Here is a 69,937-nt window from a genome sequence, read left to right on the forward strand (position 1 = left end):
TCCACTATGTTCTGAGATTGATGTTGCTATGACTTTGCTATGCTTAATGCTTGTCACTAGGGCCCGAGTGCCATGATTTCAGATCTGAACCTATTATGTTTTCATCAATATATGAGAGTTCTTGATCCTATCTTGCAAGTCCATAGTCACCTACTATGTGTTATGATCCGGCAACCCCGAAGTGACAATAATCGGGACCACTCCCGGTGATGACCGTAGTTTGAGGAGTTCATTTATTCAGTATGTGTTAATGCTTTGGTCCGGTACTCTATTCAAAGGAGGCCTTAATATCCCTTAGTTTCCTATAGGACCCCGCTGCCGTGGGAGGGTAGGACAAAAGATGTCATGCAAGTTCTTTTCCATAAGCACATATGACTATATTCGGAATACATGCCTACATTACATTGATGAACTAGAGCTAGTTCTGTGTCACCCTAGGTTATGACTGTTACATGATGAACCGCATCCGGCATAATTCTCTATCACCGATCCATTGCCTACGAGCTTTACATATATTGTTCTTCACTTATTTACTTTTCCGTTGCTATTGTTATCATCACTATAAAACACCAAAAATATTACTTTTGCTACCGTTACCTTTTACTACCATTACCATTACTATCATATTACTTTGCTACTAAATACCTTGCTGCAGATATTAAGTTTCCAGGTGTGGTTGAATTGACAACTTAGCTGCTTATACTTGAGAATATTCTTTGGCTCCCCTTGTGTCAAATCAATAAATTTGGATTGAATACTCTACCCTCGAAAACCGTTGCGATCCCCTATACTCTTGTGGGTTATCATCGGTCCTCCGCCTCGACAGCGGCCTACTCTAGGAGGGGCCATTCAACCTCGACCCCGGTGTCCTCCTCGCGCCTCAGTGCTCGGATTCAGGTGGCCAGGCCGGTGGGTAGTCCGGTCCTTCCTATCTCCGAGCAGGCCGCTCTCCGGGCTGCTGCCCGAAACCTCGAGTTAGGTACCACGATCATCCCGGCCACCTCTGCTACATGCTCCTTTTCTGTGTTGGAGTCGGCTCCGCTTGGCCACCTTGCCAAGGTGGCAGCGAACTCAGCCATAGTGTTCAGGGGGGAGGTTGCTCCCCCGCTAGTCCAGATCGAAGCCATCCGTGCACGGGAGATCCTCGATGGTCGTCTCACCAAGGCCCGTGCACGCCCCCTCCCACCGCAGGACCACTGCTCGGGGCCACCCAAGCGCCCCTCCTCACGCGGCGGCCGCTCCGGCTGAGATCCGGGGCCGCACTCGGTCCCGTACCGCAGCCCTCCGCGCCCAGAGCGCCTCACGTGTCTTGGGGTCAAGTAGCCCCCCGATGGATGCGTGATGTTGATACGTCTCCAACGTATCTATAATTTTTGATTGCTCCATGCTATATTATCTATTGTTTTGGACATTATTGGGCTTTATTTTCCACTTTTATATTATTTTTGGGACTAACCTATTAACCGGAGGCCCATCCCAGAATTGCTGTTTTTGCCTGTTTTAGGGTTTCGAAGAAAAGGAATATCAAACGGAGTCCAAACGGAATGAAACCTTTGGGAACGTGATTTTCTCAATGAACGAGACCCAGGAGACTTGGACCCTACGTCAAAACACAAAAGAGGAGGCCACGAGGTAGGGGCGCGCCTACCCCCCTAGGCGCGCCCTCCACCCTCGTGGGCCCCCTGTTGCTCCACTGACGTACTCCTTCCTCCTATATATACCTACGTACCCCAAAACGATCAGATACGGAGCCAAAAACCTAATTCCACCGTCGCAACTTTCTGTATCCATGAGATCCCATCTTGGGGCCTGTTCCGGAGCTCCGCCGGAGGGGGCATCGATCACGGAGGGCTTCTACATCAACACCATAGCCCCTCCGATGAAGTGTGAGTAGTTTACCTCAGACCTACGGGTCCATAGTTATTAGCTAGATGGCTTCTTCTCTCTTTTTGGATCTCAATACAATGTTCTCCCCCTCACTTGTGGAGAACTATTCGATGTAATCTTCTTTTTGCGGTGTGTTTGTTGAGACCGATGAATTGTGGGTTTATGATCAAGTCTATCTATGCACAATATTTGAATCTTCTCTGAATTATTTTATGTATGATTGGTTATCTTTGCAAGTCTCTTCGAATTATCAGTTTGGTTTGGCCTACTAGATTGATATTTCTTGCAATGGGAGAAGTGCTTAGCTTTGGGTTCAATCTTGTGGTGTCCTTTCCCAGTGACAGTAGGGGCAGCAAGTCACATATTGTATTGTTGCCATCAAGGATAACAAGATGGGGTTTTCATCATATTGCATGAGTTTATACCTCTACATCATGCCATCTTGCTTAAGGCGTTACTCTGTTTTTAACTTAATACTCTAGATGCATGCTGGATAGTGGTCGATGAGTGGAGTAATATTAGTAGATGTAGGCAGGAGTCGGTCTACTTGTCTCGGACGTGATGCCTATATACATGATCATACCTAGATATTCTCATAACTATGCTCAATTCTGTCAATTGCTCAACAGTAATTTGTTCACCCACCGTAGAATACTTATGCTCTCAAGAGAAGCCACTAGTGAAACCTATGGCCCCCGGGTCTATCTTTATCATATTAATCTCCTACTACTTTGTTATTTCCTTTGCTCTTTACTTTGCCTTTATTTTACTTTGCATCTTTATCACAAAAATACCAAAAATATTATCTTATCATATCTATCAGATCTCACTCTCGTAAGTGGCCGTGTAGGGATTGAGAACCCCTATTCGCGTTGGTTGTGACGATTTATTTGTTTTGTGCAGGTACGAGGGACTCGCGCGTAGCCTCCTATTGGATTGATACCTTGGTTCTCAAAAACTAAGGGAAATACTTACGCTACTTTGCTGCATCATCCCTTCCTCTTTGGGGGAAACCAACGCAGTGCTCAAGATGTAGCAAGAAGGATTTCTGGCGCCGTTGCCGGGGAGGTCTATGCAAAAGTCAAACATACCAAGTACCCATCACATACCCTTATCTCCCACATTACATTATTTGCCATTTGCCTCTCGTTTTCCTCTCCCCCACTTCACCCTTGCCGTTTTATTCGCCCTCTCTCTCTCTCTCTATCCTCCATCTCTTTCTCTATGTGCTTTTTGTTTGCTTGTATGTTAGTTTGCTTGCTTGTCAAGATGGCTCAAGATAATACTAAATTATGTGACTTCACCAATACCAACAACAATGATTTTATTAGCACTCCGATTGCTCCTCTTACCGATGCTGAATCTTGTGAAATTAATATTGCTTTGTTGAATCTTGTCATGAAAGATCAGTTTTCCGGCCTTCCTAGTGAAGATGTCGGTACCCATCTAAATAGCTTCGTTGATTTGTGTGATATGCAAAAGAAGAAAGATGTGGATAATGATATTGTTAATTGAAGCTATTTCCTTTTTCACTTAGAGATCGTGCTAAAGCTTGGTTTTCGTCCTCCCCTAAAAATAGTATTGATTCATGGAATAAGTACAAAGATGCCTTTATCTCTAAGTATTTTCCTCCCGCTAAGATCATCTCTCTTAGAAACGATATTATGAATTTTAAGCAACTTGATCATGAACATGTTGCACAAGCTTGGGAGAGAATGAAACTGATGATACGTAATTGCCCTACTCATGGTTTGAATTTGTGGATGATTATACCAAAAATTTATGCCGGATTGAATTTTGCTTCTAGAAATCTTTTAGATTCAGCCGCAGGAGGCACTTTTATGGAAATCACTTTAGGAGAAGCTACTAAACTCCTAGATAATATTATGGTTAATTATTCTCAATGGCATACTAAAAGATCTACTAATAAAAAGGTGCATGCGATAGAATAAATTAATGTTTTGAGTGGAAAGATGGATGAACTTATGAAATTATTTGCTAATAAGAGTTTTTCTTCTGATCCTAATGATATGCCCTTGTCTACTTTGATTGAGAATAATAATGAATCTATGGATGTGAATTTTGTTGGTAGGAACAATTTTGGTAACAACGCGTATAGAGGAAATTTTAATCATAGGCCTTATCCTAGTAATCCCTCTAATAATTATGGTAATTCCTACAACAATTCTTATGGAAATTATAATAAGATGCCCTCTGATTTTGAATCTAATATTAAAGAATTTATTACTTCGCAAAAAAATTTTAATGCTTTGATTGAAGAAAAATTGCTTAAGATTGATGAGTTGGCTAGGAACATTGATAGAATTTCTCTTGATGTTGATTCTTTGAAACTTAGATCTATTGCACCTAAGCATGATATCAATGAGTCTCTCAAAGCCATGAGAATTTCCATTGATGAGTGCAAAGAAAAAACCGCTAGGATGCGTGCTAAGAAAGATGCCTTTATAAGAGCGTGTTCTTCTAGTTCCTATGAAAATAATGATGAAGATCTAAAAGTTATTGATGTGTACCCTATTAAATATTTGTTTTGCAATATGAATCTTGATAATTATGGGACTGAATATGATCCACCTTTACCTAGAAGGTGTTCCAAGAATTCGGAATTTTTTGATCTTGATGCTAAAATTGATAAAAGTGGGATTGAAGAAATTAAAACCCTAGATGTTGCTAAACCCACTATTATGGATTTCAAGGAATTTAACTATGAAAATTGCTCTTTGATTGATTGTATTTCCTTGTTGCAATCCGTGCTAAATTCTCCTCATGCTTATAGTCAAAATAAAGCGTTTACTAAACATATCGTTGATGCCTTGATGCAATCTTATGAAGAAAAACTTGAATTGGAAGTTTCTATCCCTAGAAATCTTTATGATGAGTGGGAACCAACTATTAAAATTAAAATTAAAGATCATGAATGCTATGCTTTATGTGATTTGGGTGCTAGTGTTTCCACGATTCCAAAGACTTTGTGATTTGTTAGGTTTCCGTGATTTTGATGATTGCTCTTTAAACTTGCACCTTGCGGATTCCACTATTAAGAAACATATGGGGAGAATTAATGACGTTCTTATTGTTGCAAATAGGAATTATGTGCCCGTAGATTTTATTGTTCTTGACATAGATTGCAATCCTTCATGTCCTATTATTCTTGGTAGACCTTTCCTTAGAACGATTGGTGCAATTATTGTTATGAAGGAAGGAAATATTAGATTCCAATTTCCATTAAGGAAAGGCATGGAACACTTTCCTAGAAAGAAAATTAAATTACCTTATGAATCTATTATGAGAGCCACTTATGGATTGCCTACCAAAGATGGCAATACCTAGATCTATCATTGCTTGTTATGCCTAGCTAGGGGCGTTAAACGATAGCGCTTGTTGGGAGGCAACCCAATTTTATTTTTATTCCTTTCTTTTTTCTCCTATTTGGTAATAAATAATTTATCTAGACTCTATTTTGATTGTGTTTTTTGTGTTTAATTAGTGTTTGTGCCAAGTAGAACCGTTGGGAAGACTTGGGGAAAGTATTGTTACACTTGCTGTAAAAAAACAGAAACTTTAGCGCTCACGAGAACTACTGCCATTTTTATTTGAAAAGTGCTATTTAGTTAATTCTTTTTGAAGATGATTAATAGATAAATTCCTCACGTCCAGAAATTTATTTTAGAATTTTGAGGTTCCAGATCTTGCGCTAGATACAGATTACTACAGTCTTCTCTGTTTTTGACAGATTCTGTTTTTCGTGTGTTGTTTGCTTATTTTGATGAATCTATGGCTAGTAAAATAGTTTATAAACCATAGAGAAGTTGGAATACAGTAGGTATAACACCAATATAAATAAATAATGAGTTCATTATAGTACCTTGAATTGGTCTATTGTTTTCTTTCGCTAACGGAGCTCACGAGATTTTCTACTTTAAGTTTTGTGTTGTGAAGTTTTCATGTTTTGGGTAAAGATTTGATGGATTATGGAACAAGGAGTGGCAAGAGCCTAAGATTGGGGATGCCCATGGAAAACCCAATATAATCTAAGGACACCTAAAAGCCAAAGCTTGGGGATGCCCCGGAAGGCATCCCCTCTTTCGTCTACTTCTATCGGTAATTTTACTTGGAGCTATATTTTTATTCACCACATGATATGTATTTTGCTTGGAGCGTCTTGTATTATTTGAGTCTTTATTTGTTAGTTTACCACAATCATCCTTGCTGTACACACCTTTTGAGAGATCCATACATGATTTGGAATTTTTTAGAATACTCTATGTGCTTCGCTTATATCTTTTGAGTTATACAGTTTTGCTCTAGTACTTCACTTATATCTTTTAGAGCACGGTGGTGGATTTGTTTTATAGAAACTATTGATCTCTCATGCTTCACTTAGATTATTTTGAGAGTCTTAAATAGCATGGTAATTTGCTTAAAATCCTAATATGCTTGGTATACAAGATTAATAATAAAACTTTCTTATGAGTGTGTTGAATACTATGATAAGTTTGATGCTTGATAATTGTTTTGAGATATGAAGATGGTGATATTAAAGTTGTGCTAGTTGAGTAGTTGTGAATTTGAGAAATACTTGTGTTAAAGTTTGTGATTCTCGTAGCATGCACGTATGGTGAACCGTTATGTGATGAAGTCGGAGCATGATTTATTTTTTGATTGTCTTCCTTATGAGTGGCGGTCGGGGACGAGCGATGGTCTTTTCCTACCAATCTATCCCCCTAGGAGCATGCGCGTAATACTTTGCATTGATAACTTATAGATTTTTGCAATAAGTATATGAGTTCTTTATGACTAATGTTGAGTCCATGGATTATATGCACTCTCACCCTTCCATCATTGCTAGCCTCTCTAATACCGCACACCTTTCGCCGGTATCATACACCCATCATATACCCTCCTCAAAACAGCCACCATACCTACCTATTATGGCATTTCCATAGCCATTCCGAGATATATTGCCATGCAACTTTCCCCCGTTCCGTTTATTATGACACACTCCATTATTGTCATATTGCTTAGCATGATCATGTAGTCGACATCGTATTTGTGGCAAAGCCACCGTTCATAATTCTTTCATACATGTCACTCATGAGTCATTGCATATCCCGGTACACCGCCGGAGGCATTCATATAGAGTCATATTTTGTTCTAAGTATCGAGTTGTAATTGTTGAGTTGTAAGAAAATAAAAGTGTGATGATCATCATTATTAGAGCATTGTCCCAGTAAGGAAAGGATGATGTAGACTAAGATTCCCCCACAAGTCGGGATGAGACTCCAGACGAAAAAAAGGGGGAAGAGGCCAAAAAAAGGAGAAAAGGCCCAAAAAATTGAGAGAAAAAAGAGAGAAGGGGCAATGCTACTATCCTTTTACCACACTTGTGCTTCAAAGTAGCACCATGATATTCATAGTAGAGAGTCTCTCATTTCGTCACTTTCATATACTAGTGGGAAATTTTCATTATAAAACTTGGCTTATATACTCCAATGATGGGCTTCCTCAAAATGCCCTAGGTCTTCATGAGCAAGCAAGTTGGATGCACACCCACTTAGTTTCTTTTTGAGCTTTCATATACTTATAGCTCTAGTGCATCCGTTGCATGGCAATCCCTACTCACTCACATTGATATCTATTGATGGGCATCTCCATAGCCCGTTGATACGCCTAGTTGATGTGAGACTATCATCTCCCTTTTTGTCTTCTCCACAACCACCATTCTATTCCACCTATAGTGCTATATCCATGGCTCACGCTCATGTATTGCATGAAGATTGAAAAAGTTAGAGAACACCAAAAGTATGAAACAATTACTTGGCTTGTCAGGGTTGTGCATGATTTAAATATTTTGTGTGGTGAAGATGGAGCATAGCCAGACTATATGATTTTGTAGGGATAACTTTCTTTGGCCATGCTATTTTGAGAAGACATAATTACTTTGTTAGTATGCTTGAAGTATTATCATTTTTATGTCAATATTAAACTTTTGTCTTGAATCTTTCAGATCTGAATATTCATACCACAATTAAGAAGAATTACATTAAAATTATGCCAAGTAGCACTCCGCATCAAAAATTATGTTTTTATCATTTACCTACTTGAGGACGAGCAGGAATTAAGCTTGGGGATGCTTGATACGTCTCCAACGTATCTATAATTTTTGATTGCTCCATGCTATATTATCTACTATTTTGGACATTATTGGGCTTTATTTTCCACTTTTGTATTATTTTTGGGACTAACCTATTAATCGGAGGCCCGGCCCAGAATTGTTGTGTTTTGCCTGTTTTAGGGTTTCGAAGAAAAGGAATATCAAACGGAGTCCAAACGGAATGAAACCTTCGGGAACGTGATTTTCTCAACGAACGAGACCCAGGAGACTTGGACCCTACGTCAAGACACAAAAGAGGAGGCCACGAGGTAGGGGCGCGCCTACCCCCCCCCCCCCTCCCAGGCACGCCCTCCACCCTCGTGTGCCCCTTGTTGCTCCACCGACGTACTCCTTCCTCCTATATATACCTACGTACCCCCAAACGATCAGATACGGAGCCAAAAACCTAATTCTACTGCCGCAATTTTATGTATCCACGAGATCCCATCTTGGGGCCTGTTCCGGAGCTCCGCCGGAGGGGGCATCGATCACGGAGGGCTTCTACATCAACACCATAACCCCTCCGATGAAGTGTGAGTAGTTTACCTCAGACCTACGGGTCCATAGTTATTAGCTAGATGGCTTCTTCTCTCTTTTTGGATCTCAATACAATGTTCTCCCCCTCTCTTGTGGAGAACTATTCGATGTAATCTTCTTTTTGTGGTGTGTTTGTTGAGACCGATGAATTGTGGGTTTATGATCAAGTCTATCTATGAACAATATTTGAATCTTCTCTGAATTATTTTATGTATGATTGGTTATCTTTGCAAGTCTCTTCGAATTATCAGTCTGGTTTGGCCTACTAGATTGATCTTTCTTGCAATGGGAGAAGTGCTTAGCTTTGGGTTCAATCTTGCGGTGTCGTTTCCCAGTGACAGTAGGGGCAGCAAGGCACGTATTGTATTGTTGCCATCGAGGATAACAAGATGGGGTTTTCATCATATTGCATGAGTTTATCCCTCTACATCATGGCATCTTGCTTAAGGCGTTACTCTGTTTTTAACTTAATACTCTAGATGCATGCTGGATAGCGGTCGATGAGTGGAGTAATAGTAGTAGATGCAGGCAGGAGTCGGTCTACTTGTCTCGGACGTGATGCCTATATACATGATCATACCTAGATATTCTCATAACTATGCTCAATTCTGTCAATTGCTCAATAGTAATTTGTTCACCCACCGTAGAATACGTATGCTCTTGAGAGAAGCCACTAGTGAAACCTATGGCCCCCGGGTCTATCTTTATCATATTAATCTCCTACTACTTTGTTATTTCCTTTGCTCTTTACTTTGCCTTTATTTTACTTTGCATCTTTATCACAAAAACACCAAAAAATATTATCTTATCATATTTATCAGATCTCACTCTCGTAAGTGGCCGTGTAGGGATTGACAACCCCTATTCCCGTTGGTTGCGAGGATTTATTTGTTTTATGCAGGTACGAGGGACTCGCGCGTAGCCTCCTACTGGATTGATACTTTGGTTCTCAAAAACTGAGAGAAATACTTACGCTACTTTGCTGCATCATCCCTTCCTCTTCGGGGAAAACCAGCGTAGTGCTCAAGAGGTAGCAGATGCGAGCCCTATTCTGGAACATCCGCGGTTTCGGCCAAGATGGTCGCCACCGCCAACTCATTGAGTACATGCGAACCGAGCGTATTGACATTGTAGCCATTCAAGAAACGGTGCGTACGGAATTCTACCTGTCGGAACTTGAACATCTGAGCTCCGACCTGTTCGCCTGGCACTGGCTCCCTTCTAGTGGGAGTATGGGCCACTCGGGTGGCATCCTCCTAGGTGTGAAGGATGCCACCCTTGAGGTAGGGGGCATGGACCGGGGCGAGTTCTTTGTCAGCATGGAGGTCTTCGAAAGGGCCTTAAATTTTAAATGGGAGATCATTGCGGTTTATGGTCTGGCCGACCACCGCAGGTCTGAGACCTTCCTTGCTGAGCTCCGAAGGAAGGTTGCGTCGACCCAGTTTTCGGTAGTAGTGGGCAGCGATTTCAACCTCATCCGGACGGTAGAAGACAAGAGCAATAATTTAGTGAACTTTCCTCGGATGCAATTATTCAATGATTGCATCGCTGATATGGGGCTGTGGGAACTCGATCGTGTCGGGGCCAGGTTCACTTGGACTAACCGCCAAGTTGATCCGACTCACTCGGTCCTCGATCGAGTCTTCGCCTCCCCTGAGTGGGACATTCGGTGTCCCCTAGCATCGCTTCGGGCGATTACGCAGATTGGCTCTGACCACGTTCCCCTTCTCCTCTCTTCGGAGAATGAGCGCCCCCCTCTGTCGCCACGCTTCCGCTTCGAGACCTTCTGGATGCGTCAGCCAGGATTTACTGCCGCGGTGGTCGCCAGGTGGCGCGAGGCGAGGGATGCCCCCATAGGGCCCTGTCGGCTGTTGATTCTTGGCACTTCTGCGCCAAGCGGTCGCGGAAATTCATGAAAGGGTGGGGTGCAAACGTGGGTCGGGACATTCATGAGTGGAAGAAGTCCCTCCTTGAGGGTATCCAGGCCCTCGATATGCGGGCCGACGCCGCTGGCCTCTCGGCAGACGAATGTATGCTGAGATACGACTTGGAAGATCAGCTCACGATCATCTACACTGACGAGGAGGCCTACTGGCGCTTGCGGTGTACGCAGAATAGGGTCCTCAAGGGGGACGCTAATACTGCCTACTTCCAGGCTGTTGCTAATGGCCGTAGACGCCGTAACTCCATCCCCCTCCTGTGGGATGGACCGACCCTCCTTCAGCGGCCGGAGGACATCCGGGCACATGTCGATGGCTTCTACAAAGACCTATTCTCTGCCTCCCCTCGGGGAGGTCTTGCACTTGCGCAAGACATTTGGCCTGCCCACTGCTGCGTCTCACCTGTGGATAACGCGACCCTCACGGCCCCGTTCTCGGAGGCTGAAGTTTGGGAGGCTATTAAGGGCATGAACCCCTCCTTGGCTCCCGGCCCGGATGGCCTCCCAGTGAAGTTCTTCCAGACCTTCTGGGAGGTGATCAAACCGGAGGTGATGGCCCTATTTGATGAGTTCATGGCTGGGACCATTGACCTCTCCCGACTGAACTATGGTGTAATCACTCTCATCCCTAAGGTGATGAGAGCCTCGAACATCTGGCAATTTTGACCGATTACAGTGATTAATGTCATCTTCCGCATCCTCGTGAAGGGGTACGCCATTAGGGTGGCCCCTATAGCTGACCGGAGCACCCACCCTGATCAGTCGGCCTTCATCCAGGGCCGCTATATCCTTGATGGAGTCTTGGTGTTCCACGAAGCTCTCCATGAGGTGCACGCCAAACACCTTAAGGCAGTCTTCCTGAAACTGGACTTCCACAAGGCATATGACACGGTCAGCTGGACCTTCCTTCGGGAATGTCTGCTTCAGAAGGGCTTTGATGATAGGTGGGTGACCAGAGTGATGCAGATGGTCTCATCAGGCCGCACCGCGGTGAACATTAATGGGGAGATCAGCCCATTCTTCCCCACATTTTGTGGGGTGCGCCAGGGCGACCCCTTCTCCCTGTTCCTGTTCAACATGGTTGTAGATGCGCTGGCGGCCATCCTCGATAAGGCCAAGGCGGCGGGTCACATTAAGGGGATTGTCTCGCATCTAGTTGGAGGCAATGGGATCTCCCTTCTCCAATATGCGGACGACACCATTATCATGGTGGAGGGGTCGGAGAGTGATATCTCGAACCTCAAGTTCCTCTTATTGTGCTTCCAGCAGATGTCCGGCCTTCGGATCAACTTCAACAAGAGTGAGGTTATGGTCTTGGGCTACGCCCAAGATGAGCGACAGAGCATAGCGGATAGGCTTAACTGCCAGCTTGGGTGTTTCCCCACGTCTTATCTGGGGATACCCATTAGTGACACCAGACTTACGGTGGTCGAGCTGCGCCCCACGGTGGGGAAGCTCTAGCACCGGATCGAGCCTTGGCAGGGTCGGTGGCTTTCGAAAGCGGCCCGTACGGTGCTCATTAACTCATCCCTCTCTAGCCTCCTCTTGTTCATCATGAGCTTCTACAGCCTTCCGGAGACTCTACATCACGAGATTGCCACCGTTCAGGGGCGTTTCTTCTGGGCCGGCGAGGGTGATAAGCAGAAGTACCACATGGTCAGGTGGTCTAAGATCTGCAAACCTCGCGACCAGGGTGGCCTCGGGATCATGTCCTCCAAACGCATGAACATTGCCCTTCTGACTCGGTGGCTCTGGTAGATTAGCAACGGAGATGGTGGCCTGTGGCTACGCATCATTCAGCAGAAATACCTCCGAGGCCAGCCTCTAGCCTTCTGTCAGCGATATGGGGGCTCCCAGTTCTGGCAATCCATCATTCAGCTCCTCCCTGTCCTCCGGATCGGGACCTCGATCGAGATTGGCTCCGGCACCGCCATGCTGTTCTGGTTCGATTGCTGGACTGGTGACACGCCCCTTGCGGCCCGCTTTCCGGACATGTTCTCCATCGCGGTTGCCCCGCAGATCTCCGTGGCGACCCCACCTTATTGACATAGGGCGGCTTGCATTCCGAAGGCCTTTTGGTCCGGATGAGAATGCAGACTGGCAGGAGTTGCTTGACTGTATTGCACTCCATGAGCCAGATCTCACGACTGACGATGACCGCGCCAGATGGCGCCTCGAGCCGTCTGGTCAATTCTCCACCAAATCTCTCTACCTGGCCATCGCCCCCTCGCTCGGCCATGAGGCGCTTTCCTCCATTTGGGAGATTCACCTTCCCTTGAAAATTAGGATCTTCCTGTGGCAATGGATTCGCGGCCGCCTTCCTTCTGGCGCAGAGGTTCTAAAGCGCAATGGCCATGGTGATGGGCGTCGCCCACTCTGTGGGCCTAAATAGGATTCGAACCATATCTTCTTCACCTGCTTGTCCGCGCAGTTCCTATGAAGCTGTTTCGGCGAGATTGTGGGTGGAAGCTGGGACCATACCAACTTCTCCGCTCTCTTTGCCGAACTCCAAGCGACCCCCCGCGTTGCGCCACATTAGGTGGCTGACCATTGGGGTTCTTGCCTGGACGTTGTGGACTGTTAGGAATAAACTTGTGATTCAGCGTACCCCTCTTCGTCATGCTACTGACGCTTTGTTCAAATGGTCTGGTTACTTGCAGCTTTGGCGGCCACTTAGCCGTCCCAGGGAGAGAGACGCCATCACCTCCATCATCACCCAGCTTCGCGCGATGGCTCTCCGGTTGGCTCCACCGCTTCCCCCGCCACCACTAGAACCAGATTAGTTTGTCGTCTTCTCACCGCCGCCACCGTCATCCAGGGGTGTTTCGTGTGTGTCTGTGTTGGGTTTGTTATGTTGTGCCCACAGCGGAACTTGGGTCTCTTTGTGTTGGATTGTGTGTGGATGCTAGACCCTGTTTGCGGTGGCGTTGTGTTGGTATGTTGTGTGTTCCGTTGTGACCTGTTACTCTGTGCTTGGTGGTTGCTTTATTTATAAAGCAAGGCGAAAGCCTTTTTCGATAATTGCATGTTTTTGATGATGTAAAAAATTACTTTTGATGCTCTTACGAAAATCCAAATACAGAAAATAGTAATTGCCTAAAAAACTCGTTTAAATATTGGATCAAACCTGCATGCTAATTTCCCCTAACCACCGGTCTCAATTGTACACCCCAATCCACCGCATACCGTCGGTCCGTACCTGCTCCGTCCATCCCCTAAGGATGTGTTTGGTATGAATCATCAAGTGGAATGGAATGTGTCCCACTCGTGCTTGGGCCTCATTCTTGTGTTTGGTAGGAGCTCTACCATTTACTAGAAAATAATTTTTTCGTGATGGCACTAGAAACGAGATTAAAGGTCCTGAAAAACTAAATGAACTTTTGGACGTTGTACAAGACAAGTGGTCAGGGACGCTTTGATCATCAAGTGGCCGATCGAGCTAGGCCGGTTCAAACTAAAGAAGAAGACCAAAGTACATATTGGAGCATGGCATGAGCAATATACACATTTGTGGGCATGCATGCATACGCAGTAAATGCAACTGGGAAAAATATGGTGCATGCGTGCGTGTTGAAGGTGCACTAGAAAGAGAAGAGAGAAGGTCTGCCTTTAACCAACTTTGTTCTAGGTATGCTGGCCACCAGGCTGATTTAGAAGGGAGGAAATTAGGTAGGAACATCAGGTGCCCCTTCCGTGCAATCCAAGGGCCAAAGCTACCTCAGATATTCTTCCTGGCTCAGCCACTACACTGCTACGTGCTACGGGTGCAACTAGGGACGGCAGGCCGTACGTGGTCGACTGCACGGCAAACCAGATCGATCCCATCTCTCTCTCTCTCTCTCTCTCTCTCTCTCTCTGACTTGACTGTCTCTCTCTCTCTAGCAGTCACTTTAGAAAAACAGCTATATATGCACCATATAAAGCTAGAGAGACCAAAGTGGAATTCTTTCTTACAAATATAAATATAAATACATATGCTCGTTGGCCTAGCTAAGCGAACCCACTTTTAACCCTGCCATTCAACCTTTCATGGCCTCCTGAGGCCACTCCGGCCTTGCCAAGTTCGGTCACCAGCAAGCTAGAATCCTCTGGTCGCCACATCTCATGCTCCCTCTCCATCTGAATGGTTTGATACGTCAAACATTGTTGAAAGAAACGGGATCCACTTATATATGTTCCCCCCTGTATGTTGAGGTGGAACGCATTGATTCCTGTCATCGACTAACTATAGTACAGTAGCACTACCCTTTGAGCCTTGCCAAGCAATCTACTTCACAGCATGCATGCTTGTATGCATATGAACCAAGCATTAGTTCCATCTAGAACAAACACACATGCATGCTACTCCTTTTGAGCCAAGATATATGTATAAAACCTTCAGGACATTGATCTCCTTCCAGCTTCCACAATATCTATATTGAAGTCCTTCAGTGCATTGATACGGTCTCCCTACCCGACACTTGGATTGTCGGTGTTTTTGAAAAATATATTGCTTCACATAAAATAATTCATTATAAAAGTGAGTTCGACTGGAGTGCTTAAGATATATTGTTGTCTATTCACTATATTGGCATAAAACAAGTATTCTTGAACGCATTTTCGTTTGATTCAATTATACTATCATGACAAATTTGTGCCTGAACCTAAAGTAAAATCTGAAGAGATATTTTACAATTTCTAAAACATCGTACATTTATAAAGAGAAGGATCATAGATTTAGGCATGTCTGTATGCATGTGCAACAATCATATGAGAAGAATGGAATTGATCATGCAGGACTTAGTTAATTGGTTAGAATTTTTTGTGGCCCTGCTAACATTGAGATTCCACCACAGAGTTGAGAGCTTGTGGTTGTAAGCGAATGGCATCTGTATATGTTAAGCCAATGGTCCCCACGGATGAATTAGTGCTAATTTCCTCTTCCATATATGGTGAAGACAGTACATGATCATATCACTCTTTTCTCAGCCTATTTAGAGTTCCAGATTGGGTGCACAAATACTATCGTGAGCAAACCAATTAAGAATTAAACCCAACCGACTATTATTCTGGTTTTGATGAGCTTCCATGCATCACTCTTTTCACAATATTGCATATAGTTCTTCAGTTTCTCTTTTCTGGTCATTTCAATGACTGCCAAGACATCCAGACTGAATGTACATGATCACCAGTTCACCGCCATTTGGCAGAAAACAGTTAAACCATCCGACTACCCATGCTGACATTGTTGGTAATACTTTCTTTGACATAGACCTAGTTACGCGTGTCATCCAAATTAATCTGATGTGAATTTCATGACTGAACCTCAATCATCCCATGTATATATGTAAAATATTGCTAACTAAGAATTTCCTTTGCACCTTTTGCCGGGTTCCCAAAAAGAAATTCTGCTGCAACTTGAAGGCATCTTCTAGTACCTATAGAATTGTATTCTGGTAACTAATTAAGACGCCCCTTCGAAGGGCTCATTTGATCCATTATTAGGTGGAAAGTTTTTTTGGTGACATATACCCATCCCATTGATTCAAAGGGGAGTAAGGAGGAAAAAAAAAGAGACAAGAACACTATCCTTTGATCTCACTTTCAGATATTTTCGTCCTTGCCGGCAGCACTATATAATCAATTTGACAAGTAAAAAAAGAACAATTTTCTTGTACCAGTTTCCGCCTATTAAGACCCTGATAAGTGTCACACGTGTGGCACGAACACATGACAACTCCGAACGTTTTTTATAACAAGTTTAGTGTCGCGAGAGTGGCAACTTTAGTTGTCAAGCATGACAACTTTCTTTTCAGATGGCAAGTTTCAGTTTTTTCTTAGTTTATTTTTTTTCGAATGGCAACTTTAGTTATAAAAAACATCAGGGCGCGATTGCTTCGTGCCACACGTATGACACTTATCATTTCAATTAAATTTGAGGATAGTTTCTCCTACGCTCAACTAATTTAATTCTATACCAGTTTCAAAGAAAAAAAACACAGAAGTTATATGATTTACACATATATACCTTTATGTAGAATTTCAATGCACATGAAAAACTCGATGAGGACCTGCAACATCTTTATTTCACTTATGTCTGTGATTTGATTTTAATTTGGCTGCTCTTATTACCATTCTTATGTCCCTCCTATTTCCGCTAATCTACAAAATTCATGTGTGTTTTCAGTTCTCTGTTTTGTACTCCTACATAAACTTCTACCCCCTTCGTTCTAAAATAAGTGTCACTGATTTGGTACATCTTTTACTAACTCTGCACTAATCATCGACACTTTTTTTTACTAACTTTACACTAGTCATCGATACTTATTTTGAACGGAGGGATTATATATGTCATAGTTAGGTGTTTTTCTCTTCTATTTATACGGTTTTGTAAGTCTGCGAATCTAAGAACTCTCAAGATGGGAGGGGAATTGGACACAAGTTAATAACTAGAGCACGCGCTCTCTCTATCCAAGCATGTATAAAAGCCAACTAATTCCCATATTTTGACATCACAGGATCATCCATGCATGTGTGATGTGTCTTTGCATACGGAAGTACTCTGCACACGACAGTGCATGGACGAGATCCGGACGATGTCCATCTTAAACGGTGCTGATTTGCTAAAAAATGCCATCCATCGATGATTTGATCCATCGTCCAGCTTTCGGCTGGAGATGTGTCGTCTCTGTAGCACTGCTCGCAGCATGCATGTCACATCCATGGCTGACGTCTATACGTAGTGAAAAGCAGTGGAGCAACCAGAATGGCCACTAGCACCAAGCGCCTACTTTGCAGCCCAGGCAGTATACAATGACGACCTCATGCGCGCGGTAGCTAACTAGCTATAGCTATATAAGCACATGCGTACATGTACTACCCACCAAGCTCTCCATCTGTCGTCTTCTCACTTCGCATGCACTCTGCGCGCGCGATCGAGCCGAGAATGGGCATGGCCGCAACCAACAACAACAACGTGAGCGCGGTGGCGCCGCCGCCGTCGTCCATGTGGACCAGCACGAGCCGGCGCTGGCGCCCGTCCCTCGCGTCGGGCCTCCGCGCCGCCCTGGCCTGCACCATCGTGGGCGTCGTGTCCGTCTACGCGCCGCCGCCTCTGCAGCGCCACCTCACCTTCCCCGCCTTCTCCTACGTCGTGACCGTCATCATCGTCACGGACGCCACCGTGGGCACCGCCCTGCGCGCGACGGCCAGCGCGCTCCACGCCACCGTCATGGGCGCCGTCCCCTCCGTCCTGGCGCTGTGGCTGGCGCACCGCACGGGCGCCGCCGAGTCGGTGCTGGCCACGTCGGCCGTGGTGGCGCTGAGCACGTTCGCGGTGGCGCTGCCGGAGTCGCCGGGCCCCGTGGCGAAGCGGATCGCGCTGGGGCAGATCATCATCATCTACGTGGCCAAGTTCAGGCGAGGGGACCGCACGAGCCACGAGCTGGTGCTGGAGCACCCCGCCAACGTGGTGCTGTGCACGGCGCTGGGGGTGGCGGCCGCCTTGCTGGCGGTGCTGCTCCCGTGCCCGCGGCTGGCCACCCGGGAGGTGGAGGACAAGAGCAGGGCGTACATGGAGACCGCGGCGGAGAGGGTGAGGGTGCTCGTCGACGCGTTCCTCCTCACCGCCAACGACACCGCCTGCGCGGATGATGGCCAGGAAACAGCCGCGGCCTCTGGTAGACGGCGGCGATGGTGCATGGCAGCGTGCATGTCACAGGCCAACCGTCTCGCGTCCGCAAGCGCCGCCCTCCTCCGCCGCATGGCCGCCGTTAAGGTAATTTTGTTTAACGATCGTGCATGAGAATAAGCACAAATCTTTCTTTTTAGCAAAGTAGTCATGCATGTCATGCGTATCATAGATTCATTCATTCATATCTAGTGCTAAATTCCTGCTTGCGTCAGTTGGGTGCATGCTTAGCTACCGAAAGAGCTTGCTAGATGCCAAAAGTAGACCAGCACTATGCACTGGAATGCAGCGCTAGTGCTACCTGGTACTATTGGAGTCCTCGTCAGAAAACGAGTAGTATGACTGGTCTTCGGCATGCCGCATGCATGCGAGTTAGTACTACTATAATTAGGCAGTAGAAGCATGCATGTGATCAGTTTAATTTGCACGGATCTGGTACGTACACACGATGAACTAAACTTGGATTATCACATGCACGCGTGCAGGGAGATTTGCAGTGGGAGAGAGTGCCAGCAGTGCTCAGGCGGTGGATGCCGCAGCAGGCGGTGGTAGACCACGGCCGCATCGAGATGCCCATCAAGGGAATGGAGATTGCGCTCACCAGCGCTGCCATCGCCGGCAGCAGCCCTATGATCTGCAGCAGCTGGTTGGAGCATATGAGAGACCAGATACGCCTCTCCATGCTCACTACACATCGCCACCACCACTGCAGCAGCACCGCCACCACCAGCGTCGCCATGACCAAGACGACCATCAACAAGCAATCACCATTAATGTTGACAAACGATACGATGACGACGTTGTTGCCGGAGAGGCACGAGGAGCTGTCTCCTTTCCTCTTCCTCTTCTCCATGCATCTCCTCCGTCATGGCACCCTGCAGCAGTTGGCCTCCTCCCATCCGGATCAGACCAAGACTACCAACAGCAAGGTAACTCCGGCAGCGACAAATGCCGAGGATTCGACCGACGATGACGATGTCTTCTACCTGTCCGAAGAAGAGGAGGACGAAGAGGTACAGGCCAGCAGTGGAGAAGAAGAAGAAGGTCAATTGCAAGAACATGGGGCGCCAAATAAGACTGGCCACATGGAGACGACATCCAAGAAGCAGGAGAAGAAGAAAAGCGTGTGGCTGAGGTGGGGGCTGGAATGGGAGAGAGTGGTGACGGCGGCCAAGTGCGCCGTGTCGCTGGGCCTCGCCGTCCTTCTCGGCCTCCTCTTCAACAACGACCACGGCTTCTGGTCCGGCCTCATCGTCGCCACCACCATGACCGCCGGCCGCGACTCCACATGGGCCGTGGCCATCGCGCGTGCCCACGGCACCGCCATCGGTTCCGTCTATGGCGTGCTGGGCTGCCTCCTCTCACAACAGCCGCACCTCATGGAGCTCCGCTTCCTGGCGCTCCTCCCCTGGATCGTCCTCGCCACCTTTCTCAAGCGCAGCCATGCATACGGCCCTGCCGGCGGTGTTGCTGCCGCGCTGTCCGGCATCATCATCGTGGGACGGAGGTACGACGAGGCGCCCATGGCCTTCACGATCACCAGGCTCGTGGAGACCTTCATTGGCCTGTCCTGCACCGTCGCGACGGACCTCGTGTTCCAGCGCAAGGCAAGGCCGACCGCCAGGGCCAGGGCGCAGCTCCACCGCTGCATCGCCGCGCTGCGGGAGTGCGTGGTTGGACTCACACCCACGTCGTCAGCGAAGCAGCAGCAGCAGCAGCAGCACAAGACGTTGCTGGAGCAGGTGGCGCTGCTGAAGAAGTACGCGGCGGAGGCGGGCAGCGAGCCGAACTTTCTGTGGCTGGCGCCGTTCCCGACCAGCTGCTACGACAAGGTTCATGGCAGCCTGAGCAGGATCGCGCAGCTGATTGGGCTCTACCAGCACGCCCGAGCCGTTCTCATCGACAACGCCGGCGGCAGCCGGCAGCTAGGCGCAGACATGAAGCGCTTCCACGGCGCCCTCTCCGCATCCCTGGAGGCACTGCTGGAGGAGGAGGACGTCGACCTTGAGGCCGGCAAAGGAATCTTCTGCGAAGATATGGCGGTGGTCAGGTCCTTCCTCGGCCATGCAAGGGAGGCACTGTCACAGCAGCAACAGCAGGAGGAAGAAGAGCAGTTGGCTGCTGTTTGCCTGGGCTCGATTGGGTTTTGCATGGGTGAGATGATGAAGGAGGCACAGCAGCTGGAGGCTCACATGCTGAACCTCAGCCTCCAACCTAGTCGCTGATGCTGCCTACATTGTACTATGCTCGATTCTCAACACAAAAAAAAAAGTACTATGCTCATGTACATCTTACTATCAATGCACTGCATTGTTCAACGAAAAGAAAAACACTCATCTACTACTATCAACAGACAGCAAATGTAACACTTGTGATCACCCTTTATAAAAATCTCATCTTAGTCCAACCGTCTCAACTGCTACAACTCAGAGGAAGAGAAAAAAGAGCTACAATGGAACGCACCACCTTGATCATCACACAACAAAGACAGACGCTTCATTTGTCTCACAAATTACAATCTAATAAAATACATGGCCGCATCTTTTCCTACACAAGGCTAATGGCTGTGCGGGATGCAGGCGCGGCAGGGCCCAAGCCATTTAGCTGGTCTGCATCGCTTCCGAGTGGTACTTGTCCAAGTCTGCGTCTAGATCATTGGCAGAAACTGGCTGACTGCCGCGCCCTCCCCTCCCTCGCCCAAGCCCAACATCACCGCGCCCTCGACCACGCCCAGCAGCACTACGCCCGCCGAATCCACCTCTGCCCCGAGGCCATCCCCGACCACCATCACCGCCCCTTCCACGTCCGCCACTGCAAATATCCAGTACCACTAGATATGTCACTTGCTCAAAATCTTCCAAAAGAATTTGCGCAACACGATTGAAAATGCATATATGACAATGCAAATTGAACAGGGTGATTAATAGAACTAACTTTATTTTGACTCATACTTGTGAGAATCGCTAATTGAAGTGTAATCTTTTTGACAAGCATATTTGGTTCCTTTGCTAGCCCAAGAAATTTGCAAGGTTCCTTTGCTAGCCCAAGAAATTTGCAAGGTTAGGAGCTTAGGGGGAGCTAAAAAAAAAGTCCTTGCTGCCATGGGCAAGGCAAAATATTTGCCTAATCGGCCCTCCCTATGGGCAAAGTCTGCTTGCTCTCCCTTTGGTCATGTTTTGGTCCTGGTCCTGGTCCACGTCCTGGTGCACACGCACGCACTCATTTTAAGCTCCCAAGGCAATAAGGACCAACACATACCCTTGCTTCTCAAAGTTATTGCTCATGTTGGCTAGTTTCGCTTGCCTCAGCCCTCAGATAGCAAGTTGGGCAAATAAACAAAACAATGCTGAACTTCGAGACACAGTAATGCATTAGAAGTACCACAACATACAAGATTTTACTAGAAATGAGGCAGGCAAAGGTAACTCATGCCTTGCTTGCACTTTGGACGATGAAGACGGTCCAATTCCGCAAATTGTCAAACTAATGACACGCTAAGTTAGTCACTAACTACACAATACATGAATACTAACCATGTTAATGAATCTTTAACAGCCAGTGGCAGCTGCTGCCTAATTGTGCAAACGCTAATCAACCCAAAGGGTAAGGAACTAAGGATTGTGCTTAGAAGACAGTTTTAGCTTGACAGTAATTTAGACAAGTAACAATTTTAGCAGTAAGAAAATTCAGTAAATGTGATATCTGCTACTAACCTGTAGGAAGGAATGAAGTTTCCTATCGTCGGGGTATTCAAAGTAAAAATAGCAGGTGGTGGTGGTGCCTCAATATTTGTTCCAATGACCTCAATTTTCATAGGTTTGCCGTCAAGCTGCACATTGTTGTACCTCTTTAGAGCAGCTAGAGCATCTGATTTCCTTGAAAATATAACCTCTGCAGTTCCCTGGCGAATGGAGTTACAGTAATGAGGTGATCTGTGAGCACTCAAACTACGTGAAAGGTGTTCAAAGGCAGATACTGCAACAAAGTTGAGATGCGTAAGGGCTAAATAGTAAATACCTTTGATCTTCCACTCTTGTCGTAGTTAATGGAGTACCTCTTGAGATCGCCCACCTCAGCAAAGAGTTCCTGGGCAAATTAAGCAGCATGTTATAGAGTGACTTAAGAGAATCCCCTGGTTGCTCTAAAGGCGTGGAGCTAAATAATTCGGAGCCTTGTCTACTCCCAATGCTTTACGGTGGTATGGTTGGACAGTAAAAGAACAATATGAATAATGGAATTGGATTCCATAGATGGCGTCGAAAAAGAGCTAAATAATTGATAGCCTTGTCTACTACTTCTTCAGGATGAAGCTGTGGATTGCGATGTTATCCTACTGTCGAAACCAGGTTAAAGGTATGCTGAGATGGGTAACACGCACAGGAGAACAGGGACTGCTATTCCTAGGGTTCTAGGAGGAGGAGGGTCTAGTGGTCTTACCTTGATGTCCTCGTTGGAGACGTTGTAGTCGAGGTTGGAGATGTACAGCTTGGTGCCCGTTTCGACCCCGGTCGGCGGCGCCACCATGGCCATCACCTGGGCGTGGGCATGGGCATGGGCCTGCTGGGCAGCATATGCAAAAGCCGCCGGCGCCTGTGCTCCCCCGACCCCCCGGAAAACAGAAGGCAAGTTTAGATTGAGTGAGCTCCAGATCTCTGAATTAGGAGGAGTAGTTCACCATACCGGGGGCGGGAAGTTGAATTGGTGGTAGGGCGCGGCGGCAGCGCGAGTGGCGGCGCGAGCCTGGAAGCGGCGACCGGCGGGTGCGGGTCCTCCCGACGCCGAGCCCGAGCCCGAGCCCGAGGCCGGGTTGCGGCGGCCACGGCCGCGCTGGGAGGAGGACTTGTTCTTGGAGATGAGGTCGTCGAGGGACATGTCCAGGGCGTCCGCCATCTCCCCCAACCCGGAGATAGATTCGCACGGCGGCTGAGGCGGCGGCGGCGGAGGAGGAGGATGGAGTCGTGGGGACGGCAGCGATAATTAATTGGCACACGAGAGAGAGAGAAGAAGAAGAAGCCCGGTCTGCATTGGGCCGGGCCGATCTACTACCGCCGGCTCGAGACGGGCTGGGCTGGGCTTCTACCGTATGTATCGTGTCATCTTCTTCTTCCTCTTTCCGAGGGGTAGGGAAGGGATAACTTCTCCAGCTTCGCCATTGACAACAATCTATCCGCGATTCAATCAAATACGTAGGAAACAGCAGCAGCAAGACCAGCAATCGGCTCCTCGAGAACCAGCGAGGAGGAGGATGAAGTCCTTCAAGAAGGAATTCACCCTGGGTAGGCATGCTACCTCCTCCTTTTCTTTCTGAATTATTATCAGTCTGCGTCTCGTTCGGGCGCTGAATTTGCTGATGGATGGATGCAGAGGAGAGGGCGAATGAGTCGGCCTCCATGATCGCCAAGTACCCCGGCAGGATCCCCGTATGTACCTCTCTCTCTCTACTCGCTGCCCCAAAACTTAATATACTACTCCTAGCTGCTACAGTACTAATTAGGAATAGGGTTCCGGAGTCCCGGGCATACTAGATTCGCGAACGACCTCTTTGATTGATTGAATTGAATTGAACTGAACTGTAATTTGCTTCCTCCTGTACATAGTGTGGTCCTGTGGTCCGGCTCAAGATATAAGCTTGACAGGTGAGGGGAAAATTGAAATAATTCTACCAAATTAGCTTTTACTGTACTTGTCAAGTTTTTCAGCTGTGCTAAATTTCAATGGGGGGTCAGGAAGTTTGTTGGAGCCTCTGTAAACCACAAGGTTAAGTGCTTACCTTGAAATCCATAACCAGGGTGTTTGGAAAAAATAAAATAAAATAAAAAAGACCCAGATATTTGGATACATGCCTACTATTAAAGGGGAGTTGGTGCATTCTCCTGGACGAGACTTGCCTGCTCCCCGCGCGTGCGCCCATCCGTGCTCCCGCGTACGTGGCTTGATTTGATTGGAACAAAATAAAGGCCGGCCCCACCCCCTTAAAATCAGAGGGAGGAGATGATTAGATTGGAAAGGAAAAAGGAAAAAAGACAGACGTAGGATGAAGTGGGAGCAGGGATGGGAGCATGGGGAGGGAGCAGGCAAGCCAGGTCCCATTCTCCTCACCTCCTTTCTCCTACGTTGGAGTTTTTCTGTCCATGCCCCCCCTCCTTGGTTTGGAATATTCTAAATCAAAACAGTACTTTCCTTTTCCTGTCCTACTAAAAACCATGTCCTGCATTAACTCAATCAAATCTTGCCAAAAGCATGTCCTGCATTAACTCAATCAAATCAAATCTTATCAAAACCTCAACTAAATTAGAACTTTCTTTGCCTTCTCTTATCCATATCTGTATCAATTATTACCAAAATCTCAACTAAATCAAAAAAAATCTTGCCTCCCCGTACACATACTCAAATCGAATTAAATCTTAACAAAATCTAGAATATGGTGGATGTAAGGTATGTGTCGGACATGATTTGTGTTGAACCATTAGAATATTTATGGCCCCGTTGCAACTCACGGGCAATTAGCTAGTACTAGTAAATGCGCACATGCAACACACGTTAATATTTAGGAATATAATAATTGCATGCGAATATTAGGTATGCTATTATTTGTGTGTTAATCTGTGATTAGTGCAACGCCATTGGAGCAGTCTAGGTCGTTGGATTAACTTAGTTCGATGGCCGAGATCAATTGGATCTGCCCCTTTGGGTCTTTTTATATTGGTATAGATGATATAGTGAAGCACCAAATTTGAGAACTGCACATCCATGATAGTACTAGCTAATTGCATGTGCGTTGCAACGGTGACATACATATTCTAGTGGTTCAACACCAATCGTGTCCGACATATACCTTACACCCACCATATTCTAATGCAGGATTTGATTTGATTGAGTTAATGCGAAAGATTTGATTTGGTTGGCCGTGTCCGACATATACATGGAACGATTTGATTTAATTGAGTTATGCAATTATCTCACACCCACCAACGGGGGTGCTCCAAAAGATTTGACTTGATTTGATTGCCTATGTCTGGCATATAGCTGGATTGATTTTATTTGGTTGAGTTAGTGCAACTACCTTACACCGACCAACACGGGCCCTGCAAAAGACTTGATTTGATTTAATTCAGTTAATGAAGAACATGGGAGAGGGGATGCTTCACCAACGGACGTATGACCACCAACTCTCCTTTAATAGTAGAGATTTATGAGGTTAAAGAATGCATATCCATGACACATATGTAAATGTTCATATGTGATAATAAAAGTAATAGGACCCTGCTTCGTTGGTAGCATCGTAGGTGTTTTGCCATTTGATTTCTTCATTAATAAGGTTGGTTCTGCCAAAGCTGGCCACATTTTAACAATTTGTCTTTCAGCTTGTTTTCCCATCGTAAGCTGATTTGTTCGGCATTGGTGCCTTCGGCATCGTGTGGAACACATATTAAGGTGGTGTGCATCGATTGATGCAGAGTCTGGGGTGATCCTACATGTGCCTTTGCATTTCTAAGTTGTAGTGATTGTGATTGTAATTCTTGTATTAAACAAGTTAATTGAGCTCAACTAAATCATCCCAAAGGCCAAATGCCTAATTCCACAATTCAGAAATCGCCATGCAAAGAGCAACACCCGAGCTACGAAGTCAAATCTCATATCACTAGTCACCACACCTCAAAATTGATGGGAATTGCAGCTAGCAAAGTGAGCAACGAAACGAGCAACTGGCGAGCGTGGTAGGGACCCAAGGACAGGAGAACTCGTTTCTGTCGGACTGTGGCCTTGTCTGTTGCCAACATGGAATGCGCCCTGTCCCTGAAGAAACCCATGAAATGACTATCTTTTGCCTGAGCAAAGCGGACTGCATGCATGGGGCCATGTCTGGCTAGATAAAGCCATCACCGCTCGATGCAGCACACCAGTGAGCCTGGGCAGTAATCACCCATGGTTGCCATGTGCTTGCTCCACCCCTGCTTTATTTGTTGTCGGTTGTCGCCAGACTTTGTAGTTGGGAGAAGTGCAGTGCTACTGTTCCATTTTATGCACTTCATTAAAGATACCACTGTGCTACTGTTCCATTTTATGCACTTCAGTAGTGATAGCTGAACACATATACAGCCCCATAAACTTAGAAACTGCAGTGTGCTTGTGCGAGGGTTTCTTTTGTCGGACGGAATTTCTGGTAGCCGGAACTGCCCTCCCCCTCCACAAGAAACATTGTTACCGGTCAAAAATATTTGGTTAAATTTGAATTTAGACGTTCAAAACTACATCAAATATGTTGAGGTAAAAAAGAATAATGAGCTGCCACTGGGAGGATTTGAACCCATGACCTAGGCGATAGGGACGATTCCAGCTGACCATTGAATCGTCCTCTACTTCTCCTGCAATATATGGTAGAAATGTACTTGTTCTGTCCTTAAAAAAATGAATTCAAAGTTCATTTGAATTTTTTCTGGTAAAATATCTAGATTCCCTGTTACCGTCGGTAACCAGACCTACCGTTAACCCTCCAATAGGAAAAATATCGATCAGTAAAAAAAACCTAGTTTGTGCTGCTTTTATATGTGTGTTCTTGCTGTCAGAAGAGACTATATGCGTATGGAATTTGATGCCAAGACATCTTTGTTGGTTGTCATGATTTTTTTCATGCTTGGCGACATACTAAATAGACTTTGAGATGATGAATATGGAGAAGTAAAACAAAGTTGCTATTTCTCACCCAACCCACGAGTCATTCTACTCTCCAGAGATTTACTCAAACTGACGGGATTTGAGCAACTTCTAGACTCTGACAAAAAAACATGCATTTCCCTCTCCGTTGTTTCTCTTAATCAAATGTATCTCTGTTTGCATATATGCTGCTCCAACATTATGCTCATGTTTGCATTTGCAGGTGATTGTTGAAAGGTTTTCGAGGAGTAAACTTCCAGAAATGGAGAAGAGGAAGTAAGTGTATCTCAGAGACCAGATATATGCATGATATGTTAAAATTCTATGTACCAGATTGATAATTGCTTGTTTGTGATTGCAGGTACCTGGTTCCGTGTGACATGCCAGTTGGGCAGTTCATTTTCATCCTGCGCTCCAGGTTACATCTGTCTCCAGGGACGGCGCTTTTCGTGTTTGTGCGCAACACCTTGCCCCAGACCGGTGAGATTTAATTCATGCTGGTGTTGCACATAAATCCATCTGTTTGTAAGTTAATACTAATTTGTTAACAATTTTTTCAGCTAACCTGATGGGTAGCGTGTATGATTCGTACAAAGATAAGCAGGATGGCTTCCTCTACATGTGTTACAGCAGCGAGAAGACATTTGGGTGACATCTGCCTGACTGCAATTCAGCGTAGTGCACCCAATCCCAGTGTACATATGTGACATCAGTCTCTTGTTAAATGTTAAGTTGATCAGTAGCAGCCTCTGCCACAATCTCTAGTTTATTTTACTTGCACGTTTCATATCTGTATTGCTCCCGGCAAAAGAAAAAAAAACCTGTATTGTTGTATCACCGAAGTAAACTTATTTCCCTGTGCATGATGCTGCTTGCGAAGTCCTTTGGCAAGGATGGGCGTATATATGAATAGAAGTGTTGATTGTGATGAAGTAAACGCCTCCTGCTGAGCTGTTGACATTACAAAGCTCATGTGCCTACATGCGTCATTGCTTAGCTAACGAGCTCTGTCATCGTCATATTTACACGTTGTCCACTCGTTTCAAAATGAGTTTGCTTGGAGTAGCGATTACTATAAGAGTTGTCTTGGAGACCGTGCACATGCCTACGATGGTCGTCGGCGTGGTAGGACGTGAATGGGGATTTGTAGCCCACGAGTAAGAAATGTGATGGCAATTCTAAAATTGAACTTCAAATGTGGTGGTTTTCTACGATTTTCACTTCAAGGCCGGAGTAGGGTAGCCCCTTGGATGGCTGATTTGGTCGGCATGGTATGGACTGAACCTGGATTTACAAAGAAAACATATGAGCTGCAAAACGTTTTATCTTCTAAAATCAGCTTTTGATCTAATACTGATGTCATCGTGGTTGTCCTCTTGGCGTGTGCACTTGTGAATCTCACTTCTCTGTGCATCACGTCGCCAACAGCGGGGCCGAGCTGACGCTAGCTCATTATGCTTTTAATTTAACTTTTTTTATATGTAGTGCGAGCATACTAGGATGTGATGGAGTTCCCTTTTCCTCTTTTGAGACACGGAAAGCCGTGGGGGTCGGATGCCATGTATAGGCCGGTCGGCCAACATGCGGTGCATGCATGTCGCCGGGAAGTTAGGACAAGACAACGAAATCGGTGCACTAGGAGGCGATCCATGGATGAAGAAGTGTATAGATAAGAGATACGTACTCATCATTGACTAATCTAATCGCGGGAGCCTCGGCTTACCTTTGCGCTGAGCCAATCGTCGACTCATATTTTTATTGTCTTCAGTCAGTCATGTGCCCGCCTTGTCCTCGTGGACAAAGCAGAGCTGCAGAGATTCATACTACATTCATGATTTATAACTTGGAGAAATTTCGACTTCAGTAGAGTCAACGGCACCATAGGTCAAGCGAGTTTTTTTTTTATTGAAAAAGAGAGAGAATATATGGTCCGGTTGGCTGGCTGGTTCATCAGCGAAGGAGAAGAGGGTGGTGGCGAGGAAGCTGGCTAGCTGAGCTAGATCGAGGTGATGAGCAAGGTGGAGATGGGTGAGGAGGAACAAGGACAAGATGGTATAGCAGTGGATGATCCGGAGAAGAAGGCGTCGGCTGCGAGCGGCAGGCTGCAGCTGCCGTCGTCGTCATCGTTGAGGGAGGCGCTCGCCTCCACCTCCTCCTTGTCCCTGCGAGAGCAGCACCACGACGAGGAGGCCGAGCTCAAGTGGGCGGCCATCGAGCGGCTGCCCACCTGGGACAGGCTCCACACCTCGCTCCCTCTCAATGCCGACGGCGCTCGTCCGCCGGAGCCGGTGGACGTGCGCCGGCTGGGGGCGGCGGACCGGCGGGAGCTGGTGCACACCCTCATCGCCGACATCCACAAGGACAACCTCCGCCTGCTCCGGCACCAGCGCCGCAGGATGGACAGGGTCGGCGTACGGCAGCCCACGGTGGAGGTGCGGTGGCGGAACCTGCGCGTCCAGGCCGAGTGCCAGGTCGTCGATGGCAGGCCGCTCCCCACGCTCCTCAACTCCGCCGTCTCCACGTTCTCGGTACGTGATTCATTCGTTCATCTCGCGGCTCTGCTCTCCGTCTCGCCACCTGTTCGCTCAAGTGCCACGGTTGCCATCTGCAGCTGCTCACCACCATGCTCGGCTTCAACCGTAACCAAGAAAGGATCCACATTCTAAAAGATGTCACCGGCATCCTCAAACCTTCCAGGTGAGCTCCCTTCCTTCCTCATCATCAGTACGCAAATGCAACACCAATCTGAATATGTGTGCACATGCAGGATGACCCTTCTCCTTGGACCCCCAGGCTGTGGCAAAACCACCCTTTTGCTAGCACTTGCTGGAAAACTCAAGAAAAATCTCAAGGTATATGGCTATATACTCCGAAGTTCTTTATCAAAAAATATACTCCGCAGCTTAGCTGACACTTATGAGCTCTATGTAGGTTTGAAAGTTCAGGCAGAAACAGAGAAAATACTGTGTGCTGTGTGTTTCAGTACTTCCTTTACTTACATAATAGTATGCATGTGTGGGTGCGTAGGTAACAGGAGAAATTGACTATAATGGTGTCAAGCTGCAAGATTTTGTTCCAGAGAAGACAGCAGCTTACATTGGTCAGTATGATCTTCATGTCCCTGAGATGACTGTCAGGGAGACGCTCGACTTCTCTGCAAGATTCCAGGGCGTTGGCAGCAGAGCAGGTATTTTCCTTTTTCTGGGACCTGGTGAATTAAATGTTTTTTAGGGACAGCAGGCAACTAACTAATTGAAGTAAATTACCAATTCTATCTACTAAACCAAGTGCTCTCAATTTCTTGTACACAATAGAAATTATGAAGGAAGTCATTAGAAGGGAGAAGGAGGCTGGGATCACCCCTGACCCCAACATAGATACGTACATGAAGGTAAATACTGACCTATTTTGCTATAATGTTGTAACATATCTGAGTGCGCCCACTGGAACCCCTTTCTCTTGATAATATAGAATCAAACCTGATACAACATCTTTCTGCCAAGTGCCATCATAATTTTTCAGTGAGATTCTTTCCTAATGATTCTTAAGATAAAAACAAAGCATATCATGTGTGTACAGACCAGTTCAGTTTAGCTACAACATTTATAATTGCTATGCACTTTTTTTATAGGCAATATCCGTGGAAGGTTTAGAAAGAAGCATGCAAACAGACTACATTATGAAGGTAAACAATGTTCAAAGAATAATTCACTGGTTCCAGTGCCCGATGTTTTTCATGTGCATAATCTTTTCTTGCCTCGCAGATAATGGGACTCGACATATGCGCTGATGTACTAGTAGGAGATGCCATGAGAAGAGGTATTTCAGGCGGTGAGAAGAAAAGACTAACCACAGGTGAATCTACGATACATATGACATTTTTGTTAGATGTGTATAGTCCCTTTTCGGTATATCCCCATTGTATAAAGGGTTTTCTGCACTTTGACACACATGTATATGTAATGGCCTTTGGCCCTCAGTAAAGCTAAGTTGCTCATTCCTAACATGGTATCAGATGTTTAGGTTACTCTTCCTCTTCCGCACGATGCAACTCCGTGCGTGCTCCACCCTTGTCGCCGCCGCTGCTAGCCTCCGCCCCTAGCCTCCGGCCGTCCTGCTGCCCGCTTCCTTTCCAACTGCGCTTGAGCTGGTCCGACTACTGCCCGTGACTGCCTCGTTCCCGGGCTGCCTCATCCCAGCCCCGTTCGGCCGCCGCGTCCCCAGCTTTGTCCGGCCGCCGCCGCTGTCGCCTTGTCTGGCCGCCGCCGCCGTCCGGTCCGCTGCCGCCCCTGCCCGGTGCCCGTTCAGCCGCCGCCCGGTCCGGTCGCGGCCCCGTCCTCCTTGGTGCGGCCCGGCCCCGGCTCTCCTCCGACTCCCTCCGCGCCCTGCCTCCCTGGCTGCGGGAGGGATTCTCTCGATCTCGTTCGCTCTCTGGTTCGAGCGGTTCCTCGATCCATATCGAGCTGAGGATGCGTTGACCAAAAAAAAGGAGACTTTCCATGTCGTCTTCGGGCTATGTCGCTGTCCCTCGGTGCTTGGTGATCTTCGATGGCACCAACTATGCTGAGTTTGTGGGCTTCATGCGCATTCATATGCGTGGCCTTCTTCTGTGGGGTGTTCTTCCTGGCGAGGTACCCTGTCCGCCATGCCCGGTTGCACCAGTGGCCCCAATCCCACCAGTGCCGCCGGTCCTTGCTGCTGATGCTTCTCAGGCTGATCGGGATGCTGCCAAGGCTCTGGATGATGCTGCGGTTGATGCTTATGATCAGCAGGTATCCGCTTATTCCGATGCTCTCTTTGTGTACCGGGATGATCTGTCAGCTTACACTCAGTGGTGCAATGATGATGCTCGAGCTGCTGCTGTTCTCACTGCGAGTGTCCTCCCTCAGTTTGCTTCGGAGTTCATGGGACTTGGCACAGTTGCAGCGATGTGATCTTATCTTTGTCAGCGCTATCAACCCTCTGGTGATGCTCTCTATCTATCAGTGGTGCGTTAGGAGCACGCACTCCAGCAAGGTGACTCATCTGTTGATGAGTTCTATTCACAGTGCTCTGCCATCTGGCGTTAGCTTGACTCTCTTCGGACAGTTGTGTGTGGCACCTGTCATTGCTGTCAGACTACTCGGTCTGATCTGGAGTTTCAGCGGATCCATGAGTTCTTATCTCGTCTCCGCTCTGAGTTTGAGCCCAGACGTGCTCACTTGCTTGCTCGTGGTCGTGTTCCAATCTCGGAGGTGCTTCCGAACTTCGTGCTGAGGAGACCCGCCTTCGCTCTGCTGGTTTGCTGGTGGTCCCGTCTGTGTTGGCTGCTCGGGCCCCTGTGTCGTCTGCTCGGCTCACCGCTCCACCGCTCCTCCCCACACCTTCAGGGGGTGGGTCGCCCTGCCTATACTGAGAGGGGCCGGTCGCGCCATGACACCTTCTGTGGCTACTGCTCTCGGCCAGGTCACCCAGAGTCTGATTGCCGTGAGAAGAAGCGAGACCAGCGGCGCTCCTCTTCCAGTGGGACTCCCGGATCTTCCTTGACTCCGTCACTCACTGACCAGGACATTGTGAGGCTCAAACGCCTCTTGGCTTCCTCAGGCTCTTCGTCGACTGGTTCAGCTGCTGCTGTGACTGCATCCACTTCTCCACCACCGCAGCCGTCTACACAGTCAGGTACATCTTCGTGGGTTTTGGATTCTGGAGCCTCCTTCCATATGTCTTCTGACTCTTCTGTCTTGTCTTCTCTCCGACCTCTTGATTCGCCTGTTAATATTCTGACCGCCGATGGCACACCTCTTCCTGTTGCTAGTCGTGGTCTTCTTTCCACTTCATCTTTTTCTGTTCCTAGTGTTTCACATGTTCCTCGCCTTACCATGAATCTGTTTTCCTCTGCCCAACTTACTGATTCTGGTTGTCGTGTCATTCTTGATACCGACTCTTGCTTCATTCAGGATCGTCGCACCAAGGCTTTGGTTGGTGCTGGCCCCCGGCGCCGTGAGTCAGAGGGCCTTTGGGAGGTTGACTGGCTTCGTGCTCCTTCCGCTGCCACCACTCCTGCCAGTTCCCATGCTCTTGCTGCCTCTTCTTCTGCGTCCTTCCAACAGTGGCATCATCGCCTTGGTCACCTCTGTGGCTCTCGCTTGTCTTCTTTAGTTCGTCAGGGCCTCTTAGGGTCTGTATCTGGAGATGTTTCTTTGCATTGTAATGGTTGCAGACTTCGCAAACAGACCCAGTTGCCTTACCCTACCAGTGAGTCGGTATCTCAGCGTCCTTTTGACTTAGTTCATTTTGATGTTTGGGGTCCTGCTCCCTTTGATTCGAAAGGTGGTCATCGCTACTATATCTTGTTTATTGATGATTTCTCTCGCTACACTTGGCTCTACTTCATGAAATCTCGTAGCGAGGTTCTCTCTATATACAAACGTTTTGCTGCCATGGTTCACACCCAGTTTTCCACGCCCATTCGTACCTTTCGTGCTGACTCCGCTGGTGAGTTTATCTCCCAGCTGTTGCGTGGCTTTCTTGCGGAACAGGGTACTCTTGCCCAGTTCTCGTGTCTTGGTGCTCATGCTCAGAATGGCGTTGCGAAACGTAAGCATCATCATCTACTTGAGACGGCTCGTGCGCTGATGATTGCCGCTTCCCTTCCGCCTCACTTTTGAGCTGAGGTTGTTTCTGCATCCACCTATCTCATCAACATTCAACCATCGACTGCTTTGCAGGGTGGTATTCCTATGGAGTGTCTCACTGGACGTTCTCCGGACTACTCAGCCCTTCGTATGTTTGGATGTGTGTGCTATGTCCTTCTTGCCCCACGAGACCACACCAAACTGACTGCTCAGTCGGTTGAGTGTGTCTTCCTTGGCTACAGCGATGAGCACAAGGGCTATCGCTGTTGGGATCCTGTTGGTCGTCGTTTGCGCATCTCGCGTGATGTGACTTTTGATGAGTCTCGCTCTTACTACCCCCGTCCTTCTTCCTCAAGCTTCTTTGTGGACGATATTTCCTTTCTTCTTCTCCCAGATACACCCGCTATGTGCCTCATGTTTCACTTCCTCCTTCTGCACCTCTCATGCCTTCTTATTCCCCACCAACACCATCTTCCCCATCCTCCTCCTCCACATCTCCACCATCATCTCCCGTCCGTCGCCCTCTCTCACCGTTTCCTCTCCACTATACATGTCGCCCTCGTTCTGAGGATGCTTCTCCTGACGCGCCTTCCACCTCTGGTGCTCCTTCTTTCACGCCTCCCCCGCTTCATAACCTCCGTGCTCGGCCTCGCCCCCCGCCTGATCGCTACTCTCCTGATCGGTACGGTCTCTCTGTTCTTGCTGAGCCCACTTCCTATCGGACTACCATGACTCAGCCTGAATGGCAACTTGCGATGACCGAAGAGCTTGCTGCCCTTGAGCGCTCAGGCACATGGGATTTGGTTCCTCTCCCTTCCGGTGTTCGTCCCATCACCTGCAAGTGGGTCTACAAGATTAAGACTCGCTCTGATGGTTCTCTTGAGTGCTACAAAGCTCGTCTTGTGGCCCGTGGTTTTCAGCAGGAGTAGGGACGCGATTATGATGAGACTTTCGCTCCTGTGGCCCACATGACCACTGTCCGCACTCTCCTTGTTGTGGCTTCTGTTCGTCATTGGCCTATCTCTCAACTTGATGTCCAGAACGCCTTTCTCAATGGCGAGTTGCGTGAGGAGGTTTATATGCAGCCACCACCGGGGTACTATGCCCCTGATGGTATGGTCTGTAGACTTCGGCGCTCCCTCTATGGTCTTAAACAGGCCCCTCGTGCCTGGTTTGAGCGCTTCGCTTCTGTGGTGACTGCCACTGGTTTCTTGCCCAGTGATCATGATCTCGCGTTGTTTGTTCACACGTCTCCTCGTGGTTGAACTCTTCTCCTTCTCTATGTTGATGACATGATCATCACTGGTGACGACTCTGAGTACATTGCCTTTGTTAAGGCTCGCCTTCGCGACCAGTTTCTCATGACTGATCTTGGTCCACTTAGCTATTTTCTTGGGATTGAGATCTCCTCGACCTCTGATGGCTTCTACATCTCCCAAGAAAAAAAAATTCAGGATCTTCTTGCTCGCGCTGCTCTCGGTGATGAGCGCACCGTTGTGACTCCTATGGAGCTCAACGTTCAGCTTCGTGCCTCTGATGGTGACCCTCTTCCTAATCCCACTCGCTATCGTCACCTCGTTGGCAGTCTTGTCTATCTTGCTGTTACGCGTCCTGACATCTCCTATCCTATCCACATCCTGAGTCAGTTTGTTTCAGCCCCCACCTCTGTCCACTATAGTCACCTCCTCCGTGTTCTACGATATCTTCGTGGCACAATCTCTCAGCGCCTTTTCTTTCCCCGCTCCAGTTCTCTTGAGCTCCAGGCCTACTCTGATGCTACCTGGGCTAGTGATCCCTCTGATCGACGCTCGCTATCTGCTTACTGTGTCTTTCTTGGTGGCTCTCTTATTGCCTGGAAGACAAAGAAACAGACTGCAGTTTCTCGCTCGAGTACAGAGGCTGAGTTGCGGGCCATGGCTATGTTGACGGCTGAGGTGATCTGGTTACGGTGGTTACCTGAGGATTTTGGTGTGTATGCTACTACCTCGACTCCCTTATTGTCAGACAGTACTGGTGCTATAAGTATTGAGCGTGACCCGGTGAAGCATGAGCTCACCAAGCACATCGGTGTGGATGCCCATTTTGTGCGTGCTGTTGTGCAAGATCAGACTCTCGCTCTTCACTATGTGCCCGCTGAGTTACAGTTGGCTGACTTCTTCACGAAGGCACAGACTCGAGCGCAGCATACCTTTTTCCTCTCCAAACTCAATGTTGTTGATCCACCATGAGTTTGAGGGGGGTGTTAGATGTGTATAGTCCCTTTTCGGTGTATCCCCATTGTATAAGGGGTTTTCTGCACTTTGACACACATGTATATGTAATGGCCTTTGGCCCTCGGTAAAGCTAAGTTGCTCATTCCTAACAATTTTCACGATGGTTTTATTATCTCGACTATAATCTTGTAAATGATATTTTTGCAAGATAAATAAATAGTTAACTGTGCAATTCATTGACTAAAATTCCTTAACTGCATACCGGGAGATATGCACCTTTTCTGCTGGCTAATTTATTTTGTTGATGCTTTTTGTACTTTATTATTACCATGAAGTAATATGAAGCTCTCGCCACAGCAAAGGTAACAACAGGGTTATGGTAAACAATAAATTTCTGTTGTGATGAAAGCGCACAAGCCTGAACGAATCAACTTAGCATGATTTTTCTCTACTTTTTAGAATGTAGCTAGTAATGTGTTATATTCAGTTTATGTAATCCCAACCTCAATTTTGGTCTATATAGGATAAATAATAGCATAAATGATTCGATACTGGATGCTTAATTTTTTCCACTTGTAAAAATGTCTTACAAGCAGGAGAGATGATAGTAGGACCATCAAAAGCGCTTTTCATGGATGAAATATCAACTGGGCTGGACAGTTCTACTACCTTCCAAATTGTTTCTTGTCTCCAACAGCTAGCTCATATATCAGAGTCTACCATACTGGTCTCACTCCTTCAACCAGCACCAGAGACTTATGAACTTTTTGATGATATTATCTTGATGGCTGAAGGACAAATCGTTTACCATGGCCATAAGGGCTACATTATGAGTTTCTTTGAATCATGTGGATTTAAATGCCCCGAAAGAAAAGGGAGCGCTGACTTCCTTCAAGAGGTATTTAGGAAAATACTGATTTACATAGTCTGAATTACTCATGTCAAAATAAGCGTCAATAGCATCTAGGAGGTCAGGTAAGCATGTTTCACCTTGACATCTAACAAAGTGTAAGATTTATACCTATAGTTTTGATGTGAATTCAATGAAAGTAAACAACTTATTTGTACTCTTTCTTACAATCATAAGGTAGTCCACTCTTAACAACTTATATATTACATAGGTCCTGTCAAAAAAAGATCAGAAACAATACTGGAGCCGCAACGAAGAAGGATATAATTTTGTTACAGTTGATCAATTCTGTGATAAGTTCAAAGCATCTCAAAGTGGTCAGAATCTTGCTGAGGAGCTTTCGAAGCCGTATGAAGAATCTAAAGGACATAAGAATGCCCTGTCCTTCAGTATCTACTCATTATCCAAGTGGGATCTACTCAAGGCATGTTTTGCACGGGAGCTCCTTCTTATGAAAAGGAATGCCTTCATCTACATATCAAAATCCATTCAGGTAAGCAAGTTGAGGCTATCTTTTGGAAAAAAAAATGTGATTGATGCATGGAAATTTTGTGCCTAGTTTTACAGTGTAAATTGCGTTCTAGTCTGTAAATGCAGAATCCTCAAATTACATGCATTATGCTCAGTATTAGTTACCGATTGAAATATTAGCAAAACCTAGTAGCAATGTGATGTAATAAACTTCTTGTGTTACTAAGGAGGTCTGCAGGTCGCAATAAAGCTTTCGCACTAAAAGTTGAGATCTGTGTTACACTTTCAACTCTCAAGTGAACTGCAGCATTAATATATATAGTACCTCCTCGGTTCCAAATAACTTGAAGTTTTAGGTTTATCCTAATTCAAACTTCTTTAAGTTCGACCAAGCCTATATGAAAATATACCAACATCGACAACACCAAATTAGTTTCAGTAGATTCATCATAAAATTTATTTTCATTCCATAAAGAAGTTTGACTTAGGACAAACCTCGAACTTCAAATAATTTGGAATGGAAGGAGTAGACAATAAAGGTAAAGATTGATGTCGTATGTAGCTCTAGTTGTGTTCAAATGCGAAATATTGTAGGATTAGGCCATTAGGGACTATGCGCTTAACACAGGGTACATGGACTAGCCATCTTGTAGTACTTTCTTCTACACACTGAGAACATTGAACTCTCGGACCATATAGAAGTCTACAGAAGGAACTTTCCCAGTATGTCAGCATCTTATTCTACATTCAGCTCCTACTCAGTGTGCAACTTCAGGACTTCAAATGCTCGTGTGCTTATATCATTACCTACACTAGCGCCACAGCTATAGGGTTTTTGGTTACAGTATTACTCCCTCCGTCTCAAAATAAGTGACTCAACTTTCTACGTACTTTGTACTAAAGCTAGTACAAAGTTGAGTCACTTATTTTGGGATGGAGGGAGTATTTGTTACAGTTTTCATTATAAAAATCGATGGAATTTACAGCTATGTCATGTTGCACTTTTCTCAACATGCCCTCCATAAGCTAACGTATGTATTTGTGCACTGCAGCTTGGATTACTTGCTGTTATTACTGGGACAGTATTTCTGCGCACACGTATGGGTGTTGACAGAATTCATGCTAACTATTATATGGGTTCACTCTTCTATGCACTCCTGCTGCTGATGGTGAATGGATTCCCTGAGCTTGCCATGGCAATTAACAGACTGCCGATCTTCTACAAACAGAGAGATGACTACTTCTATCCTGCATGGGCTTATGCAATACCATCTTTTATCCTAAAGATTCCAGTCTCTTTAGTTGAGTCAATAGCTTGGACAACAATATCCTACTACCTGATTGGCTATACCCCGGAAGCATCCAGGTAAAGTTATAATTATGTTGTAGAAACTAATTACCTCGTGGGATGGGAGCACTAATTCAACTACAACAACATTTCCATTGAGGAATTATTACCATTCACCCAACTCGAGTCATTCAGATGCGGAGTATAATCACCCAGTGAAAAATAAAAGATTCTTGCCAGTGAAAATAGTCCAAAATACAACATTGTTTATATTGGTTTTGCTGTGATCTGGTGTACTGTAGTCAAACATGAAAATCCCTTATCTAACACTATATTTACTTTTCTTTTAGACTTTCTTTCAGCAAAACTTAGGTTTTTCAGCTGCAATACTTGCTTTGTGGTAACATGCACGATTCTTGTGTTTAGATTTTTCTGTCAGCTCCTCGTCCTCTTCCTCATCCACACAGTAACTTTATCAATGTTTCGATGTGTGGCCTCATACTGTCAAACAATGGTGGCTGGTTCAGTCGGTGGTACAATGGCATTTCTAGCGACCCTTCTGTTTGGGGGTTTCATAATTCCTCGCTGTAAGACACTCCCGTATTTTCTTCCCACAAAAAGAAAACTCTCCCATTTCATATTGCTAACAAGAGACGAGTCCTAATTTCTTGCAAACGTAGGTTGTCCTCAATTATTAAACAAGAATCGCTAACATTTTCAGTGCCGCATTGCTACAGCATTTATGCCTAATTGGCTAAAGTGGGGATTTTGGCTTTCTCCATTGTCATATGGTGAAATAGGCTTAACTGGAAATGAGTTTTTGGCACAAAGATGGTTGGAGGTACACTTTGGCATACCAAGTATGAATTAATTGAAGAAACATGCAATATCAAAGGACACTAAAATTTCTATGTTGATAGATCAAGATATCTGGTGTAGCACTTGGAAGGAGGATCCTAATGGATCAAGGGCTAGACTTCTCCAGCTATTTTTACTGGATCTCAATTGGAGCATTGCTTGGGTTTACATTGTTGTTCAATGTAGGCTTCGCCATAGGCTTGACCATTAAAAAGGGTAAGTGTGACATGGCCGATATTGCATTAAGCTAAACAACTTAAATACTAGTATAATTTTCTAGTGTAACAGTGTCGCATGAATTGTAAACTCGATTAAGCATATGCTGGAGAAGTAAAACATTGGAAATGGAGCAAAAATAATTCCATTCATAAGAACATTCTGTTTTCTCTGGTTAGATATGCCACCTACTCTGACCTCCTATGAGCCTCTCAGTTCCAGGAACTTCTCGAGCCATTATCTCTCGCAATAAGCTTACCACATTTGATGGAAGAGACCAAGATAACAATGCGGAAAATAGGAGGCCTAAGTTACAAGCAGAGACTGCTTTGTCTCCAAATAGGACTGGTTAGTTGAATTCTACACCACACAATAGTGTCAATGGAATATAATCTTAATTTGACCTCAATAATTAAATCTTGTGCAGGGAGGATGGTATTGCCTTTCACGCCCCTTATAATATCATTCCAGGATGTCAACTACTATGTAGACACCCCTGCGGTAATTCAAATATAGTTAGAACATCTGTGAAAGCATGACCGGAGAACTTAGAGCCATACCAAGGGCTGACCACTAATAGGTAAGTATTTCTTCATTGCAGGAAATGAGGGAGCATGGTTACATGGAAAAGAAACTACAGCTACTCCACAATATCACAGGAGCATTCCAGCCAGGGGTTCTCTCGGCACTCATGGGGGTTACTGGAGCGGGAAAAACAACACTCCTTGATGTTCTTTCTGGAAGGAAAACTGGTGGTGTTATTGAAGGGGATATAAGAATAGGAGGGTATCCTAAAATTCAGCAGACTTTTGCTAGGATATCAGGCTACTGTGAACAAACTGATGTCCATTCCCCACAGATCACACTGGGTGAATCGGTTGCATATTCAGCCTGGTTGCGCCTTCCACCAGAAGTTGATGCAAAAGCAAGAAATGTGAGCTATGTTTATCTCTCTTGTTGAAAATACAATATGGTATTGGAGCCAAGAGGTCTCGAGTTCAAGACCCTGCCAATGCAGTACTAAAATTTATATTTGTGGCCTACATCAATCCCATGTCTAAGGCCTAAAGGAGCCTAGACCCGAGAGGGAGTGTTGAAAATACATTGCCTTCCTTACTCCGTCAGTTTGGACTTTTGGAGTAACTAGTTAGAGCATTAATTCAATATCTCTAACGAAAGTAAAGCTACAAATACGTGAATCTATATAAAAAGAATAAATGTGTAGTGTACAGGGTTTGCATTCTTGTATTCTAGCCTCATATGTGGTTGGAACAGTTGAGACAAAAATGTGAGCTCACCCGTATTCCTTTCCCTCTCAGGAATTTGTGAACGAAGTTCTTGAAACAATTGAGTTGGACGAAATTAGAGATTCTTTGGTCGGAATACCAGGGGTAAATGGACTATCAACAGAGCAAAGGAAACGGCTCACGATTGCAGTCGAGCTCGTGTCTAACCCCTCGATCATATTTATGGACGAGCCAACATCAGGCTTGGATGCAAGGGCAGCTGCTATTGTCATGCGTGCAGTGAAGAATGTTGCAGACACAGGTCGAACGGTTGTGTGCACCATTCACCAACCAAGTATCGATATATTTGAGGCATTTGATGAGGTAACTACTTTATATATATACCCCTCTCCGGGATTCTCATTCTAGGCATCAAGAAATATTTTTTTTATTACTCCCTCTGTTCGTTTTCATAAGACGTTTTGGACAGCTAGCTTTGAACTGTTTTGGGTACTATCTGAATTGTCTAAAACGTCTTATAAAAGTGAACAGAGGAAGTAATAGAAATGGTAATTTTCCAGGTATATTTAATCCAGTGTAGATCTATCATATGTAGTATTATAAGGTGATGCATTGGATAAGAATGTCAAAAATCAGTTTTGATTAAATCAAACATGAAGTAACCAAGTGCAATGGAACTGTGAAGCATTTGTTCACCTTATACTGAAATAATTGGAAGTAACTATGGAATAAGTTAACTATTAGACATGGAACAAAATTGGTTGCTACCTCAGATAGACCCCTTAACACTTTATCGGCAGGAACTGAAAGTTATCAAGCCATACTAACAGACTACTTAAAGAACCCCAAATTAAGTCCAATACAGAGCCTGCCTCAGACTAAAGTTTTTGAGAAGGTAACAGTGATATTACCGAAAAAGGCTTTCGCCCCGCTTTATAAATAAAGCAACCACCAAGCAACAAGTACCAAGGTAACAACGGAACACAACACACACCGACACAAAGCCGCCGCAGGTAGGGTCCAACACACACAGATCCAAGTTCAGCTGTGGGCACAGCATAACAAGCCCAGCGCAAACTCACTACGAAATGTCCCAAGGCAGCGGCGGCGAAGCACGAAGGCAGCGATCTAATCTGGTTTCGAAGGTGGCGGGGGAAGCGGTGGAGCCAACCGGAGAGCCATCGCGCGAAGCTGAGTGATGATGGAGGTGATGGCGTCTCTCTCCCTGGGACGGCTAAGCGGCCGCCAAAGCTGCAAGTAACCAGACCATTTGAACAAAGCGTCAGTAGCACGACGAAGAGGAATATGCTGAATCACAAGTTTATTCCTAACAGTCCACAGCGTCCAGGCAAGGACCCCAATGGTCAGCCACCTAATGTGGCGTAACACGGGTGGGATCGCCTGGAGTTCGGCAAAGAGAGCGGGGAAGTTGTTGTGGTCCCAGCTTCCACCCACAATCTCGCTGAAACAGCTCCATAGGAACTGCGCGAACACACAGGAGAAGAAGATATGGTTTGAGTCTTCTTCGGTCCCGCAGAGCGGGCAAAGCCCATCTCCAGGGCCATTGCGTTTCAGAACCTCAACGCCAGAGGGGAGGCGGCCGCGAATCCATTGCCACAAGAAGATCCTAATTTTGAGGGGGAGGCGAATCTCCCAAATGGAGGAGAGCGCCTCATGGCCAGGAGAAGGGGCGATGGCCAGGTATAGAGATTTGGTGGAGAATTGACCGAAAAGCTCAAGCCGCCAATTTGCACGGTCGACGTCTGTCGTGAGATCAGGCTCGTGGAGTGCAATCAAGTCGAGCAGCTCCTGCCAGTCCGCGTTCTCATCCAGGCCAAATGGTCGCCGGAACGCAAGTTGCCCAAGGTCAGCAAGGGCGGTCGCCACCGAAATACGAGGGGCAACCGCGACGGAGAACAAGTCTGGGAAGCGGGCTGCAAGAGGCGTGTCTCCAACCCATCTATCGAACCAGAACAACGTGGCGGAGCTGGACCCAATCGCTATCGAGGTCCCGATCCGGAGGACAGGGAGGAGCTGAATGATGGATTGCCAGAACTAAGAGCCCCCAGATCGCTGGCAAAAGGCGAGAGGCTGGCCACGGAGGTATTTCTGCTGAATAATGTGGAGCCATAGGCCACCATCTCCGTTGGCAATCCGCAAAAGCCACCGAGTCAGGAGGGCAATATTCATGCGCTTGGAGGACATAATCCCGAGTCCGCCCTGGTTATGAGGTTTGCAGATCTCAGACCACCTAACCATGTGGTACTTCTGCTTATCACCCTCGCCGGCCCAGAAAAAACGCCCCTGAACAGTGGCAATCTCGTGGTGAAGGGTCTCCGGAAGGCTGTAGAAGCTCATGATGAATAGAAGAAGGCTAGAGAGGGACGAGTTAATGAGCACCGTACGAGCTGCTTTCGAAAGCCACTGACCCTGCCAGGGCTCAATACGGTGCTGAAGCTTCCCCACGGTGGGGCGCAGCTCAGCCACCCGTAAGCCTGGAGTCGCTAATGGGGATCCCCAAATAATTCGTGGGGAAGGACCCGAGCTGGCAATTAAGCCTATCCGCAATGCTCTGCCGCTCATCTTGGGCGTAGCCCAAGACCATCACCTCGCTCTTGGCGAAGTTGATCCTAAGGCCAAACATCTGCTGGAAGCAGAGGAGGAACTTGAGGTTCGAAATATCACTCTCCGACCCCTCCATCATAATGATGGTGTCATCCGCATATTGGAGAAGGGAAAGCCCGTTTCCCCCAACTAGATGCGGCACTATCCCCTTAATGTGACCTGCCGCCTTGGCCTTATCTAGGATGGCCGCCAGAGCATCGACAACCATGTTAAACAGGAGTGGGGAGAAGGGATCACCCTGGCGAACCCCACAGAATGTGTGGAAGAAAGGGCCGATCTCCCCATTGATGTTCACCGCGGTGCCTCCCGAGGATACCAACTGCATCACTCGGGTTATCCACCTGTCGTCAAAGCCCTTACGGAGCAGGCATTCCCGAAGGAAGGGCCAGCTAACTGCATCGTATGCCTTGTGGAAGTCCAATTTCAAGAAGACTGCTTTGAGGTGTTTGGAGTGCACCTCATGGAGAGCTTCGTGGAACACCAAGACCCCATCAAGGATATACCGGCCCTGAATGAAGGCCGACTGGTCTGGATGGGTTATCCGGCCGGCAATAGGGGCCACCCTAATGGCGTACCCCTTCGCGAGGATGCGGAAGATGACATTAATCACCGTAATCGGCCGGAACTGTCGGATGTCCGAGGCCCCAGTCACTTTGGGGGTGAGTGTGATCACCCCGTAGTTCAGCCGAGCCAGGTCAATGGACCCAACAAAGAACTCGTCAAATAGGGCCATCACCTCAGGCTCGATTACCTCCTAGAAAGTCTGAAAGAATTTTACTGGGAGGCCATCTGGGCCGGGAGCCGAGGCGGGGTTCATGCCCTTAATAGCCGCCCAAACCTCCGCCTCCGTGAATGGGGCTGTGAGGGACGCGTTATCCTCAGGCGAGACGCATAGGTGGGCCGACCAGATATCAAGCGCCAGGGCAAGACCTCCCCGAGGGGGGGGGGGCAGAGAATAGGTCTCTGTAGAAGCCGTCTACATGAGCTCGGATGTCCTCCGGTCGCTGCAGGAGGGACTCTCCATCCCACAAGAGGGGGATGGAGTTACGGCGTCTACGGCCGTTAGCGATGGCCTGGAAGTAGGCAGTATTGGCGTCCCCCTTGAGGACCCAATTCTGCGTACCGAGTAGGCGCCAGTATGCCTCCTCGTCAGTGTAAATGACTGTGAGCTGGTCTTCCAAGTCATACCTAAGCATCCATTCGTCTGTTGAGAGGCCCGCGGCGTCAGCACGTAGGTTGAGGGCCTGGATGCCCTCGAGAAGGGCTTTCTTCCTCTCACGGATGTCCCGGCCCACGTTGGAACCCCACCCTTTCATAAACTGCCGTGACCGCTTGGCGCAGAAATGCCAGGAGTCCACGGCGGACAGAGCACATGGGGCGCATTCCGCGCCTCGCGCCATCGGGCGGCCACCGCAGCGGAGAAGCCCGGTTGACGCAACCAGAAGGTTTCGAAGCGGAAACGCGCGGGGGGGGGGGGGGGGGGGGAGGAGGACGCTCATTCTCGAAGAGATGAGAAGGGGGACGTGATCGGAACCAATCCGCGTAACCGCCCAAGCGACGCTAGGGGACAACGAATGTCCCACTCAGGGGAGGCGAAGACCCGATCCAGAACCGAGCGAGTGGGATCAACTTGGCGGTTTGTCCAAGTGAACCTGGCCCCGACTCAATCGAGCTCTCGCAACCCCATGTCTGCGATGCAATCATTGAACATTTGCATCCGAGGGAAGTTCACTAAATTATTGCTCTTGTCTTCTGCTGATCTAATGAGGTTGAAATTGCCGCCCACTATCACCGGAAGCTGGGCGGCTGCAACCTTTGTACGGAGCTCGGTGAGGAAGGACTCCGAGCGGCGGTGGTCGGCAGGCCCATAAACAGCAATGGTTTCCCATTTGAAGTTGATGGCCCTCTCGAAGACCTCCATGCTAACGAAGAACTCGCCTCGGTCCATGCTTCCAACCTCAAAGGTGGCATCCTTTAAGAGCCTAGTAGGATGCCACCCGAGTGGCCCGCACTCCCACTAGAAGGGAGCCAATGCCACGAACAAGTCGGAGCTTAGATGCTCAAGCTCCGACAGGGAGAATTCCGTACGCATGTTCTTGAATGGCCACAATGTCGATTCGTTCGGAGCGCATGTAATCGATGAGTTGGCGGCGCTGACCATCTTGGCCGAAGCCGCGGATGTTCCAGAAAAGGGCTCGCATCACGCATCCATCGGGGGGCTGCTTGACCCCAAGACACGTGAGGCGCTTTGAGCGCGGAGGGCGGCGGTGCGGGAGCGGGTGCGTCCCTGGATGACAGCCGGGGCGGGCGTCGCGAGGGGAGGGGCGCTCGGGGCAGCCCCAAAGGGGGTGCCCGAGGTAGGAGGGGGGGCGTGCACGGGCCTCGGCAAGGCGGCCATCAAGGATCTCCCATGCACGGATGGCCTCGATCTGAACCCCCCCCCCCCCTGAACACTATGGCCGAATCCGCCGCCACCTTAGCGAGGTGGCCAAGCGGAGCCGACACCAAAGCAGAAAAGGAACAAGTAGCAGAAGTGGCCGGGACGGACGGGGTACCTGGCTCGAGGTTCCGGGCAGCGGCCCGGAGGGCAGCCTGCTCGGGGACAGGTAGGGCCGGGCTGCCAGCCGGGCTGGACGCCTCAATCCGAGCACTGCGACGCGAGGTCACCGGGGATGAGGTCGACCTGCCCTGCCTGGAGTAGGCCGCAGTCCGGGGGGGAGGCGGTGGGCCGGCCACCGGAGTGGTCACCACCACCGCCAGCCCCATGGCGGTGGCGCACGGAGTCGCCAGCGGGGGAGCAGGGAGCGCCGGGCAGGAACCAGGGGAGGGTGGCGGAGCCGGAGTCACGGCCACCGTCGGAGGTGGGGAGACCGGCCCCCCAACCGGGCTGGAAGCCACCACCGTGAGCACAGGAGGAGTCGGGGTCGCAACCGGGCCCGACGCCCCCAGAGTCTCCAGCTAGGGAGGGGCAGCCACGGCGGGGGGGGGGGGGGCGGGGGGGGGGGGGGGGGGGCGGGGCCGGGTCAGCCAGGTCGGTTGAGCCGGGGGAGAGGGCGAAGATGCCGAGGGTAGTACCGTCGGGGAAGATGCTGGGAAGACCTGAAGGCTCACGTCCGAGGCGTCGAAGCAGTCGTCATCAGGGGGCAGGGGATCCGCTGCGCGGGAACGGCCGGCCCCGGTACCGCCCCTAGCAGTCGAAGCGGGAGGCTGGTCGTGCGGACTGTCCTTGAAGCCGTCGTCATCATCCTCCGAGCCAGAGGGGTGGCCGTGGCGAGGGTCACGGTCGCTGCGGTGGCCACCATCGCCTCCCCCAGCAGAGCCGCCCTCCAGAAAGCTATCGTCGGGGATGCGGGGGCGGCCAATGTGGTTGGGCGGCTCGGGAGAGATGCGGAAGTCGAAGCCCTGGTCGTTGAAGAACACACGAACCGTGCCACGGAGTCTGGATGAATCAAGGGATTTGACCTTGACCCGGACCTCCTCTTCCTTACGGAGGGAGAGCTCATCCACCACGACCACCTTGCCAAGGATGCGGGACATGTTCCGAATGACCCACTCGGAGCGTGCAATGTCAGGGAGGCCGCCGATGAGGATCCATGTCGTGTCCAGGACTGCGACCGCCAGGGGGTCCTGCACCGGCACGGAGATGTCCACCACTAGCTTGTGGAGGGCTAGGGTGATGTCTCCGCTGCGAGTGCCGTAGCCGTGGCTGACCGCGTCCGAGAAGACGACCGAGATCTGACCTCCCGGCAGCATGGAGACCTGCCAATCCCAGGAGCAGTGGTAGAGGTGGTTGAGATCGGTCTCGATCATCTCCGGCGAGGCCACCCATCCTTCACGGTGACAACGGCCAAGAGCGATGGAGAAGGGGCGGGGATGTCAGGCACCTCGATGTGGAAGTAACCGAGGCCCTCAATCCCGTGCTCATACATCATCAGCTCCTCAGCCACCGGGCGGTCGGGGCAAAGGAAGGCTGGATGGTCCGGGTCGGAGCAGAGGTAGCAGCACTGAGGACGCGTGCACACAACCTGAGAGTGGCCGGAGAGGCCGCGATTGAAGCACTTGACGAGGTCGGCGGAGAGGTCGTCGGGTAGGAGGGCGGTCGTAGTCGAGGCAGCCGGATCGCGAGAGGGGCCAGTGGCCGGGGCAGCACCATTAGCCCGCGCAAGGCCACGCTTCTTCTTGCGCTTGCCCCTAGGGCGGCCGCGACCCGCACCATTGCCGGCCGGGGGGAGGTGCGGCTCCCCGCGGGGTGGCTGGTACCGGCGCACCTTGGAGGAGGCGGGCGGAGGGTCCAGCAGGCCCTGGGAGCGGGCGGGGGAGCGCGGGCGGCCGCCGCGAGCCAGGGAGCGGCTCGGCTCCCGCCGGCGCGACAGAGAAGGCGACCGACGACGCGGTTCGTGCCGGTCCGCGGCCGGAGGAGGCGAGCGGGAGCGGGAGCATTTTTACAGAATGAAACGGTACCTCTGTTGTATTATTTAAATTGATGAAAACAAGCTGACACGTTCGTTCACAGGATAGAAACTCCCACATTAACTGGAGGAAAGAGAAAACTATGTACAGCAGTTATCCTGGTTGTGTTTTAGCAGTGCCAATTAAGTAAAAGAAGATCATGATAGCTGCATATGTTTTAATTTATGAGTATGAAAGTTCTGTAGCAAATGAAACTCTATTTCTGAAAATACATATGTATTTTCTAATGCATAATCGTGTAATCATGTGGGCAATTCAGATAAAGCCTACACCTTAGTTCCAAGTAATTTAGATGCACTATTAATCATAAGTTCATTAACCAAAATAAATCCATATATAAGTGAAGTGCCATATTTACTAATTAGCTTCTCATATGTATCTAGTTGATGCTGATGAAAAGGGGTGGAGAGTTGATCTATGCTGGGCCAGTTGGACACCATTCATGTGAAGTCATCCAGTATTTCCAGGTAATTATTAATCTTAATTTGTCCTTACACAAAATAACTAAGTACATGCACATATAATTTGTATCACACATTTATATGTGATGCAAGTCAATTTAAACATATCATTTACCTGACCTAATTATATTTTGTTTGCATCTCTTTCTATTATGTACTATTCTGAACCCATTCTCCAGTCCTCATGATTTTGCAATCTACATAATACATGAAGGGGCAAGCAATATTAATCACAGAAGGCTATACTCAGTTCACCACCTGCTTGTGTTATACAAACTAGTGAAATTATTTTCTTTATTCTTTCTAGGAAATACATGGGGTTCCCAGTATCAAGGACAAGTACAACCCATCAACATGGATGCTAGAAGTTACTTCTACATCTATGGAACTTCAACTGGGAGTAGATTTTGCACAAATCTACAGGGACTCATCAATGTGCAAGTAAGTCAATTTCGAAGAAACATTGCTTGTAAAACAGATTGAAAGTTTTGATCAGAATACCTGAGAAAAACAAAACAGGCTTGTGATCTCAAAAATGAGTTTTGACCAGAATGGAATATAAGCATGGGTTACCATAGCATACTTAACAGACATACCATTTAGTACTTAAATTTCTTTTAGCGCAATATTCATGCTAACCAGTATGTAAATTTTGTGACCAAAGGGACAAGGACATGCTGGTGAAGCGCTTGAGCATACCAGTTCCTGGTACAAGTGACCTCCATTTCCCAACCCAGTTTCCGCAGAAGTTTCGGGAGCAATTCAAAGCTTGCCTCTGGAAGCAGTGTTTGTCATATTGGAGAACTCCTTCTTACAACCTGGTGCGGATGGTATTCATAACAGTGGCCTGCATTTTCTTTGGTGTGTTATTCTGGCAGAAAGGCAACATCAACCACATGTACGTAAGCCATCTCTTAATTATGCCTCTTAACTGATGCATGTATGATGGAAGCATATGATTGAAGTTGCTTGTTTTGTTTGAGGGTAGAAACGACCAGCAAGGTCTCATCACCATATTGGGGTGCATGTATGGAACTACTCTGTTCAGTGGCATCAACAACTGCCAATCAGTGATGCCTTTTGTCTCCGTTGAACGCTCCGTCGTGTACAGGGAGAGGTTCGCAGGGATGTACTCTCCTTGGGCCTACTCCTTTGCGCAGGTCCTATTAATCACATGAAGATTACTATCTTCAGATAGATTTTATTACTGCTATGTTCAGATATTGACTTATCTTTTTTGGGGATAGGTTGCCATGGAGATACCTTATGTGCTGGTGCAGGTAGTGATCTTCATGTTGATAGCATATCCGATGATAGGGTACGAGTGGACAGCAGCAAAGTTCTTTTGGTTCATGTACACCATGTTGTGCACGCTGTTCTACTTCCTCTACCTGGGAATGATGATTGTGTCGCTCACCCCCAACATCCAAATCGCTTCCATACTTGCATCCATGTTTTACACCCTACAGAACCTCATGTCTGGGTTCATCGTGCCTGCGCCTGTAAGTAAAGCCATCTTAACTCTAGTACTAGTATTAACCATTACAAAATAATGGTGCTTACAAAAAATACATAAACATATGGCAGCAAATACCAAAATGGTGGATATGGCTCTACTACATCTCCCCAATGTCATGGACGCTCAATGTCTTCTTCACCACGCAGTTCGGAGATCACGACGACAGGATGATCGATGTATTTGGAGAGACCAAATCCGTCGCAGCATTCATGAGGGACTACTTTGGTTTTCGCCGTGACCTGCTGCCACTGGCAGCGGTGGCCCTGGCAGCATTCCCTGTCCTCTTTGCCGTCCTCTTTGGTTACAACATCTCAAAACTCAACTTCCAAAGGCGATAGACAAACACATTTTCATAGTAGTAAAACAGTAGCACGATATAGAATAGATATTGCAAACACACATATCTCTGTGTGTTAAAATTGAAAGCCCGCTTACCAACACGAAGAGGTCAGTGTATGTACTTTTGTGTAAATGGGATATATAGCAGAACAAAATTCCAGTAGTAGCTAGTATTCGAGAAGATGTGCGATATTGTCGTTAACAGACACTTAGGCACTTTCACTCTAGCCTATCTCATTTAGTATTATTATTGTAAATCATTTGTTATTATTGTGAATATATTTGCAATACAAGTTTTGTAGTGATGAAAAACCACAACGCACAACCCTGACAATTTTCATGAGCAGAATAGAATTGGTATTTTGCTGGGACGGAGGAAAAGCCCACCCCGCTCCGCCCCCGAGTCGCTCCTGCGGGCAACTCCGGGCGGCAACCCTAGCGCCGTCGCCCCCCGCTCCTCGCCTCGGCCTCCCCTTCCTCGCCGTCGCAAGGCCGCATGACGTAGGCGGCGGCGGGGCGCCCCTCCTGTCCGCCGACATCGGGAGGCAACCCTCTCCTGCTCCGACTCCCTTCCCTTCCCCCGGCGTCATGGTGGCCCGCCGGAGTGGCCTCCCACCCCCCCCCCCCCCCCCCCCCCCCGTCCAACGACGGCTTGTGGGGCTCCGGGGCATTGGGGTGCTCTGGCGGCGGATCTGGGTGTGTCTGCCCAGATCAGGTTGGTGGTGGCGGTTGGTGGCGGCGGGGACGGCTGGCGGCCTGCTAAGGTGGTGGTGTTGCTGCTGGTGGATGTGATGCTCTGGTGGGGTGGTAGGGCTCCCGTGGTGTTGGCTAGGGCATGGAGGCGCATGATCTGTGGTGGTGGTTAGCGTCCCGGTGGCTTCTTCTTGGGGCCGGCGGGTGGTGCGGGTTAGGGCAGCGGCTTGGCGTGGCGGCTGCTCTGGCCATGGGCAGTAGTGCCGCAGTGAGGTCCGGACGGTGGCCTCTCTGCTGCGCGGTGCTACACGGTAGCTTGGCGAGGAGCATGCCCGGCAGATCCGACGCTTGGAGCTCGGCGGGCGGCGCGGGTTGGGCAGTGATACGTCTCCATCGTATCTATAATTTTTGATTGTTCCATGCCAATATTCTACAACTTTTATATATACTTTTGGCAACTTTTTATACTATTTATGGGACTAACATATTGATCCAGTGCCCAGTGCCAGTCCTTATTTGTTGCATGTTTTTTGTTTCGCAGTAAATCCATATCAAACGGAGTCCAAATGGGATAAAAACTGACGGAGATTTTTTTTTGAAATATATGTGAATTTTGGGAAGTGAAATCAACGCGATACGATACTCGAGGGGCCCACGAGGCAGGGGGTGCGCCCCTGACCCTTGTGAACACCCCGTAAGGCGGTTGGTGCCCTTCTTTCGCCGCAAGAAAGCTAATATCCGGATAAAAATCGTGTCCAAAATTCAGCCCAATCAGAGTTACGGATCCCCGGGAATTTAAGAAATGGTGAAAGGGCAGAATCAGGGAACGCAGAAACAGAGAGAGATAGAGAGCTTCATGTGCTTCACTTATATCTTTTGAGTATGGCTTTATAGAATGCTTCATGTGCTTCACTTATATCTTTTGAAGTTTGGATTGCCTGTTTCTCTTCACATAGAAAACCGCCATTTGTAGAATGCTCTTTTGCTTCACTTATATTTGTTAGAGCGTGGGCATATCTTTTGTAGAAATAATTAAACTCTCTTGCTTCACTTATATCTATTTAGAGAGATGACAGGAATTGGTCATTCACATGGTTAGTCATAAAATCCTACATAAAACTTGTAGATCACTGAATATGATATGTTTGATTCCTTGCAATAGTTTTGCGATATAAGGATGGTGATATTAGAGTCATGCTAGTGGGTAGTTGTGGATTGTAGAAATACTTGTGTTGAAGTTTGTGATTCCCGTAGCATGCACGTATGGTGAACCGTTATGTAACGAAGTTGGAGCATGAGGTATTTATTGATTGTCTTCCTTATGAGTGGCGGGCGGGGATGAGCGATGGTCTTTTCCTACCAATATATCCCTCTAGGAGCATGCGCGTAGTACTTTGTTTCGATGACTAATAGATTTTTGCAATAAGTATGTGAGTTCTTTATGACTAATGTTGAGTCCATGGATTATATGCACTCTCATCCTTCCATCATTGCTAGCCTCCTCGGTACCGTGCATTGCCCTTTCTCACCTCGAGGGTTGGTGCAAACTTCGCCGGTGCATCCATACCCCGTGATATGATACGCTCTGTCACACATAAACCTCCTTATATCTTCCTCAAAACAGCCACCATACATACCTATTATGGCATTTCCATAGCCATTCCGAGATATATTGCCATGCAACTTCCATCATCATCAGATACATGACTTGAGTATTTATTGTCATATTGCTTTGCATGATCGTAAGATAGCTAGCATGATGTTTTCATGGCTTGTCCATTTTTCGATGTCATTGCTACGCTAGATCATTGCACATCCGATACACCGCCGGAGGCATTCATATAGAGTCATATCTTTGTTCTAGTATCGAGTTGTAATATTGAGTTGTAAGTAAATAAAAGTGTGATGATCATCTTTATTAGAACATTGTCCCATGATAAAAATAAAAGTGGCCAAAGAAGCCCCCCCCCCAAAAAGATAGAGGCCAAAGAAGCCTACAAAAAAAGAAAAAAAGAAAAAAAAAAGAAAGAAGGGACAATGTTACTATCCTTTTACCACACTTGTGCTTCAGAGTAGCACCATGTTCTTCATATAGAGAGTCTCTTGAGTTATCACTTTCATATAGTAGTGGGAATTTTCATTATAGAACTTGGCTTGTATATTCCAACGATGGGCTTCCTCAAATGCCCTAGGTCTTCATGAGCAAGCAAGTTGGATGCACACTGTGATAGCCTGGCTTATTAGGGATGATAGACTACTCATATCAATAAGAAATTCCTTCTTATCCGGGAGCCCATTCGGACAGAACTCCAAAGTTAAGCGTGCTCAGCTTGGAGTAGTTCAGGATGGGTGACCGAGCGGGAAGTTGCTCCTGGGTGTGCACGAGTGAGGACAAAGTGTGCAGAAAAGACAAGTATTGATCTGTGGGGCTAGTCTAGATCCCGCCAGGAGTAACGACCACCGGCGGGTGTGTCCGAGGCGTTATAAGTTGGTATCAGAGCTGACCCTCGCGGTTACACGGATGTTTGCGGACAGGTGCGCGGTCATGTTGTTCATGACGTTTGTGACCCGTCGTGGCACACGGAATGGCACATGTACTGGACTGGATGCACAGACGTATGTGCCAAGAGGGAACGTTCATGTGGCCCGACGAGGACGTGGTTCCTCTGAGTGGGGGTGTATGTGATAGCCTGGCTTATTAGGGATGATAGACTACTCATATCAATAAGGAATTCCTTCTTTTCCGGGAGCCCATTCGAACAGAACTCCAAAGTTAAGCATGCTCAGCTTGGAGTAGTTTCAGGATGGGTGACCGACCGGGAAATTGCTCCCTGGTGCACACGAGTGAGGACAAAGTGTGCAGAAAAGACTAGTATTGATCTGTGGGGCAGTCTAGATCCCGCCAGGAGTAACGACCACCGGCGGGTGTGTCCGGGGCGTCTCCATAGCCCGTTGATTAGCCGCGTTGATGTGAGACTTTCTCCCTTTTTGTCTTCTCCACACAACCTCCACCATCATATTCTATTCCACCTATAGTGCTATATCCATGGATCACGCTCATGTATTGCGTGAAAGTTGAAAAGGTTTGAGAACGTCAAAAGTATGAAACAATTGCTTGGCTTGTCATCGAGGTTGTGCATGATTTGGATATTTTATGTGGTGAAGATGGAGCATAGTCAGGCTATATAATTTTGCAGGGATAACTTTCTTGGGCCATGTTATTTTGAAAAGACATGATTGCTTTATTAGTATGCTTGAAGTATTATTATCTTAATGTCAAATGATAGACTATTGCTTTGAATCACTCGTGTCTTAATATTCATGCCATGATTAGATTACATGATCAAGATTATGCTAGGTAGCATTCCACATCAAAAATTATCTTTTTTATCATTTACCTACTCAAGGACGAGCAGGAATTAAGCTTGGGGATGCTGAGTCTCCGTCGTACCTATAACTTTTGATTGTTCCATGCCATTATTGTACAACTTTTATATACTTTTGGCAACTTTTTATACTATTTTTGGGACTAACATATTGATCCAGTGCCTAGTGCTAGATCCTGTTTGTTGCATGTTTTTTGTTTCGCAGTAAATGCATATCAAACGGAGTCCAAACGGGATAAAAACTGATGAAGATTTTTTTTGGAATATATGTGAATTTTGAGAAGTGAAATCAACGCGATACGATGCTCGAGGGGCCCACGAGGCGGGGGGCGTGCCCCTGACCCTCGTGGACACCCCATAAGGCAGTTGGTGCCCTTTTTTCGCCGCAAGAAAGCTAATATCCGGATAAAAATCGTGTCCAAAATTCAGCCCAATCAGAGTTACGGATCCCCGGGAATTTAAGAAATGGTGAAAGGGCAGAATCAGGGAACGCAGAAACAGAGAGAGACAGATCCAATCTCGGAGGGGCTCTTGCCCCTACGCCGCCATGGAGGCCATGGACCAGAGGGGAAACCCTTCTCCAATCTAGGGGTAAGGTCAAGGAAGAAGAATAATAAGAAGAAGGGGGGCTCTCTCCCCCTCTCTCCCGGTGGCGCCGGAACACCGCGGGGGTCATCATCACCGCAATCTACACCAACAACTTCACCGCCATCATCACCAACTCTTCCTTCCTCTATGCAGCGGTGTAACCCCTCTTTTACCCTCTGTAATCTCTACTTAAACATGGTGCTCAAGGCTATATATTATTTCCCAATGATGTATGGCTATTATATGATATTTGAGTAGATCCGTTTTGTCCTATGGGTTAATTAATGATCGTGATTGGTTTGAGTTGCATGTTTTATTATTGGTGCTGTCCTATGATGCTCTCCGTGTCGCGCAAGCATGAGGTATCCCCGCTGTAGGGTTTGCAATATGGTCATGATTTGCTTATGGTGGGTGGCCTGAGTGATAGAAACACAGACCCAAGTAAATAGGTTGTTTACGTATGGGAATAAAGAGGACTTGATGCCTTATAATGCTATGGTTGGGTTTTACCTTAATGATCTTTAGTAGTTGCGGATGCTTGCTAGAGTTCCAATCATAAGTGCATATGATCCAATAAGATAAAGTATGTTAGCTTATGCCTCTCCCTCAAATAAAATTGCAATAATGATTACCGGTCTAGTTATCGATTGCCTAGGGACAAATAACTTTCTTGTGTGACAAAAAGCTCTCTACTAAACCTAACTTAGTTGTGTATTTATCTAAACAACCCCTACTTTTTATTTACGTGCTCTTTATTATCTTGCAAACCTATCCAACAACACCTACAAAGTACTTCTAGTTTCATACTTGTTCTAGGTAAAGCGAACGTCAAGCGTGCGTAGAGTTGTATCGGTGGTCGGTAGAATTTGAGGGAATTTTTGTTCTACCTTTAGCTCCTCATTGGGTTCGACACTCTTACTTATCGAAAGAGGCTACAATTGATCCCCTATATTTGTGGGTTATCAAGCAATGGCCTAGTGTGGCTGCTGCTCCGACCGTGGGTGGCTCCACGATAGCTTGGCGGGTCGGCTACAGTGGCGGCTGACATTTTCGGCATCGGCTCGTCTGTAGGCGGTTTGTGTCGGCGTTCGATCCCTCTCCTCGTCTCCCAGGACGCTACTTTCATTGAAGGGTTGGCCCTCTCCCAGCTGCAATCCATCGCTCGTCTCGTACCCAGTGCAGCAAGACTGATCTCGTCTCGCGCCCAGTGCTGCAGGACGGGTCGATGGAGGCCAGTTTTGGCCGGCTTATTGGGTCTCGGCACTAGGGGACACCCAAGGGTGTGGAAGGCAGGGCCTTTCCGCTCGTCTCTTTGGTTGGGATAGCGGCGGCTCTCGGGTGAGGTGGTGTCAGGGTCTTGGATGCCGGGTGCGGCGGCCCTGGTGGTGGTAGAACGATGCTCATGGGTAGAGCCCGTGGCTCGATGATGCCCGGTGGTCATGGTCGTGTGGGCGGCGTGGTTGCCGGGGTGTGGCGTTCGGTGGTGGTGAGTGTTGGCCAGGGTGAAAACCTGTTCTATCTTGGGATGGGTCGGCGGTGGCGAAGCTCGTTCGCTTCTTGAAGGCGTCGTCGTGTCTCTCATTGCTCGTCGTGTTGCTCTGGGGGAAACTCTGATCCTCGGATCGGGCGGTGGCGGCCCACCGATGTCGTAACCTTCCTGAAGGAGTCGGCTTGGAGCCCATGGTTCGTTGTATGCGGCTTCATCTCCTCACGATAGTGTTAGTGCTAGAGATGGTGTTGCCGCGCTCAGCGCCTTTGTATCCTACCTTGGGTGTGTGCGTGTGTTGTGGTCGCGTGCATTTGTACCAGGTTGTTGTTGATCGTTGCTTTATATATAAAGCGGGGTGAAAGCCTTTTTCGGTAATAGAACTGGTATCAGCTAATCTGTGAAGATTTTTATTGAATCTATTATTAGCCATACAGTTTGAGCTTAGATGCATCAAAGATGTGTGGTAATCACTCAAATTATTAAATATTCTTTTTGTTGTATGTGTGGCCCATATGGTCAAGGCCCATATAGCCATGTGGTTAGCTGACCTAGTGAGAAGATAGAAGGGGATCGTTTAGTGTGTGAGGAGAAACATGAGAGACACTATCGCCGATGCTCTTGGATCGCTTATCCTCCAAACTCAAAATGGTATCAGAGCCAGGTTGTGGTGGCGGTCCTGGACGTCAGTAGGTCACCGGCGAGGCGGCGGAGGGCCGGCGGGGATTCGGTAGCTACACACGTCCTGCGCATGCGCGCCCGACACAAGTATGCGGGCGAGCAACGGCATGGCCGTGCGAGAGGTGGAGCTGCTGATGTTGTGCGGTAGGAGGAGGAAGCTGAGGAGCGGCTTGGTCTCTACAGGAGAGTGGGGTGTGATGCGGTTGCTGCTCCGCGGGCTGTGGTACTACGTGAGGAGAAAAGAAGAAGGGAAGCTGCTTGTTGTGCTGTTGTGCATGTGTGTGCAGGGGACCGGGAGTTGGAGAGTTGTTGTGGGGGTCGGCAACTGTTGGAGGCCGAGATCCTCTACTTGTCTGCAGTTGCTGCTGCTAGTTGCTCTGGAGCTACTGCTAGAGGAGAAGTGCTGATGTGATTGTTTGCAGAGGAGAGTAAGGCTGCGAAGGATGCTTGTTGCTGCTGTTGTTTACAGAGTTTGAGGGATAAAGATGACATGTGTTGAGGTCAGGGTCATGGACTCAGTGTAGTCGGATGATGGATGTTCATGTGGTGCAGAGGAAGAAGGAAGGCATGTGGGAGTTGAAGTGCTGAGAGGAGGCGGCGATGTAGCTAGGTGTGCCTTGGTGAGCAGATACTTGGAGGATGCCCTACTCGCCGCCATTCGGGAGGAAGCTGTGTTGCGTGCATGTCTGGCATCCGCCGAAGCGTCCTTAGATGTTGCGCGAGCAAGGGTGGCTCGCATGATGTACATGTCAATATTCATTAGGGATGTCAAAGAGGCAATTGTCATCGAGGAGGAGAGGACAAGTTTGGCCCTCTTTATCTGTACTAATGAACATGGCACTGAAAAGGCCGCAACTGCTACTCATAGGACTGATCCGGAGTGGGTTCTAGACTCTGGTGCTTCTAAACATGTTGCACGATGATCAGCTCACTCCCTCTCAAAGTAACACGACATGTACTGCTGACGGAATATCACAACCTATTAAGGGCATTGGGACAGTTCAATGTACACCTTGTTGCGAAACATTGCATGGAAAACAAAAATATTTGTACGCACACGCAAGATCTACAAGGAGATGCATAGCAACGAGAGGAGTGTGTCTACGTACCCTCGTAGACCGTAAGCGGAAGCGTTTGACAACGCGGTTGATGTAGTCGAATTTCTTCATATTCCAATCGATCAAGCACCAAACGTATGGCACCTCCGCATTAAGCCCATACACCTATCGGGGGGGGGTGTCCCCTCCTTCTCCTTGGCCCATTAAGCCCATACACCTATCGGGGGGTGTCTGAAACCCCTTCCGGTGACCCGATGACTACCCGGTGCATCCCGAAACTCTTCCGATGTCCGAATACCATCGTCCTATATATCAATATTTACCTCTCAACCATTTCGAGACTCCTCATCATGTCCGTGATCTCATTCGGGACTCCGAACAACATTTGGTCACTAAATCATATAACTCATATAACATTATATCGTCAATGAACATTAAGCGTGCGGACCCTACGGGTTCGAGAACTATGTAGAAATGACCGAGACACCTCTCTCCGGTCAATAACCAATAGCGGAACCTGTATGCCCATATTGGCTCCTACATATTATACAAATATCGTTATTAGTCGAACCATTATGACAACATACGTAATTCCCTTTGTCCATCGGTATGTTACTTGCCCGAGATTCGATCGTCGGTATGTTCATACATAGTTCAATATTGTTACCAGCAAGTCTCTTTGCTCGTTCCGTAATACATCATCTCGTAACTAAGTCCTTAGTCATTTGCTTGCAAGCTTATGATGTGTATTACCGAGAGGGCCCAGAGATACCTCTCTGATACTCGGAGTGAAAAATCCTAATCTCGATCTATGCCAACTCAACAAACATCTTCGGAGATACATGTAGAGCATCTTTATGATCACCCAGTTATGTTATGACATTTGATAGCACACAAGGTATTCCTCCGGTATCTGGGAGTTGCATAATCTCATAGTCGGAGGAATATGTATTTGACATGAAGAAAGCAATAACAATAAACTGAACAATCAATATGCTAAGCTAGCAGATGGGTCTTGTCCATCACATCATTCTCCTAATGATGTGATCCCGTTATCAAATGACAACACATGTCTATGGTTAGGAAACCTTAACCATCTTTGATCAATGAGCTAGTCTAGTAGAGGCTTACTAGGGACACGGTATTTGTTTATGTATTCACACATGTATTTAAGTTTCTGATTAATACAATTCTAGCATGAATAATAAACCTTTATTATGAATAAAGAAATATAAAATAACAACTTTATTATTGCATCTAGGACATATTTCCTTCACACCTGATATTATCTTCAGTCCTACACGTGCCATCTTTCCTGGTCAATATGTTGTCTTTTAGTGCTCTAATTGACCAGGTGGACTGTAAGATAACAATTGACAGAGAAATGTGCTTGATTGTAGATAGGGCCGACTGGAAGGAGGATGGGGGCTAGAATATGGCGTAGGGGACTATGGTACATGGACCGTGAGGGGCTTGGTTAGACGGGAAACCTGATGTTTGCGTCAATTGTGGAAGAAAGAGAGTCTGTGGCGGTGAAACATAACCGCAGAATGGGGCATGTATCCTTCCATAAAATGTACAAGTTGTTTCCTGATGTAATGCATGGTGTAGATAAGAACAATGTGAAACGTGATGCATGTGAGTTTGCAAAACACACGAGGACGTCTTATGTGAGTAAGGGACTTAGAAGTATATCCCCATTCATGCTTGTTCACTCGGATGTCTGGACAACTCTTGTGGTGTCCGTTAGTGGTGCAAAGTATTTTGTGACCTTTATTGACTCCCACACACGCATGACATGGATCTATTTGATGTGTCATAAGGATGAAACTTTTCAATGCTTCAATACTTTCTCTGCCTATGTGAAAAATCACTTCGATGTTCCGGTACAAGTGATAGAAGTAATAATGGCACTGAGTATGTGAACAAAGTGTTTGGGACTTTCTTATCAAAGCAAGGGATTTTGCATCAAACCTCATGTCCAGACACTCCTCCTCAGAATGGAGTGGCAGAAAGGAAGAACTGACATATTCTGGAGGTTGCTCGATCACTAATGTTTACTATGAATGTGCCAAAATTCTTGTGGAGTGAAGCTATGATGGCTGCAGCACACCTGATCAACCGCACATCATCGAGAGTATTGGGTATGAAGTCACCTTCCGAGTTACTTCTGGAAAGAATGATTTCGTGGTTCTTCCCAAGCTGTTCGATTGTGTCTGCTTTGTCAGGGATCACAGGCCATCTGTAGGCAAATTGGATCTAAGGGGCGTCAAGTGTATTTTCACTTGGTACCCTTCTGGGCAGTGCAGCTACAAGTGTTGGAGTCCTTCTGAATGGAGGACCTTTTGTGAGCATGGATGTCACCTTCAGGGAATCCGAACCATTTTATGGTGAGAAAATTGATCTTAGTGGATTATTTGAAAGTCTTGACCCTACCCAGTCTACTGTGACAACTTAAGAGGGGGAGAGTGGTGATGGTGCTGATTCAGGTGCCGATACGGTGTTGCAGCAACCAAATGAGGGTGATATTCGGGTACAGCCAAGCGAGCAGAAGCCCCCCAAAATGAGAACACCATAGAGTGAAGGACCGATTGTGACTGATGGAGCACCGAGTCAGGCAGGTAGTGATCCCATCCAAATCAGTTGTGTACCAAGGTGGACGACAGAGCAAGAGGAGCAGCTAAATGTGTATTCACTAAAGCAAGGTCACACTTCTCATAGGTGGCAGAAGGTGAATGAGGAGCGCAATCCTCAAGTATATTCAAGACGACACCATCATGTTCAGGGGGAGTAGCCAGCACAGGTGCAGGGCGAGTAGCAAGGTAGCAATGCAAACTCATCTGACATAGAGGACTTTCCAATTGCTTTGAGAAAAGGTACTCGAGAAAAAACAGGTATACCAAAGCCAAAGTATGGGTTCGATACAAATGATTTTGGAAATTATGTCTCCTATGAAGCATTATCTCGGGCCTACAAAGCATTTGTTGCTTCTCTTCAGCTGGTGTCTCTTCCAACCGATTGGAAGGCGGCAAAAGCGGATCCAAATTGGCGAGCAACTACGATAGAGGAGCCGGAGGCATTGAGTAAGAACAAGACATGGGTACTAACACCTCAGGAAAGAAGGCAGTGCAACTACAAGTGGGTATACACTATGAAGCAGAATGCACAAGGGAAGATTGAAAGGTACAAAGTAAAGCTTGTGGCGAGGGGGTACAGCTAGACCTACGACATTGACTATGATGAGACCTTTGCTCCAATAGCAAAGATGAACACTGTGAGGATCCTGATCTCCTGCGCAGCGAATTTCGGGTGGTCCTTACATCAACTTGATGTGAAGAATGCTTTCTTGCATGGGGATCTGAAGTAGGAGGTCTACATGGAGATCCCACCGGGCTTCTCTACGCCTGAGACTGTTGGCAAGGTATGCAGGTTAGGGAAAGCTCTTTATGTTCTGAAACAGTCTCTGAGAGCATGGTTCGACAAGTCCAGACATTTTGTAGGTAGTGTGGTGCATGGGCAGTGTAAAGGTGATCATACACTGTTCTATACATAAATAAGGGAAAATCATTATACTTGCAATGTATGTGGATGATATAATTATCACATTGGATGACAAAGAAGAAATAGCAAGACTAAAAGAGTGTTCGGGTAAGGCCTTCGAAGTCAAAGATCTGGGCCGACTCAAATACTTCCTTGGCATAGAGGTGGCCAAGTCTGCCAAGGGGATTGTGCTATCTCGGAGGAAGTATACTTTAGATCTCCTAAGCGATGTATGATTGCTAGGATGTCAGGTAGCATCAACTCCAATTGAAAAACCAAAAACTGACAGCTCAGTCAGGAGAGCCCGTGAATAAGGAGAGATATCAAAGATTAGTTGGGAGGTTGTTGCATTTATGTCATACACGCCTGACATTACTTTTGCAGTAAGTGTGGTAGGCAAATACATGCATGAACCTAGGAGTGAAGAGTGATCATCTTGAAGCAGTGTACAGAATTCTGAGGTACTTGAAGGGGACTCTAGGAAGGGGACTGTTATTTGAGAGTAACAAGCATCTTGTGGTTGATGGATATTGTGATGCAGATTGAGCAAGTTGCCTAGATGATCGTAGATCAACCTCAGGATTTTGTGTCTTTATTGGTGGGAACTTAGTATTATGAAGAAGTAAAAAACAGACTGTTGTTTCTAGGTCGACTGCCGAGGCCGAATATAGAGCTCTGGCTCATGGGTTAAGTGAGATGCCATGGACCAGAAATTTATTAGAAGAATTGAAGATATTGAAGACTAGTTGTATGAATGTGTAGTGTGATAACAAACCAGCAATCAACATAGCGCATAATCTAGTACAACATGGTAAAACCAAGCATGTGGAAATAGAAAGATTCTTCATCAAAGAATCAAAGATTGAGCATGTGAGTTCTGAGTAAAAGATTGCAGACTGATTTTTTTTAGAAAAGGAGGATATACCCCCGGCCTCTGCATCTGGACGATGCATGCAACTATATTATTAATTATTCACAAAGACCATACAAGGTGATACATCAATAAGCCTGAAGCCATCATCTTGGCAACACCGTTGCTACTCCTATCCACTTGATGAAGGCGTGCCGAATGTCCGGGCCTAATACCAAACAGACATTGCATCAAAGCCTAACATCTAAAGTCGGGTGTCCCATCCAAGACACTACCTGGATTGGGTCTCACACCGGTCTGGCACACTCCCAGTGAGCACCGCACGCTGCAAGGGCCGTCACCTCCATCATCCCTCGGGCCATCCTCAGAGCAGAACTGAAGCACCGACCTTGCCAGGCCTATCTGCCATCAACGCCACCATGACGCCAGACAGATTCCTCCTCCTGCATGAGTCCATCTCCGCGCATCAGACGCCGAGTCTCCACAGCGCCACGCCGCCGAGATCCGCCACCATCAATGTGTAAGATGAAGCATCGCTCCACCAAAGTCGCCGTCCTCTAGTCCCTCGAGCCCGTGTGCACCTCCAAGAATGACGCCCTCAGGGGGGAAACGACACCAGAGAGCCGCCGTCATCCGATCTACTGATTTAGGGTTCCCCCCGAAGGTAGCAGAGAGTGGCCTTGAACTTCTCCACGGCGATGCCTTCAGGAAGGGAACGGCGCAGACAGCGTCGCCATCACCGGCCTTGGCAATAGCCAAAAGCAGGTTTTCACCCAGATCTGATCGAAGACCTTCATCTCTCGTGCACGGGTCACCGCCATCATTGCCGGGATCTGGATGATCCCGCTGCCAGATCTCAGTAAGGAGAAGCCCCCCCACCGAGACCCGTCGGCCGAGCAGGGGAGGCCGAGACCGCGCCCGCAGACCAGATCCGCGATGGATCTGTGCCTGCGCTGCCGCCCCGGAGTCAGCCCCGCGCGCAGCCGCCACCGCCTGCCGAGGCCTGCCACCTCGCGCCAACCCGCGAGCGCCGCAGGACACCGCCGCCTACCGCCTAGATCCGCCGCCCGCGGAGGAAGGGGATCCGGGAGAGGGAGTTCCCCCGCCGCCGCCATCTGCCACGCGGGTTTCACCCGGGGGCGTCATCCGGCGGCGGCGCGAGGAGGGGAGAAGGAGAGGGTGGCGGCGGCGCCTAGGGTTGGAGAGTCCCCGAGTCGCCCAGGGCGGGGGCGGCGCGAGGGACGCGAGGGTTGAGATGTTGGTTGGGATGGGCCTAGTGTGCACCAAATTGCAGACTGATTGACTAAAGGATTGAGATCTAGAGAATGCAATCTGTCGTGTGAGAAGATTTCTTTTTGAGACAATGCCCTGTGAGAAGATGAGAATGATAGATATTTATCACCCCTCTTAAGGGTTAGTGTTGTATGTGTGGCCCATGTGGCCCAGGCCCATATAGCCATGTGGCTGGCTGACCTAGTGAGAAGATAGAAAGGGATCATGTAGTGTGTGAGGAGAAACATGAGAGACACTGCCGACACTTCTACTGTTTCGCTTCTCCTCCAAATTCAATATTTTTTGAGAAAAATACCATCATGGCTAGCTTTAGTTAAGATTTAAATAATGTTTACATTGTTAATGAGGATTGGTAAGAGAAATCTGGAAGGATTGTTCAACCATTCAGTTGGTGGATCAAACCTAGTCCGGTCAGCAAACACATGTGCTGCTTGACGATGATAATGAGGGATCCTTGCCCCCCCTCAAACCCATAGTATCTCCAGGGGGTCAGGGTAGGCCGAAGAGCCGGAGCAACCATTGGCGTCGGTGATTTTTGTTGTTACTGGCGTCGGTGATTTTTCGCTGCAATTGGCGTGGTTTTTTTGCTTGGAACGGTGACGAGGCAAGCGGGCGAGGACGGCCGGCGAGCTGGCTGGTGTTTGGGAGGCGAGTGGCTACAATCACGCCAACTGGACGTGCGCGGTGCGGCCGGCTATCACTGCACTTTAACTCTAGTGCAAGCATACTAGGATGTGATGGAGTTTTGTTTTTCTTGTTTTGAGACACGGAGAGCTGTGGGACTCGGCCAGCATGCAGTGCACGTCCCCAAGAAGTTAGGACAAGACAAGGAAAAGCCAGTGCACTAGGAGAGAGGCACGCGGCGGATGAACAAGTGTATAGATACGAGTACCCTTATCATCGAGTAAACTAATGGCGGGAGACTCGGCCGGCTTGCGATAGTGTTGAGCCAATCGATAATTTTACTGTGAGTGATGTGCTTGCAGCCTTGCACCCGCCTTGTCCTTGTGGACATAGCATAGCTTGCAGAGATTCATACATTTGTAACTAGGAGAAATTTCTAGTTGAGTACAGTCAAACGGCATCCAGTCAAGCGAGCTCTTTTTTTTTAATTGAAAAAGGGAGAGTATATAAAGTCCCATGCATTGGCTGGCTGGTTCATCAGCGAAGGAAAGAAACCGAGGCAGCTACGAGGAGGTGATCGATGAGCAAGGTGGAGATGGGTGACGAGGAACAAGGACAAGATGTTCTTGCGGTAGATGATCCGGAGAAGAAGTCGTCGGCTGCGAGCGGCAGGCTGCAGCTGTCGCCGTCGTCGTTGAGGGAGGCGCTCTCCTGCACCTCCTCCTTGTCCCTGAGAGAGCAGCAGTACGACGAAGAGGGGGAGCTGAAATGGGCGGCCATCGAGCGGCTGCCCACCTGGGACAGGCTCCACACCTCGCTCCCGCTCCATGCCAACGAAAATGGCAATGCCAACGGCAATGGCGTTCGTCCGCTGGAGCCGGTGGACGTGCGCCGGCTGGGGGCGGCGGACCGGCGGGAGCTGGTGCACACCCTCATCGCCGACATCCACGAGGACAACCTCCGCCTGCTCCGGTACCAGCGCCGCAGGATGGACAGGGTCGGCGTGCGGCAGCCCACGGTGGAGGTGCGGTGGCGGAACCTCCGCGTCGACGCCGAGTGCCAGGTCGTCGATGGCAAGCCGCTCCCCACGCTCCTCAACTCCGCCATCTCCACGTTCTCGGTACGTAATTCATTCGTTCATCTCGCCGCTCTGTTCTTCTCTTCTGTACTAGTATTAGTCGATCGACTCGCCACCTGTTCGCTCAAATGCCACGGTTGCCATCTGCAGCTGCTCACCACCATGCTCGGCTTCAACCGTCACCAAGAAAGGATCCACATCCTCAAAGATGTCACCGGCATCCTCAAACCTTCCAGGTGAGCTTCCTCCTGCTATTTGTCCATGTACTTGCTGATCGACATCCCTCTTTCCTTCCTCCCTCATCATCAGTATTTGTCCAATCTGTGTGTACATTCTGATGCAGGATGACCCTTCTCCTTGGACCCCCGGGCTGTGGCAAAACCACCCTTTTGCTAGCACTTGCTGGAAAGCTCAACAAAAATCTCAAGGTATCCCCACTCTTTTCCATCGACACATGTACTTGGTCATTCAAATAATGGGCATGCACTCCACAGTGTAGGTCTGAAATTGCACGCAGAAAACAGAGAAAATGCTGTATTTCAGTACTTCCTTTACTCACATAGTATGCATGTGTGGGTGCGTAGGTAACAGGAGAAATTGACTACAATGGTGTCAAGCTGCAAGATTTTGTTCCAGAGAAGACAGCAGCTTACATTGGCCAGTATGATCTTCATGTCCCTGAGATGACTGTCAGGGAGACGCTCGACTTCTCTGCAAGATTCCAGGGTGTTGGCAGCAGAGCAGGTATTTTCTTTTTCCTGGGACCTGTTTTTTTTTGGAAAGGAAGTTGAAACCCCCCGGCCTCTTCATCAATAAGATGCACACAACAATTTCTGGGACCTTGTTACTCAAGATTTTTTAGGGACAGCAAGCAACTAACTAATCTAAGCAAATGCCCCATAGTCAGAAAGACCTTGATTTTAGGAAATATTAATTACCCATTCTATCTACTAAACTGAGTGCTCTCAATTTCTTGTACAAAATAGAAATCATGAAGGAAGTCATTAGAAGGGAGAAAGAGGCTGGGATCACCCCTGACCCCAACATAGATACGTACATGAAGGTAAATACTGACCTATTTTGCTATAATGTTGTAACATTTCTGCGTGTGCCCATTGGAACCCTTTTCTCTGATAATATTGAATCAAACCTGAAAACACCATCTTTCTGTCAAGTGCCATAATATTTTTTCAGTGATTCTTGAAAAAGAACAAATAGTATCATGTGTGTACAGAACAGTTCACTTTAGCTGCAACATTTACTATTGCTGTGCACTTTCTTATAGGCAATATCTATGGAAGGTTTAGAAAGAAGCATGCAAACGGACTACATTATGAAGGTAAACAATGTTCAAAGAATAATTCACTGGTTCTAGCGCACAATGTTTTTCGTGTGCATAATCCATTCTTGCCTGACAGATAATGGGACTTGACATATGCGCCGATGTACTAATAGGAGATGCCATGAGAAGAGGTATTTCAGGCGGTGAGAAGAAAAGATTAACCACAGGTGAATTTACAATACATATGACATTTTCAGGATGGTTTTATTGTCTCAACTATAATCTTGTAAATGATATTTCTGCAAGATAAATAAATAAATAAATTTACTATTCATTGACTAAAATTCCTTAATTGCATATTGGAAGGTATGCACTTTTTCTGGTGGTTAATTGATTTTGTCGATGCTTTCTGTACTTTATTATTACCATGAACTAATATGAAACTCGCCACAACAAAGTTAACAACGGGGGTATGATAAACCATAAATTTCTGTTGTCATGAAAGCACACAAACATGAACTAATCAACTTAGCATGATTCTTCTCTACTTTTTAGAATGTAGCTGTAATGTGTTATATTCAGTTCATGTAATCCCAACCTCAATTTTGGTCTATGTAGGATAAATAATATAAATTAATTCGATACTTGATGCTTATTTTTCTTCACTTGTAAAAATTCCTTACAAGCAGGAGAGATGATAGTAGGACCATCAAAAGCGCTCTTCATGGATGAAATATCAACTGGGCTGGACAGTTCTACCACCTTCCAAATTGTTTCTTGTCTCCAACAGCTAGCTCATATATCAGAGTCTACCATACTGGTCTCACTCCTTCAACCAGCACCAGAGACTTACCAACTTTTTGATGATATTATCTTGATGGCTGAAGGACAAATCGTATACCATGGTCCTAAGAGCTGCATTATGAGTTTCTTTGAATCCTGTGGCTTCAAGTGCCCTGGAAGAAAAGGGGATGCTGACTTCCTTCAAGAGGTATTTAGCAAAATATAGTCATTTATATAGTCTGAATTGCTCATGTCAAAATAAGCATCAATAGCATCTAGGGAGTCATGTAAGCATGGTTCACCTTGTCATCTAACAAAGTGTACGATTTATACCTATAGTTTTGATGTGAATTCAATGAAAGCAAAAATGGTTAATATGAAGTAATTGGGTTTAGATTACGATAACCTGAGTTTGTCATGCTTATTTTACTCTTGCTTACACTCGAAGGTAGTCCACTCTTAACAACTTATGTATTACATAGGTCCTGTCAAAAAAAGATCAACAACAATACTGGAGCCGCACCGAAGAAGGATATAATTTTGTTACTGTTGATCAATTCTGTGATAAGTTCAAAGCATCTCAAAGTGGTCAGAATCTTGCTGGGGAGCTTTTGAAGCCGTATGACGAATCTAAAGGACATAATAATGCCCTGTCCTTCAGTATCTACTCATTATCCAGGTGGGATCTACTCAAGGCATGTTTTGCACGAGAGCTCCTTCTTATGAAAAGGAATGCCTTCATCTACATAGCAAAAACCATTCAGGTAAGGAAGTCGAAGCTATCTTGGAAAAAAAAGTGATTGATGCATGGGAATTTTGTGCCTAGTTTTACAGTGCTATTTAGAATGTCACATGCTAGGTGTTTTATGGGTGTAGATTCAGTTCTAGTCTGTAAATGCATAATCCTGAAATTACATGCATTATGCTCAGTATTAGTTACCGATCGAAATATAGCAAAATCTAGATCTTGTGTACACTGAGAACATTGAACTCTTGGCCCTAAAGCAATGTGATGCAATAAAGTTCTTGTGCTACTATGGAGGTCTGCAGGTCTCAATAAAGCTTTCACACTAAAAGTTGAGATCTATGTTTACATCTACATTTGAGTCACTTTCATCTCTCCAGTGAACTGCAGCATTAATATATATAGTACCTCCTCCATTCCAAATAACTTGAAGTTCTAGGTTTATCCTAATCCAAACTTCTTTAAGTTTGATCAAGCCTATATAAAAATATACCAACATCAACAATACCAAATTTGTTTCAGTAGATTCATCATAAAATATATTTCCATACCACATATATTTGATGTTGCACTGTGCAGGGGTAAGGCTTCACTCGTATAATCCTTCCCCATACCCCACCTGGTGTGGGAGCTAGATATTATCACATTTTTCTATAAACTTTATCAATATTGAGAAGTTTGACTTAGGACAAAGCTAGAACTTCAAATAATTTGGAACAGAGGGAGTAGACAATAAAGGTAAAGATTGATGCCGTATGTAGCTCTAGTTGTGCTCAAATGCGAAATATTGTAGGAATAGGGACTGTGTGCTTAACACAGATTACATGGACTTGTAGCCATCTTGCAGTATTTTCTTCTGCACACTGAGAACATTGAACTCTTGGCCCATATAGAAGTCTACAACAGGAAGTTTCCCAGCATGTCAGCATCTTATTCTACATTCAGTTCCTACTCAGTGTGAAATTTCAGGACTTAAACATGCACACCATAAACTAACATATGTATTTCTGCGCTGCAGCTTGGATTACTTGCTGTTATTACTGGGACAGTATTTCTTCGCACACGTATGAGTGTTGACAGAATTCATGCTAACTATTATATGGGTTCACTCTTCTATGCGCTCCTGCTGCTGATGGTGAATGGATTCCCTGAGCTGGCCATGACAATTGACAGTCTGCCGGTCTTCTACAAACAGAGAGACGACTACTTCTATCCTGCATGGGCTTATGCAATACCATCTTTTATCCTAAAAATTCCAGTCTCTTTAGTTGAGTCAGTAGCTTGGACAACAATATCCTACTACCTGATTGGCTATACCCCGGAAGCATCCAGGTAAAGTTTACAATTCTGTTGTAGAAACTAATTACCAAGTGGGATGGGAGCACTAGTTGAACTACAACAATATTTTGATTGAGGAATTATCATCATTCACCCAACTCGAGTCATTTAGATGTGGAGTATAATCACCCAATGAAAAATAAAAGATTCTTGCCAGTGAAAATAGTCCAAAGTATAGCATTGTTTATAATGGTTTTGCTGTGATCTGGTGTATTGTAGTCGAACATAAAAATCCCTTATCTAACACTATATTTACTTTTCTTTTAGAATTTCTTTCCGCGAAAATAGTTTTTTCAGTTGCAATACTTGCTTTGTGGTAACATGCACGATTCTTGTGTTCAGATTTTTCTGTCAGCTCCTCGTCCTCTTCCTCATGCACACAGTAACATTATCAATGTTTC

The 69,937-nt window shown here is 47.2% G+C and overlaps 5 protein-coding genes and 1 long non-coding RNA gene across 8 annotated transcripts in view; 4 read left to right on the forward strand and 2 right to left on the reverse strand.

Moving 5' to 3' along the window:
• The first annotated feature begins 17,348 nt into the window (after window positions 1-17,348).
• Window positions 17,349-20,487, forward strand: LOC125508822. Its single transcript, XM_048673616.1, has 2 exons — window positions 17,349-18,291; window positions 18,690-20,487. The coding sequence occupies exons 1-2, from the start codon at window positions 17,386-17,388 to the stop codon at window positions 20,427-20,429; spliced, it is 2,646 nt and encodes an 881-aa protein (XP_048529573.1). The 5' UTR covers window positions 17,349-17,385; the 3' UTR covers window positions 20,430-20,487.
• Window positions 20,488-20,567: 80 nt separating this feature from the next.
• Window positions 20,568-23,189, reverse strand: LOC125508823 (THO complex subunit 4B-like). The gene is made up of 5 exons (XM_048673617.1): window positions 22,885-23,189; window positions 22,642-22,794; window positions 22,222-22,290; window positions 21,918-22,105; window positions 20,568-21,015 (listed from the first exon to the last, which is right to left on the reverse strand). Exons 1-5 carry the CDS (start codon window positions 23,092-23,094, stop codon window positions 20,805-20,807), a joined length of 831 nt encoding a protein of 276 aa, XP_048529574.1. The 5' UTR covers window positions 23,095-23,189; the 3' UTR covers window positions 20,568-20,804.
• Window positions 23,190-23,203: 14 nt separating this feature from the next.
• On the forward strand, window positions 23,204-27,790 carry LOC125508824 (autophagy-related protein 8D-like). Its single transcript, XM_048673618.1, has 5 exons — window positions 23,204-23,480; window positions 23,569-23,624; window positions 27,083-27,135; window positions 27,221-27,339; window positions 27,420-27,790. Exons 1-5 carry the CDS (start codon window positions 23,288-23,290, stop codon window positions 27,509-27,511), a joined length of 513 nt encoding a protein of 170 aa, XP_048529575.1. The 5' UTR covers window positions 23,204-23,287; the 3' UTR covers window positions 27,512-27,790.
• Window positions 27,791-28,550: 760 nt separating this feature from the next.
• On the forward strand, window positions 28,551-50,391 carry LOC125508821 (ABC transporter G family member 41-like). The gene is made up of 23 exons (XM_048673615.1): window positions 28,551-29,387; window positions 29,471-29,556; window positions 29,627-29,711; window positions 29,887-30,046; window positions 30,174-30,250; window positions 30,491-30,544; window positions 30,624-30,714; window positions 36,283-36,584; window positions 36,808-37,089; window positions 38,120-38,433; window positions 38,782-38,942; window positions 39,093-39,196; window positions 39,276-39,429; window positions 39,646-39,777; window positions 39,857-39,930; window positions 40,031-40,363; window positions 40,749-41,039; window positions 48,155-48,238; window positions 48,540-48,673; window positions 48,897-49,130; window positions 49,221-49,392; window positions 49,480-49,734; window positions 49,820-50,391. Exons 1-23 carry the CDS (start codon window positions 28,869-28,871, stop codon window positions 50,087-50,089), a joined length of 4,368 nt encoding a protein of 1,455 aa, XP_048529572.1. The 5' UTR covers window positions 28,551-28,868; the 3' UTR covers window positions 50,090-50,391.
• LOC125508826 lies at window positions 41,349-50,019 on the reverse strand. 3 transcript variants are annotated; one of them, XR_007283781.1, is made up of 5 exons: window positions 49,827-50,019; window positions 49,496-49,732; window positions 49,165-49,395; window positions 48,932-49,079; window positions 41,349-41,927 (listed from the first exon to the last, which is right to left on the reverse strand). It is a non-coding gene; the product is annotated as an uncharacterized LOC125508826 (long non-coding RNA). The 3 variants fall into 3 exon arrangements; XR_007283779.1 differs by having other exon boundaries at window positions 49,165-49,416; XR_007283780.1 differs by having other exon boundaries at window positions 49,165-49,420.
• Window positions 50,392-64,883: 14,492 nt separating the features above from the next.
• Window positions 64,884-69,937, forward strand: part of LOC125508825 (ABC transporter G family member 41-like) — a 10,303-nt gene continuing 5,249 nt past the window's right edge. Inside the window, exons 1-11 of the mRNA XM_048673619.1 lie at window positions 64,884-65,430; window positions 65,539-65,624; window positions 65,732-65,816; window positions 65,973-66,132; window positions 66,375-66,451; window positions 66,674-66,727; window positions 66,807-66,897; window positions 67,360-67,661; window positions 67,936-68,217; window positions 69,217-69,530; window positions 69,879-69,937. The exon at window positions 69,879-69,937 is cut by the window's right edge and continues 102 nt beyond it. Coding sequence (XP_048529576.1) covers window positions 64,891-65,430; window positions 65,539-65,624; window positions 65,732-65,816; window positions 65,973-66,132; window positions 66,375-66,451; window positions 66,674-66,727; window positions 66,807-66,897; window positions 67,360-67,661; window positions 67,936-68,217; window positions 69,217-69,530; window positions 69,879-69,937 — 2,050 coding nt within the window. The 5' untranslated portion in view covers window positions 64,884-64,890. The remainder of the gene's footprint in view (window positions 65,431-65,538; window positions 65,625-65,731; window positions 65,817-65,972; window positions 66,133-66,374; window positions 66,452-66,673; window positions 66,728-66,806; window positions 66,898-67,359; window positions 67,662-67,935; window positions 68,218-69,216; window positions 69,531-69,878) is intronic.

This window comes from Triticum urartu, chromosome 5 (genome assembly GCF_003073215.2).
Source record: "Triticum urartu cultivar G1812 chromosome 5, Tu2.1, whole genome shotgun sequence".
Taxonomy (NCBI): Eukaryota; Viridiplantae; Streptophyta; class Magnoliopsida; order Poales; family Poaceae; genus Triticum; species Triticum urartu.

Bases quoted from the DNA above. Each gene is read 5' to 3' on its own strand.
- LOC125508821 (XM_048673615.1), top strand. From the start codon at position 28,869: ATGAGCAAGGTGGAGATGGGTGAGGAGGAACAAGGACAAGATGGTATA. The intron at 39,931-40,030 runs GTAATTCAAATA...TCTTCATTGCAG, and splicing joins ACTATGTAGACACCCCTGCG to GAAATGAGGGAGCATGGTTA. The intron at 49,131-49,220 runs GTACGTAAGCCA...GTTTGAGGGTAG, and splicing joins AAAGGCAACATCAACCACAT to AAACGACCAGCAAGGTCTCA.
- LOC125508823 (XM_048673617.1), bottom strand. From the start codon at position 23,094: ATGGCGGACGCCCTGGACATGTCCCTCGACGACCTCATCTCCAAGAAC. The intron at 22,795-22,884 runs GTATGGTGAACT...GGGGGAGCACAG, and splicing joins AATTCAACTTCCCGCCCCCG to GCGCCGGCGGCTTTTGCATA. The intron at 22,291-22,641 runs GTAAGACCACTA...TAATTTGCCCAG, and splicing joins TCTCCAACGAGGACATCAAG to GAACTCTTTGCTGAGGTGGG.
- LOC125508822 (XM_048673616.1), top strand. From the start codon at position 17,386: ATGTACTACCCACCAAGCTCTCCATCTGTCGTCTTCTCACTTCGCATG. The intron at 18,292-18,689 runs GTAATTTTGTTT...GCACGCGTGCAG, and splicing joins GCCGCATGGCCGCCGTTAAG to GGAGATTTGCAGTGGGAGAG.
- LOC125508824 (XM_048673618.1), top strand. From the start codon at position 23,288: ATGTATCGTGTCATCTTCTTCTTCCTCTTTCCGAGGGGTAGGGAAGGG. The intron at 23,625-27,082 runs GTATGTACCTCT...TTGCATTTGCAG, and splicing joins AGTACCCCGGCAGGATCCCC to GTGATTGTTGAAAGGTTTTC. The intron at 27,136-27,220 runs GTAAGTGTATCT...TTGTGATTGCAG, and splicing joins CCAGAAATGGAGAAGAGGAA to GTACCTGGTTCCGTGTGACA.